The sequence below is a fragment of the Brachionichthys hirsutus genome, chromosome 3, assembly GCF_040956055.1.
Source record: "Brachionichthys hirsutus isolate HB-005 chromosome 3, CSIRO-AGI_Bhir_v1, whole genome shotgun sequence".
Classification (NCBI taxonomy): domain Eukaryota; kingdom Metazoa; phylum Chordata; class Actinopteri; order Lophiiformes; family Brachionichthyidae; genus Brachionichthys; species Brachionichthys hirsutus.
Window position 1 is genome coordinate 13,225,039 of NC_090899.1, and position 72,089 is coordinate 13,297,127.

Consider the following 72,089-nt stretch of genomic DNA (forward strand, 5'->3'; position numbering starts at 1 on the left):
CACGCACACACACACCGACACTCAACAGCACACACACACACCCCGACACTAGACAACACACACGCACACACACAGGCATCGACAAACACAGTTGACGAGCGCAGCGAGTCAACTGTGTTTGTAACTGTCTTCCGATGGTTGACGAGCGCAGCGAGTCAACCATCGGGCGACCAACACACCCACGCCCACACCCACGACACTCAACAGCACACACACACACACCCCGACACTAAACAACACAGACACACAGACACACACACACACACACAAACACGAGTTGACGAGCGAAGCTCGTCAACTCGTGTTTGTGTGCCCCCACAGACGCGTAGCCCTCGTCGAGACCATTCCGAAAATGTATTTTGTGTAGAAATCGCACACTCAGAAAAAAAGTTATATTGTTTTTGCAAAAATTCTTTATTCTTCTTTATTCTTTATTTTTCTTCTTTGTTCTGCTGTTTAAACGGCAATTTGACCCCCTGAACATGCTCGAAAACTCACCAAACTTTGAACCAAGCTCAGAACCGGCGAAAAATTAATTATTTTATGTGTTTCAAAATTGGGAATGAAAAAGTGGCGCGCTAGCGCCACCTACAAAAATCACAATGCATTGTGCCTATGGGGGGTCCGACGCCAACTTTGTCGGACAGCCACGAAATTCGGTACACACATGCGTCAAGTCAGGGCAAAAAAAAAAAAAAATTATGGCCACGCCCCCAAACACACAGGAAGGCGGCCATATTGGATATAATTTTAAAAACTGCTGAGTCAGCGTTTGCACACACACACACTCCAATCCAAACCAAATTTTAAACACTTATTGACCCTTCCTACCTGGACACTTTAAAAGGGAAACTTTGACAATCAGCCTTACAGCGCCCCCTAGAGAACGATAACAAAAATTGAATGGGAATTTAAAAAATACTTTACCAGAAATGATTGAAACTTACCAGAAAAGTCCCTCACGTGGTCCCGATCAAAAAACACAATCGTAACCACGTTGTTGTTTTTACGCTGTTGCCATGGCAATGGCAACCCCTCCTATGGGGAGGGGTCCGACGCCAACTTTGTCGGACAGCCACGAAATTCGGTACAGACATGCGTCAAGTCAGGGCAAAAAAAATAATAATTATGGCCACGCCCCCAGACACACAGGAAGGCGGCCATATTGGATTGAAACTCCTGACGGCAGATGGCCATATAATCCAAATAACGATTTGACTAAACTGTGAGCTACTAATGCAGCTAAAATCTAAACACTTGCGAAGCACTCAGGACAAAAGCGGCGCGCGTCGGCGGGTCAGCTCAACGACCTGTCGGCCGGCGAGGGCCTACAACGCCGCTTGCGGCTTTAATTCTTCTTCTTCTTTATTCTTTATTCTTTATTCTGCTGTTTAAACGGCAATTTGACCCCCTGAACATACTCGAAAACTCACCAAACTATGAACCAAGCTCAGAACCGGCGAAAAATTAATTATTTTATGTGTTTCAAAATTGGGCATGAAAAAGTGGCGCGCTAGCGCCACCTACAAAAATCACAATGCATTGTGCCTATGGGGGGTCCGACGCCAACTTTGTCGGACAGCCACGAAATTCGGTACACACATGCGTCAAGTCAGGGCAAAAAAAAAAAAGTATTATGGCCACGCCCCCAGACACACAGGAAGGCGGCCATATTGGATATAATTTTAAAAACTGCTGAGTCAGCGTTTGCACACACACACACTCCAATCCAAACCAAATTTTAAACACTTATTGACCCTTCCTACCTGGACACTTTAAAAGGGAAACTTTGACAATCAGCCTTACAGCGCCCCCTAGAGAACGATAACAAAAATTGAATGGGAATTAAAAAAATACTTTGCCAGAAATGATTGAAACTTACCAGAAAAGTCCCTCATGTGGTCCCGATCAAAAAACACAATCGTAACCATGTTGTTTTTACGCTGTTGCCATGGCGATGGCAACCCCTCCTATGGGGAGGGGTCCGACGCCAACTTTGTCGGACAGCCACGAAATTCGGTACAGACATGCGTCATGTCAGGGCAAAAAAAAAATGTATTGTGGCCACGCCCCCAGACACACAGGAAGGCGGCCATATTGGATTGAAACTCCTGACGGCAGATGGCCATATAATCCAAATAACGATTTGACTAAACTGTGAGCTACTCATGCAGCTCAAATCTAAACACTTGCGAAGCACTCAGGACAAAAGCGGCGCGCGTCGGCGGGTCAGCTCAATGGCCTGTCGGCCGGCGAGGGCCTACAACGCCGCTTGCGGCTTTAATTAGGCCCGAGCGCCTATTCTAGGCGTAAGGGGCTATTGCTTTTGCAACGCAGAAGACGACAAGTTGACGAGCGCAGCTCGTCAACTCTCAACAAAGTTGACGAGCGAAGCTCGTCAACCCTCGACAAAGTTGACGAGCACAGCTCGTCAACCCTCGGCATCCAACACACTCACGCACACACACACCGACACTCAACAGCACACACACACCGACACTCAACAACACACACGCACACACACAGAGATCCACAAACACGAGTTGACGAGCGCAGCGAGTCAACTCGTGTTTGTAACTGTCTTCCGATGGTTGACGAGCGCAGCGAGTCAACCATCGGGCGACCAACACACCCACGCCCACACCCACGACACTCAACAGCACACACACACACACCCCGACACTAAACAACACAGACACACAGACACACAGACACACACACACACACACAAACACGAGTTGACGAGCGAAGCTCGTCAACTCGTGTTTGTGTGCCCCCACAGACGCGTGGCCCTCGTCGAGACCATTCCGAAAATGTATTTTGTGTAGAAATCGCACACTCAGAAAAAAAGTTATATTGTTTTTGCAAAAATTCTTTATTAGGCCCGAGCGCCTATTCTAGGCGTAAGGGGCTATTGCTTTTGCAACGCAGAAGACAAGTTGACGAGCGCAGCTCGTCAACTCTCGACAAAGTTGACGAGCGCAGCTCGTCAACCCTCGACAAAGTTGACGAGCGCAGCTCGTCAACCCTCGGCATCCAACACTCACGCACACACACACCGACACTCAACAGCACACACACACACACACCGACACTCAACAACACACTCGCACACACACAGACATCGACAAACACAGTTGACGAGCGCAGCGAGTCAACTGTGTTTGTAACTGTCTTCCGATGGTTGACGAGCGCAGCGAGTCAACCATCGGGCGACCAACACACCCACGCCCACACCCACGACACTTAACAGCACACACACACACCCCGACACTAAACAACACACACATACAGACACACACAGAAAAAAAGTTATATTGTTTTTGCAAAAATTCTTTATTCTTCTTTATTCTTCTTCTTTGTTCTGCTGTTTAAACGGCAATTTGACCCCCTGAACATGCTCGAAAACTCACCAAACTTTGAACCAAGCTCAGAACCGGCGAAAAATTAATTATTTTATGTGTTTTAAAATTGGGCATGAAAAAGTGGCGCGTCAGCGCCACCTACAAAAATCACAATGCATTGTGCCTATGGGGGGTCCGACGCCAACTTTGTCGGACAGCCACGAAATTCGGTACACACATGCGTCAAGTCAAGGCAAAAAAAAAAAAGTATTATGGCCACGCCCCCAGACACACAGGAAGGCGGCCATATTGGATATAATTTTAAAAACTGCTGAGTCAGCGTTTGCACACACACACAATCCAATCCAAACCAAATTTTAAACACTGATTGACCCTTCCTACCTGGACACTTTAAAAGGGAAACTTTGACAATCAGCCTTACAGCGCCCCCTAGAGAACGATAACAAAAACTTAATGGGAATTAAAAAAACACTTTGCCAGAAATGATTGAAACTTACCAGAAAAGTCCCTCATGTGGTCCCGAACAAAAAACACAATCGTAACCATGTTGTTGTTTTTACGCTGTTGCCATGGCGATGGCAACCCCTCCTATGGGGAGGGGTCCGACGCCAACTTTGTCGGACAGCCACGAAATTCGGTACAGACATGCGTCATGTCAGGGCAAAAAAAAAATGTATTGTGGCCACGCCCCCAGACACACAGGAAGGCGGCCATATTGGATTGAAACTCCTGATGGCAGATGGCCATATAATCCAAATAACGATTTGACTAAACTGTGAGCTACTCATGCAGCTCAAATCTAAACACTTGCGAAGCACTCAGGACAAAAGCGGCGCGCGTCGGCGGGTCAGCTCAACGGCCTGTCGGCCGGCGAGGGCCTACAACGCCGCTTGCGGCTTTAATTCTTTATTAGGCCCGAGCGCCTATTCTAGGCGTAAGGGGCTATTGCTTTTGCAACGCAGAAGACGACAAGTTGACGAGCGCAGCTCGTCAACTCTCGACAAAGTTGACGAGCGCAGCTCGTCAACCCTCGGCATCCAACACACTCACGCACACACACACCGACACTAAACAACACAAATGCACACACACAGAGATCCACAAACACGAGTTGACGAGCGCAGCAAGTCAACTCGTGTTTGTAACTGTCTTCCGATGGTTGACGAGCGCAGCGAGTCAACCATCGGGCGACCAACACACCCACGCCCACACCCACGACACTCAACAGCACACACACACACACCCCGACACTAAACAACACAGACACACAGACGCACGGACACACACACAAACACGAGTTGACGAGCGAAGCTCGTCAACTCGTGTTTGTGTGCCCCCACAGGCGCGTAGCCCTCGTCGAGACCATTCCGAAAATGTATTTTGTGTAGAAATCACACACTCAGAAAAAAAGTTATATTGTTTTTGCAAAAATTCTTTATTCTTCTTTATTTTTAGGCCCGAGCGCCTATACTAGGCGTAAGGGGCTATTGCTTTTGCAACGCAGAAGACGACAAGTTGACGAGCGCAGCTCGTCAACTCTCGACAAAGTTGACGAGCGCAGCTCGTCAACCCTCGACAAAGTTGACGAGCGCAGCTCGTCAACCCTCGGCATCCAACACACTCACGCATACACACACCGACACTCAACAGCACACACACACACACACCGACACTCAACAACACACACGCACACACACAGACATCGACAAACACAGTTGACGAGCGCAGCGAGTCAACTGTGTTTGTAACTGTCTTCCGATGGTTGACGAGCGCAGCGAGTCAACCATCGGGCGACCAACACACCCACGCCCACACCCACGACACTCAACAGCACACACACACACACATCGACACTAAACAACACAGACACACGGACAGACACACACACACACAAACACGAGTTGACGAGCGAAGCTCGTCAACTCGTGTTTGTGTGCCCCCACAGACGCGTAGCCCTCGTCGAGACCATTCCGAAAATGTATTTTGTGTAGAAATCGCACACTCAGAAAAAAAGTTATATTGTTTTTGCAAAAATTCTTTATTCTTCTTTATTCTTTATTCTTTATTCTTTATTAGGCCCGAGCGCCTATTCTAGGCGTAAGGGGCTATTGCTTTTGCAACGCAGAAGACAAGTTGACGAGCGTAGCGAGTCAACCCTCGACAAAGTTGACGAGCGCAGCTCGTCAACCCTCGGCAAAGTTGACGAGCGCAGCTCGTCAACCCTCAGCATCCAACACACTCACGCCCACACACACGACACTCAACAGCACACACACACACCCCGACACTAAACAACACAAATGCACACACACAGAGATCCACAAACACGAGTTGACGAGCGTAGCGAGTCAACTCGTGTTTGTAACTGTCTTCCGATGGTTGACGAGCGCAGCGAGTCAACCATCGGGCGACCAACACACCCACGCCCACACCCACGACACTCAACAGCACACACACACACACCCCGACACTAAACAACACAGACACACAGACACACACACAAACACGAGTTGACGAGCGAAGCTCGTCAACTCGTGTTTGTATGCCCCCACAGACGCGTAGCCCTCGTCGAGACCATTCCGAAAATGTATTTTGTGTAGAAATCGCATACTCAGAAAAAAAGTTATATTGTTTTTGCAAAAATTCTTTATTCTTCTTTATTTTTCTTTTTCTTTTTCTTTTTCTTCTTTGTTCTGCTGTTTAAACGGCAATTTGACCCCCTGAACATGCTCGAAAACTCACCAAACTTTGAACCAAGCTCAGAACCGGCGAAAAATTAATTATTTTATGTGTTTTAAATTTGTGCATGAAAAAGTGGCGCGCTAGCGCCACCTACAAAAATCACAATGCATTGTGCCTATGGGGGGTCCGACGCCAACTTTGTCGGACAGCCACGAAATTCGGTACACACATGCGTCAAGTCAGGGCAAAAAAAAAAAAAAATTATGGCCACGCCCCCAAACACACAGGAAGGCGGCCATATTGGATATAATTTTAAAAACTGCAGAGTCAGCGTTTGCACACACACACACTCCAATCCAAACCAAATTTTAAACACTTATTGGCCCTTCCTACCTGGACACTTTAAAAGGGAAACTTTGACAATCAGCCTTACAGCGCCCCCTAGAGAACGATAACAAAAATTGAATGGGAATTAAAAAAATACTTTGCCAGAAATGATTGAAACTTACCAGAAAAGTCCCTCATGTGGTCCCGATCAAAAAACACAATCGTAACCATGTTGTTGTTTTTACGCTGTTGCCATGGCGATGGCAACCCCTCCTATGGGGAGGGGTCCGACGCCAACTTTGTCGGACAGCCACGAAATTCGGTACAGACATGCGTCATGTCAGGGCAAAAAAAAAAGTATTATGGCCACGCCCCCAGACACACAGGAAGGCGGCCATATTGGATTGAAACTCCTGACGGCAGATGGCCATATAATCCAAATAACGATTTGACTAAACTGTGAGCTACTCATGCAGCTCAAATCTAAACACTTGCGAAGCACTCAGGACAAAAGCGGCGTGCGTCGGCGGGTCAGCTCAACGGCCTGTCGGCCGGCGAGGGCCTACAACGCCGCTTGCGGCTTTAATTCTTTATTCTTTATTCTTTATTCTGCTGTTTAAACGGCAATTTGACCCCCTGAACGTGCTCGAAAACTCACCAAACTTTGAACCAAGCTCAGAACCGGCGAAAAATTAATTATTTTATGTGTTTTAAAATTGGGCATGAAAAAGTGGCGCGCTAGCGCCACCTACAAAAATCACAATGCATTGTGCCTATGGGGGGTCCGACGCCAACTTTGTCGGACAGCCACGAAATTCGGTACACACATGCGTCAAGTCAGGGCAAAAAAAAAAAAGTATTATGGCCACGCCCCGAAACACACAGGAAGGCGGCCATATTGGATATAATTTTAAAAACTGCAGAGTCAGCGTTTGCACACACACACACTCCAATCCAAACCAAATTTTAAACACTTATTGACCCTTCCTACCTGGACACTTTAAAAGGGAAACTTTGACAATCAACCTTACAGCGCCCCCTAGAGAACGATAACAAAAATTGAATGGGAATTAAAAAAATACTTTGCCAGAAATGATTGAAACTTACCAGAAAAGTCCCTCATGTGGTCCCGATCAAAAAACACAATCGTAACCATGTTGTTTTTACGCTGTTGCCATGGCGATGGCAACCCCTCCTATGGGGAGGGGTCCGACGCCAACTTTGTCGGACAGCCACGAAATTCGGTACACACATGCGTCATGTCAGGGCAAAAAAAAAATGTATTGTGGCCACGCCCCCAGACACACAGGAAGGCGGCCATATTGGATTGAAACTCCTGATGGCAGATGGCCATATAATCCAAATAACGATTTGACTAAACTGTGAGCTACCAATGCAGCTCAAATCTAAACACTTGCGAAGCACTCAGGACAAAAGCGGCGTGCGTCGGCGGGTCAGCTCAACGGCCTGTCGGCCGGCGAGGGCCTACAACGCCGCTTGCGGCTTTAATTCTTTTTCTTTTTCTTTTTCTTCTTTGTTCTGCTGTTTAAACTGCAATTTGACCACCTGAACATGCTCGAAAACTCACCAAACTTTGAACCAAGCTCAGAACCGGCGAAAAATTAATTATTTTATGTGTTTTAAAATTGGGCATGAAAAAGTGGCGCGCTAGCGCCACCTACAAAAATCACAATGCATTGTGCCTATGGGGGGTCCGACGCCAACTTTGTCGGACAGCCACGAAATTCGGTACACACATGCGTCAAGTCAGGGCAAAAAAAAAAAAAAATTATGGCCACGCCCCCAAACACACAGGAAGGCGGCCATATTGGATATCATTTTAAAAACTGCAGAGTCAGCGTTTGCACACACACACACTCCAATCCAAACCAGATTTTAAACACTTATTGACCCTTCCTACCTGGACACTTTAAAAGTGAAACTTTGACAATCAGCCTTACAGCGCCCCCTAGAGAACGATAACAAAAATTGAATGGGAATTAAAAAAATACTTTGCCAGAAATGATTGAAACTTACCAGAAAAGTCCCTCATGTGGTCCCGATCAAAAAACACAATCGTAACCATGTTGTTTTTACGCTGTTGCCATGGCGATGGCAACCCCTCCTATGGGGAGGGGTCCGACGCCAACTTTGTCGGACAGCCACAAAATTCGGTACAGACATGCGTCATGTCAGGGCAAAAAAAAAATGTATTGTGGCCACGCCCCCAGACACACAGGAAGGCGGCCATATTGGATTGAAACTCCTGACGGCAGATGGCCATATAATCCAAATAACGATTTGACTAAACTGTGAGCTACTCATGCAGCTCAAATCTAAACACTTGCGAAGCACTCAGGACAAAAGCGCCGTGCGTCGGCGGGTCAGCTCAACGGCATGTCGGCCGGCGAGGGCCTACAACGCCGCTTGCGGCTTTAATTCTTCTTTATTCTTTATTTTTCTTCTTTGTTCTGCTGTTTAAACGGCAATTTGACCCCCTGAACATGCTCGAAAACTCACCAAACTTTGAACCAAGCTCAGAACCGGCGAAAAATTAATTATTTCATGTGTTTCAAAATTGGGAATGAAAAAGTGGCGCGCTAGCGCCACCTACAAAAATCACAATGCATTGTGCCTATGGGGGGTCCGACGCCAACTTTGTCGGACAGCCACGAAATTCGGTACACACATGCGTCAAGTCAGGGCAAAAAAAAAAAAAAATTATGGCCACGCCCCCAAACACACAGGAAGGCGGCCATATTGGATATAATTTTAAAAACTGCTGAGTCAGCGTTTGCACACACACACACTCCAATCCAAACCAAATTTTAAACACTTATTGACCCTTCCTACCTGGACACTTTAAAAGGGAAACTTTGACAATCAGCCTTACAGCGCCCCCTAGAGAACGATAACAAAAATTGAATGGGAATTTAAAAAATACTTTACCAGAAATGATTGAAACTTACCAGAAAAGTCCCTCACGTGGTCCCGATCAAAAAACACAATCGTAACCACGTTGTTGTTTTTACGCTGTTGCCATGGCGATGGCAACCCCTCCTATGGGGAGGGGTCCGACGCCAACTTTGTCGGACAGCCACGAAATTCGGTACAGACATGCGTCAAGTCAGGGCAAAAAAAAAAAAAATTATGGCCACGCCCCCAGACACACAGGAAGGCGGCCATATTGGATTGAAACTCCTGACGGCAGATGGCCATATAATCCAAATAACGATTTGACTAAACTGTGAGCTACTAATGCAGCTCAAATCTAAACACTTGCGAAGCACTCAGGACAAAAGCGGCGTGCGTCGGCGGGTCAGCTCAACGGCCTGTCGGCCGGCGAGGGCCTACAACGCCGCTTGCGGCTTTAATTCTTTTTCTTTTTCTTTGTTCTGCTGTTTAAACGGCAATTTGACCCCCTGAACATGCTCGAAAACTCACCAAACTTTGAACCAAGCTCAGAACCGGCGAAAAATTAATTATTTTATGTGTTTTAAAATTGGGCATGAAAAAGTGGCGCGCTAGCGCCACCTACAAAAATCACAATGCATTGTGCCTATGGGGGGTCCGACGCCAACTTTGTCGGACAGCCACGAAATTCGGTACACACATGCGTCAAGTCAAGGCAAAAAAAAAAAAGTATTATGGCCACGCCCCCAGACACACAGGAAGGCGGCCATATTGGATATAATTTTAAAAACTGCAGAGTCAGCGTTTGCACACACACACAATCCAATCCAAACCAGATTTTAAACACTTATTGACCCTTCCTACCTGGACATTTTAAAAGTGAAACTTTGACAATCAGCCTTACAGCGCCCCCTAGAGAACAATAACAAAAATTGAATGGGAATTAAAAAAATACTTTGCCAGAAATGATTGAAACTTACCAGAAAAGTCCCTCATGTGGTCCCGATCAAAAAACACAATCGTAACCACGTTGTTGTTTTTACGGTGTTGCCGTGGCGATGGCAACCCCTCCTATGGGGAGGGATCCGACGCCAACTTTGTCGGACAGCCACGAAATTCGGTACAGACATGCGTCATGTCAGGGCAAAATAAAATGTCTTGTGGCCACACCCCCAGACACACAGGAAGGCGGCCATATTGGATTGAATCTCCTGATGGCAGATGGCCATATAATCCAAATAACGATTTGACTAAACTGTGAGCTACTCATGCAGCTCAAATCTAAACACTTGCGAAGCACTCAGGACAAAAGCGGCGTGCGTCGGCGGGTCAGCTCAACGGCCTGTCGGCCGGCGAGGGCCTACAACGCCGCTTGCGGCTTTAATATTTTCCTTATTTCTGGTGAGACGCCATATTTTTTGAACAGACAAAATGTTTAAATAATCTCCCTGATGTTGCAAGAAAACAATCCCTATTGAACCCTTGAAACAAACATAGCAAAGATAAACAAAAAAAGTAATAATTAGTGTTAATTGACAAACACGGGGTCTTGTATTGTGATCAATTTAATTATTTCATTGTAATTTATATTTAAAAAATGATGATTATTATTATTGAACAGATTCAGGCTCGTGTCATCCAGTGTCATGTCTCTAGTGCTTTATTAGTTGTGAAGACATGAATATGTTTTCATAGTTTCCTTTTAATTAGAAGCCAAATAAACAAAAGGCTAAAAAATAAAATAAAAATAAAATAAAGACGTTATTTATGGCGATAGGGAAATGCTGAAGAACCAATGACTGTCTTAAAAGTCAAATTGACATGTGGCCAGATGAGCACACATGAAATATTACGCATGTCCTGGCTCTGCTTGAAATATCAGTGGAAATCCCTCTCTGGATTTGCGCATGCTGTGAGACACAGCTTTGAAGAAACAAGACCCACAAGTCTTTGCCAGGAGACACATGTCCCTGAAGCTGTCAAGCCGATAGCAAGAAGAAGCCAAGAGGATGTGAGCTGAGTGGCAGCAAAGACGGCAGGAGTACAGCATGGTGCGAGTAAAACACTTCCTGATTGTCTTTGTAAGGCTGCCAGCAGAGTGACGGCCGCTTGGTCGGGTAAACCAAGGCTAACTGGCTCCATGGTCACTAAATAGGATTGAAAGGGCTTGTTGAAGTCTCACTGACTGAGATCACAGCTCAGCGTTCAAGCCCGAGTAGGGTATGAATAACCTTCTATAGGCACGGCCACGCACCGGCCAGGCTCCCAGGTGGCCTGACGTTCACACGCTGCACTGCCACACTTAAAGTGTCAGCATCTTAGATAGATCAGTATTTTACAACAGTATTCTTTTGTATTGTTCATGAAGATAGAGGTGGCTGATGGAAGTTTTTATAACCTCGCAATATAACATCTATGAACACATTTATCGCTGTCATATGGTTACGTATGAATTTACAACTGGCCTACTCAGTTTTGTATGAACGTTTAGTCTGTCAGAAAGTCTTTGGTGCTTAGTCTCTTGTGGGAGATTGTTATCAAAGGGCCTTTGTCCTGAGCAGCAGACACTGGTGGTGGTGGTTGATGACGCTGCTGAGATGAGCTAAGCCAGACATGGGCAAACCCAGGCCCGGGGGCCATATGCGGCCCGTTGGTCTTTTTGATCCGGCCCGCCGAACTTGTCCAAATTATATCATGAAGTATAATTGTATTATAGTTAAACCTCATTCATTTGACCTTTTTCCTGTAATGCTACCTGTAAAAGGCCAAATCCTTTAATGCAATAGCTTTCATGTGTCATTTATATTAGCTCACACAAATACTCCAGCCATCTGTTCTTGGTCCGGCCCCTCTGTCAAATTTTAGAACCTATTGTGGCCCGCGAGTCAAAAGGTTTGCCCACCCCTGAGCTAAGCGATGAAAGGAAGTTGATGAATTTGGGAAGATTGGGCTGTAATCTACTCAGGAAAGGATTAACAACCAGATTAAAAGCAGCATTAAATAAAAAGCCAATTAAAAATGTGTTTGGTGTGATATTTATTTAAAGAAATTCTAATGGACTGGACTGGTATACATAAAATAAATGAATCATTCAACATTAAATCCAAACATATGACACTGACAAGCAGCCTGAGGAGTTATTAAATCCAGTACTCATTTCAATGTATCCAGTGAATCCAACCAGACCAGGTTGGGAATGCAGAAGGTATTCCATGGTGAGTCTAGAATATGCCTCTTTCTCCGTAAACAAATGAATCTTGAAACTTCCTCACTGCCCAGATGATCCCTCTATGACTTTCCCATCTGCTTGGCAGGAAGGCTTGATGGATCGGGGCCTATCCTCCACCATCTCTGCAGGAAGAGCGCACCTTTCTCAAATATGTTCCACTGCTCTGTCACACCCTTCCCTGCAAAACTATGTGCGCTACAGTGAATAGCGGGGTTGACCTCAGGCAGTCGCCTCTGGAGAAGGATTCTGGGGCAGTTTAGTACATTTGGAAAATGGGATTTTAAAAAATCCATACACGGAATCAAATAAGACACCTGGAGCGCCTGAAAACGACTGAGTGGAAACAGTGAATATGAAGTTCCGATGGTAGTTGATAATTGTTTGAACAGCAATGGATGGCGAAACGTAAAGCACCTGCTCCATGTGGTTGTGCAACTGTAAAGTTCTCAAGAGCAACACAGACCTCACATGGAATTGTAAGTAAATATGCAACAGCATGCACTTTATATGATTTATAGTAAAGAAATCAGTATTCTCTCAGTAGTTGCCAGGCAGAGCTGATGAAGTAGATTTGATCTGACGGCTGCAGCAGAGCTGCAGCTTTACGGCGAACGCACAGATAATTATCAGCATAATGACTTCATGCACGTAACGCGTCATCACCTTTTGGAGCATTGCTCTTATGTTTCGCTTGCGCTAGTTTTAGAAGCCTGATAAGATTTAACTTCCATGTTGAGAAGCCTGTCTAGCAAAGCTGAAGTAATGACAGAAACCGTTGCATTCATGGCATTAAGCTCCTTTTTGAACTTATTCAGAGCATAAGGCAGAGAAATCAACTGAGCAAAGCAACAGAAAAATGCAACTGCGCACAAGTAATTAGAAATCTGGATGCTGAATCATGTGAGCAGGGATATGTAGGAAGTGTTTTCTTGTTTGCGTGTAAACATTACATCTCAGATAAGTTGAAATCTCAGAAAAGGCTCCACATTTGAGACGCAGAACAGAGCGGGAGCGCACACCCTTAAGTACAGGGTCGGCAAAAATAATGTATACACACATCAGGAAAAGAAAACCCTGTATAAATATGTTTATATTTTACCTACGGGGGGGGCCCCAAAGGATGTTGTGTATTGCAGGAAACTGTCTATGTTGGTGGCCCCGAGACGAGACATTTTGCAGCAACTCAATTGGACCCTTTAGCCTACTTTCCCCAAGCAGTGGTTGGCTGTACACAAACATCTGGAAGCCAAAGGCCACCACTTTGTGTACCGTTGGAATTGTAGAGACCAAAGATAACATATTAATCTTGTCTGGATAATTTGAGTATTGAAATATCTATGCAAGTCCTTCTTTTCCTGATGCGTGTATACATTATTTTAGCTGACTCTTACATTATACAGTTTGTTATTAATACATCCGAGTTCAATTTTAAACCTTGTAACGCTCTCCACTTCATGCAAAATCACTTTATCACATGGGGTAGATGCTCAGGATGAGTAGCCCTTTTGAAAAACTCCACATTTATTTCCTAGCCTGTGTGACAGCACGGTTCAACGTGCAGTCAGGCAGTGGCAGGGCGCTCCACGAGTCTCTGAGTCATGCGTCGGCTCTGCAACGACTAATAGATCCTAATCGGAAATTAATATTTCCCCCTCAAGCCGTCTCCTCCAGACAATTACAGCCAATAAAATCTCTAACTTGCCACACTCTCTGTTCAGATCAGGGTCATCGCAGTTAATCACAGGCTGAGACTCCATAATGGTGCTTTGGCATGCAAGGCAGCTGAAGCGTCAGGAGAGCAGCAGGTTAAATGCTCTCTTTAGTAGATGGAAGTGAGAGCCTCGATTCTCTGTCAAGAACCACGTTTCCGCTGTTAAAAGCAGGGACATACGAGACAGAAGTTAATGGTGTCATTCCCCTTTCATTAAGCCAAATGCAATTTAGACTGAAATGAATAGAATCAGGATGATTTCACAGCTGAGATGATTTATTCCATTCCATTTTCTCATTACATCTTTATATCTCACACGTGAACCAAATGGCATCTGAAGATGAGATTACACAGCACAGATCTGAGGTACCTACCAAACATATATTGGCTCCCGTGGAATATAAACCCAAAACTGAAGGTATTTATTTTTTGTACCAGCTCTTGCTTGGTGTACACCAGATGATAATGGTATTCCACCTCCCGTAATCTGGTAACGTCAAACTGAAGAGTCAGTTCCAAACAATCAAGCCTTCCGAGCATTTACCATTTACAATAACGGCATTAAATAATGTATTTTAAATAAAATAATTATTCACTTTCAACATAAGCCAATGAACAGTTAGGTTATCACTTCACGACAAATCACATTAGGCCTAAAGGAACCAAAGTAGGCGCAGCGGATAGCGCTGTGGCCTGGCAAGAAGGTCTTGTTTTCGATCACTGTGTTTTTATGTTCTCCATCTACATGGGATTTCTCCCACATCCAAATAAAACAAGCAGCTTGAATTGGTCACGCCAAATAGTCTGTAGGTGTGAGTGAGTGTGTGAGCGGTCGTTTGGCTTTCATGTGGCACCGGGTTGACCTGGCGTCTCATCCGGAGTGTACCCCGCTCTCTCTCTCACCTGTAGTCCGCGGGGATATACCCCAACAGACCCGTGACCCACAACGCGGATAAGCGGCCGTAGCGATTGTCACGAAAATGGATGGATGAATGGAAACCAAAGTCAAAGTAAAACGTAGATTAGCCAGTTGGTAATTGGCACTTCTATTTTCTGACTCGCATTGAGAAATTTAACTGGTTTCAAAATTAAAAGACCTCAAGGCGATTCATTTTGGACCCATTTGTGGCTTTGAAATTTCAATTTCTTTGGCAACCACTTAACATGCCTAACAACATTTGTTTGGGTACTCCTCCTGTTACCAGTTTAACATGGAGAGACATACCGGTAATCCCAGCAAAATAAAAGGGAGGCTAAACAAAAACTGCACAAGTAATTCCAAGTCCAAGACTACTCTTTGGGATCACATTCATTTATGAGAGACTCTTTCACAAGGACAAGCGTAACGTTGAGCAGCAATAACATAAAGTAACACTGCGGGTGCAAACATGAATTTGCTTGTATGGGTAGGAGCAGTCAGTCACAACTTCATGCACTGCTAAATGCGATGTTGCCAAAAAACACAGAGCAGACAACAGTTTAACATTAGTGTTTGTTCCAGGTTGGAGCTGCTATAGGACCTCTGGAACACCTCTCCACCACAACCATCTCGTCTGGGTTGTCTCGTGCTGAATAATGCAAAAGAAGGTCTTGGATGGCGCGTTCTTCAATCTACGATCGACACAGAAAGAAAAGGAACTCAAACGGAGGCCGTTGGGGCAACAAACCCACATTTCATTTAGTGGGTTGAGGGGAAAAAAACAGGGAGAGCATAAATCATGACAGAGTCAGGTGTAAAATTACAACCAGAAACCACAGGAGGGAAATCAAAGGTTTCGTAAAGGTGGCGACAGAAGCCGGGTGCCAGATGGAGACAGCTCGTTTCCACCCAGCGCAGTACAGAATGTGAACAGTATTCATCAATTTAAGCTAGTATATAGACATCTGGTTTACTCACAATATTCAAACAGCGGGTCATGAAGGTAAATCTGTTACTTGTATCAGTGCTTATTGTTTCCATTACCATTGTTGGTATATGTTTATTACCATTGCTAATATTTGTTTAAACAGTCATGCCAGCATTAATAATAAACAGTCATCTGTTACCTATGGTAACACCATAATGAAAAAAAATATATATATAATAATAATAAAATATATATATATATGTATATTATTTTGTAATTTTACTAATTTCATCCGATGTTTTGTTGTATTTTTCAAAATCAAACAGTGCTTATAGTTGTTGTTTATATTATTTGAAGTTTGAATTATAGGAACTTGTTATGTTTATATATTATGATAAATAGGGGTGGGATTAAATAAGTTTTCTTCTTCCCACTCCCTTTCAGGCTGAATTGACATATTACTTATTGTTTAAATGTGGCTCGTGCGATGTGGCACGGTTTGTTTTGTTTTGTTTGCTTTTGTCATCGCCTGAAATAAATAAATACCTAAACCTAAACCTAACAGTACCAGATAGGGACAGAAAGCCATACAAGCCACACACACAGAAATGTGTGTGTGTTTGGCTGAGCGTGTGAGCGCTGACACTGACAAGGTGCGTTACCTGGATGAGCGCCAGCGGCTTCTCTCGGCTGCGGATCAGAGCAGCTTCCTGCTGCTTCTCCTCCTCCACGATGGAGGCAAAGGTCACCAGGGAGGAGAGCGAAGGGCTGCCCGCTGCTCCCAGCACCCAGGGCCTGAGGAGGAGAGTGGGGCGACACCGAGAATGAATGGATCTTCGTCGTGTGTGTTGCATGCATGATAGAGAATAAAGATGTAAGCGGTGACGTAAGGTTGGATGAGCTGCTGCTGATCCTGCGTGTGTGGCCAGCGGCTCATTTTCAAAGACCTCCAACGGGATTATTAAAAGTGGCCGACGCTGAAATACACACCCATTACAAATGACTGAGAATGAACTACAAGCAAACGCTTCTTATACCTGGAGTCAACACACCGCACCTTGACCGCAGGTCACTTTGACTGCTGGACATGGTGTATGACAAATTACCATCACGTGTTGAGGCCCTGCACTGGCTGTAAAAATGTTATCGAAAGTCTTTATCTCACAAAGTTTAACAAAATACAAACTAATCTGGAAATCAGAAACCAGATCTGCCTTAAAAAATTATCAAGTCTTTGGTCAAACTCCTTCACAAAAAGTCATTAAAATCTATTGACAAGGTGTAAATTATATTTTACGTACGAACAAAACACAGATTAAGGCAAGAGATTAGAAAACATCATGATGCTCGTTTAAAATGAATTTGCTTTGCTTTTCATGAAGTGGTGGAAGGATGGGGCTTGAACCCATCCTGATTTCTCTCTCTGCATAATGACTTCTACTTTCAAACACAGATTTGATTAAATCAGGGCAAACAGGAACAACTTGTGATCATGAGCAACAAGCTGATATGACAAATATCTAAATATATTTAATAATCAAGCCGATACAGAAGAACATGACCCCCCCTCCCCTCCCCCTCTTTCTGGCTACTAAAGGAAAGGCAGCTCGTCCTATCTTATCTCCAGCCCGATTGCCGTTTGGTGCTGGTTGCATTCGAGACGCAGCTGTGGTTTGCAGCTGTTAATGTCATGGTCTTATATTGCATGTGCATTGCATGATTAGGTTGTTGACCTAAGCAAAGCATTTACATGAGTAATAATAATAAAGCTGAAGAGGATTCCTTCAGCAAACCTGTGACCCAACACCTGTGGGAGAAATCCACAGAAGATCAAACCTTTCCTGCAGTTATCTAAGTTTGTTTCTGGGGGGTTTTGTTTGGAAAAAATATTATCTATGAATTTCATGCAGGTCCTAACAAAAACATTTATTCAGCACTTCAAAGCTGCCTTGTGCTACACAACCAAATCTGTTTATCACCCCTCCTTGTCTCCCAAAAAATGTTTCCCTTGAACAGAGATTGGAGAAACATTTCCTCTCTCAATATTTATATGCATTCACGGTGAAAGTAAACAACCCGTCTGGCTTTATCCTGTTCAATGCGGACCCCAAACTTCTATTTAACAGCAGACGTATGTCTGATTTGTTTCCTGTATCGCGGTCGAACTGTGGGTTGGAGACACACTGCATTAATGTAATCGCTTACTGCGATTCATGCTTAAGTCGTATGGAAAGGGGAGTCAGGGCTTGTGTGAGCGTATGTTAAAACTCAGTGGAAGGGAGAAGTGCAAAAACCAAACACAGTGACACTGAGTCAAAGCGTTTGCATTAATTTTGGGATGCGGAAACAAAGTCCCAAAAGGAAGTTGTGGGAATATACGGAGCTGCTGCTGCTTCCTGAACTCATCCAAACATAAAGACAAACACAAACCCTGCTTCCTTTTCCGTATCTGATCTGCTGTGACATAAGAGATGCCCTTATCAATACTGATTAGCATCAGCCGCTACACTAGAGTGTGACTCACACTGCTGTTGTAACATCTAGACGTTGTGGAAGAAGAAACAAACACAGAGCAGAGGAAGAAGGAAACAAAAACATGCACTTCCATTACGGGTGGAAAGATGAAGTCGACTGTGATGAAATAAAAGACCAAATTACAGAAAAAAAGAAGGTTATTTGCCTTCATAAACGACTGTTAGAAGTCAGTTAATCAACAAATGCGCATTTATGAACCAGAGCTCACGCAGCGGTCCAAGTGTGGCCTGTTTGTCCAGCTGTCTGGAAACGTTGTAAAGGTCAGGCTGACTCAGTAGTGACTGCGGGCAGGGCAATCCAGCTGTATCGGGTCATTTCGAGCTGTTGACCTCATTCAGACAAGAGTGTCACCCCTCCCTGCTGAACTGAAAGACTTCCACTCTGAAAGACTTCCACTTACATTTGACAGAAAATTTATTTTGTTTCAAATAGGGAGTCAGGTTTATTTTCCCCTTATTCCTCATCTGAAAATCAAAGCATGCGTTAGATCAAGTGGGGCCACAATTTGCAAAAGTGCTTTAATGAGGACTTAATTAAATTTGTTGTGTGATCCTCATATTATAATACATTGTGTGTGTGTGTCTGTGTGTGTGTGTATGTGCATGGTCCGTGTGAACGTGAGAGTAGATTTAGGGGGACAACTCAACAGTGCCACCTGGTGGAAAATAGTTCAGAAGCAGTACACACACACACTCACCCAGCGGGTTTCTCTGGGTCACTGAATGTGACCCTCCTGGTTGCAGGAGGAGCGGTGACAGGAGCTACCTGGGCACTTTGGGCCCTCTGGACTCCTGGTTGTCGGGCTCCAATCAGGAGGTTTTCCTCCTCCTCCTCCAGCAGTGCCCGAAATGAGCATGAGGAAGTTGGAGACCGGACAGCTGTAGCCCTGCAGATGCAAACAAATGACCAACAAAAATTGAGCCTGCATGGAACATGAAGTCTCAATGGACGTTAATAATGGCAAATGTGTTGCCACCCTTCTTTTAAAGACTTTATTCCGTTACCCCAAACCTGACAGTGAACTTGTGGTTTGACAATTCGTCTGACTGCAGGTTTCATAATACCGCTCATAATAAAAGAAAAGAGCACCATGTCATATAAACGCTATATAAAATCTATAAATGAGTTGTCGGGACGGTCATTTAGCAATGCTAAATTACAGTTTACATTGCTCAGCTGGGCAGTGCATCTGAAGCCTCGGGGAAGACCTAGGACACACTGGAGAGACTACGTCTCTCGGTTGGCCTGGGAACGCCTCAGGATCCCCCTAGAAGAGCTGGAGGAGGTATCTGGTGAGAGCGAAGTCTGGAAATCGCTGTTCAGACTGTTCCCTCCATGACCCGGCCCCAGATAAGCAGTGGAAGATGAATGGATAGCTCTATATCCATATATCCCATCCATCCATCATTCCCGCATTTCCAAAGGAAGAATAACAGGACTAACCACAGCAACTGGACATACAGCCGATGTGGAGGTTATGGCCATACTGCACATGCTTGTGCTAATCCTGAAATAACTTACCAAGAGAAAGGAGAACCGCGGCCACACGGACCGCCTGAGGGACTCGGCTCATTCTACACGAATGCAGTCGATACAACAAAAGGAGCCTCTGGTGTTCTTAATTATGATCCAATATAGAACCACTGGCTGCATGTTTTGTGGAGTACAGAGAGGATCCATTTCTCCTTTCTGATATGTGCCCCGTTAATTTACTGGGTTGTGACCTCATGCATTCCCTGATCACTGAGCCCACAGGTGTGAATCCCGTGTTATCATCCGAGAGTGATTCTTATTATTATTTATGGGACATCCTATTGATAGCTTATAATGCATGATACCACAAGTGTCAGACGCTCCTGAACATCTGCAATGTGCGTCAGAGACACAATTGAAGCCCTTCATGGGGAACCAGAAACAGTTGTGAGTCGTGGTCACTCACCAGGCCTTCACACTGCTTCTGGACGGGACGGCTGTGGCAACCATTTTGGATGCTGTTGGCTCAACACTGGCCTCCTTGCTGGCCATGGCCAACATCTTCCTCTGCTTCTGGGACAGTTTGGCAGGAAGAGGGGAGTGCTTGCCCATGGTGCCAGCGCTGCAGAAAGTGGGGGACACTATGAGCCATTAGTTGAAGGGACTTCAAACCTGCAAAGTTGTCCCTTCAGTTATTTTAGGCCTGAGCACCTAACTGGCGTAAGGGCCTATTGTTTTTGTTTAATTTTGTAATTCTACAAAAATCAAAACACTGCTTAATTACGAAACAGCAACCGCCATTTTTCTGTTTGCAAGTAATCTCCTCAGATGCAATAAAGAAATTTCATACCTTCCGGGGCTTTTCGGAGTCGCTCCTAGGGTCTGCAGAGAGTTGGCCTCCAAGTCCATGATGGTTCTCAGATCCAGCACTGGCGGAGGGCGAGCAGGACTGCAGATTAGAACAACAGTCGGCTTAATTTTCAATCCAAACCAATGTTTACACCGTTTTACGGTGAACTTAAGAACTTGCGTGTTAAGTGGGAACACGCAAGTTCTACTTTTTGAATCAACCTAACTTCACTCATTTCAGACCTGCTTTTTTTTTTAAATGACCTAAAACTGATCACTTCCTGTTGAATATTCCATCCAGAGCATTTTATTGACGGGGAGAAGAAAATATAGTAAGACTAAGGATGTCGTAAAACACAGGATCAGGATCTGTCTCACCATGGAAGGACCTTTAGGATGGTTTGTGGAGCAGATTTGGGGGGAGAAGGAAGGCAGTCCCTCATGGAGGGAGGGGTGCTGGGTGGGGTCTTCTGGCTGACAGCCTTCTCATTCTGTAGGTGATAACAACAAATTGACACTCCTGACCAGAGTATTATATTCACTAGTCCAATGTTTTTACAGTCTAACAAAATAACAACGGATTCTTAATAAAGACAAGATAACTGTCAGTTTCTGACACTAACCAGTCCTCTTTACCCCCATGTAACATACAAAAAAGCAACAACACATCATCAGTTACCGGTATGTTATGTCTGATCTGAAATGTATACATGATCAGGTCAGATTGATCAGACATTAACCTCAGCTCTGTCCTGGAAGACGGGGGACTGCACGTCTCTCGGACTGCCAACGCCCAAACTGCTCCCGTCTGAGTCAGATGTGAGCAGCTCCTGGAGGGACTCTGCAGAGTTCACCTTTCCTGACTTCACAAGGGTCGGAGGAGTCACTGTAGGCATGGACAGCGCATTAATAAGATTATCATATTATTCTATCGATCAGTTTCTTAGAAAATCACATTTTTCTTTGATTAAAACTAGATGAGCTAAAAACATTCAACATTTTCCCAATTTGTGTTGAGTCGTTGGCTGATGTGGGCACACTAACATGACATATACAGTAGCTGAATCCAATGTGATGCTGCCCCAGCATGAAAGCAAGTTTACAAAGGAAAAACATACGTAATAGCTTCATCACTAAAAGCAATTTGTTGAAGAAAACAACAAAAAGTCTATTTTTTAGAATCCAGAAGAAAGGGAAACACCATGCAATGTAGCACAGGGAGATAAAGGGACACCGTGTCACTATAATCTGAGAATTTATACAATAATATAATCTGAAATGGCACCCTACAAATACTAATTACAATTTGGTAAATTAGGTATATGTTAGTATTTACTTATCTTATGCATTTATTACGCAGCAATGCCATTTTGCAGCAGAGTGAGTTTAGCTCGGTTCTCTTGAAAAACAGTTCAATTAGTTTTCCAAGATGATGGCAGATTCAAAGTCTCGATTTTATATATTCAACCAAGCAGTAATTACTATCCAGTCTCAATGTCTTTTTAAGATTATGTCTAAGGTACAATAAAGTATAAAGAAAGCATAATAATTATTGTGTCAATAAAGGTGTGATTTGATTAGCAAAATCACCCAACCACCAGTTTATACGGTCTGCCATGTTTAAGATAAAATCTGAAAACATGAAGCTGCTAATGACACCGAGGACTTCTGGTCTCTTCGGTTGGAAAGCAGCATGCTGCCTGCAGCGCCTCGGTGCATTACTGGCTGCACTCCAGGCTGGTTTCCAATGTCGATACCGATAATCAGTATCTGCTTTAGTTTAAATGGACAACCTCAAATGGCGTTTCTGAGAGGAGTGTGTATGTTCTTCATGTGTCTGCGTGGGTTCTCTGACTTCCTCCCACCACCAAAAACATTAGGTCCAAATTAGGTGAATTGGTGACACTAAATTGCCCACAGGTTTGAGTGTGTGTGTGAATGAATGAATGTTGCCGCCAGTGTGTATGTTTACACCTACCTGAAACTGGGGGGCTCTGAATTATATCAGACAGAGTGTAACCTCCAGAGCTGTCCAAGCGTCGCCGGGGCTTCTTTTTAGCTTTAACCTTGGCCCTTTTTAACAGGATTTCTCTGCAGGGGTAATGTGGAACCATCTTTAGCATGTACTTAAGGAAATTACATGACTGAAAGACTTAAAGATAGAATGGTTAGCAGGTGAACTTTAGGTTAAAACATTTAGTGGCTAGAGCAAAATAATTTTGTTTCACTTCCAACAGGAATTTTTGAACAGGAAAAAAGATATGACAGGAGTTAAGGTATTGACCATTTCTGTGTTTGAATACCTGCTGGAATGATCCGGTTGCGCTTCTGGTTTGGGGCTGAATGCCGAGTCCAAATCCTCTTCCTCGTACAAACTGAGATCTGGGGCACCAGAATATGGAGTGATGAGTCTCCTTTCCATGGCTGGGATCTGAAGAAGAAGAACAAAAGGGCAACTCAAAAACCCTAAAGGATAATGGAAGAACCCAACTGATTGATCCACGTGGCTTTAGAACCGGAACATTTATGACGACTACATCTTTAAGGAAAATATTTTTGACTTCCATTTTCTACTGTTAAAACTGTCTACGTTTCACTGACACAGCAGAGGAGGAAGTAAGAGATGTGACCTGTAGATCTGAATAAAGGTGTGTGACATTATGATAACTATGTGTGCCAACCACAAATGGAACACATAAAGCAGCTAACTAAAAACAGTAATAAAAAAAACATTCTGTGACTATTGAAGGAAAGGTGAGCAAATCAACATTAAAATAATCTGAATTTATATATACAAAAATAAGCAAATGATGGAACCAATTATGAGATGCTCATATTTAGAGCCTCTACAAAATGTGACATTTCACTGAATTCTATCCAGTGACTTTTGATTAGACGTGAATAGACCAATCGTAGACCGCTCTGCTTGGATGTGGGGGTTTAAAAAACTGAAAAAAGAAGCAAACATTAAAGTCATGGACAGGATGATGCCAACTGGGATGTTTCTAGTGCCAAGTGACTCACCATCTTTCTGTAGGATGCAGAAAGCTCCACAAGCACTTCATCCGTCACATTATCCAGTGCTCTGATTGCAGACAAACAGAGGATAAAACATCATTATAGCTACTTCCTGATTAGTCCAGCTGAATGGCAGAGGACACGCTCCTGAACCACCTCCTGAGAAGACTGATCACAGCCCTGTTTCAAGTAGTCTCCAAATGAACAAATATAAAAGTTATTCCGATTCTCACTTTGACTCCAGCAGGGCAGCCGTGTTGAGCACAATAAACTGGAAGCAGGAGAGTTTGAGCTGGTCTGCGTTGTAAATGGCAGCAAACTCCAGCAGCTCTGCAGCATTCTTCAGAGTCACTGCGGAGAGAAAAGCAAGCATCTTCAATGATGACTGACAGAATTCCTTCTTTTTACCCTTGCCGAAGAGGAGGCGAGGGTATTGCAATTGGGTGCGTTTGTCTGTTTGTTTGTCTGTCCGAGCGCATACCTCAAAAACTAGTAACCCAATCGACTTGAAATTTTTACACAAGCAAGGTTCTGTCTGTGGCTCGGTCCTCCCCGAGAATGGTGTTGATCCGGATCTGGATCCAGATTCTAGACTTATTTTTACCCTCGCCGAAGGGGAGGCGAGGGTATTGCAATTGGGTCCGTTTGTTTGTATGTTTGTCTGTCCGAGCGCATAACTCAAAAACTAGGAACCCAATCGACTTGAAATTTTTACACAAGCAAGGTTCTGTCCGTGGCTCGGTCCTCCCCGAGAATGGCGTTGATCCGGATCTGGATCCAGATTCTAGAATTATTTTTACATCTGGAATCGTGCCTGTGCTGTAAACTGCCACTTTAAGAGGGAGGGACACGAATGGCATGATGGGAAAAAGAGTCCAGAAGGAGTCTTGTAGTACGTTCCGGAGCAGCAAGCTAGAGCAGGTTTGGCCCCTCTGATCCGGAAGCCCTGTTTACTGTCTCACAAGATCGAATAGTCTTTTGGAGGCGGGGTCTGCAATCTCTGATTGTCTTTCTAGTTTTTTTATATAATTGAATCTGAAACCATTTTCCATAAATTCAATTTGTTACATGCTACAGTCCAATGATTATCAATTTGGACGTAAATCAACAGAAGCCAATGAGTCCATGAGGGGACGGGACAGAAGGGATTCTTACATACATTTCTCCGTGATGACGACCTCACACATTTCCTTCAGCCGTGTGATTAGCAGCTGGTCGGCCACAACCAATACGTTGCAGACAAACTCGACATTTAGCGACTCTGTTGACAAGAACACCACAAACCATGACTGCCTACCTTCAAAATTCAGCAACCAATGAAAACTAACAACCCAGAATCAGCAGAGAGTCCATTAGACTGGAGAGGCTACCTTTGATGGTGGGACACTCATCTGTGTAAATGTACTCCAGGAGGGCCTGCAGGACTTCAGAGCTGGTGGGCATCTCCAGCGCAGTGCAGGCCGTGGCCTTAAGGACCAGCAAGATAACTTTATCAGCACCAGTATGGCTACGCCAGTATATTTGTTGGAAGAATTCTGACCAGTAAATACTAGTTATTGGACAAAGTATTATGAAATAATGGCATCCTTTATTCACAAGATTCACCAGATAATAATCTAGCATTATAAAGTTAATACAATTAGTTGAAATTAGTCTAAATGAATACTTAAAATTATCAGAGGGAATTAATGTGTTTGGGGAACCTCAAATTTATAGTTGCAAAAACATTTAATGAACACAAAATGATCTGTAGATAAACATATACAGGCAAAACTAGAGAGTTATCATTAAAGAATTGATACCGGTATATAACAGTCCGGTGAAGATGTACCAATAAAGATTAATTTGCTAAGAGTTCAAAATGACAAAAGGAAGAACTACTTAATATACACTAGACACTAGTGTGATTTGCAAGTAGTGTTCCAGACAGACAATAGACTAAATCCTTCCATCATTTTTTTATATCTGAAGGATCAAATGTGGTTACCTCAATCCAAGGGTTTCCAAGCATCCTGCTGAAATATTCTGGAAAAAGGATGGACGCCAGAGTTTAAAACATTTTGTGACTTTCTCTGATAACAAAACATGTTAGCGGCAGATTTGGAGGAACATTTCGGTCAAATGTTGTTACAACTGTGTGAAAGCAGAATAAACCAGTGGGTGCATCTTTATATTGGCTTCATCCGTCTTACCAAGTCTTGCACAGAGGACACTTTTGTGACATGGAAACTCTTTCCCATCTTCAGATTTTAAAGTAACATCACATAGATAGGAGCTGTACAAACAGAGAAACAAAAAAACAAACATATCAATAGGACTACACTGCAATTTCTAGAAATTTTACAACTGATACACATTATTCATTTACACACCATTTTTTCTGGTAGAATTTAGGTTTGTTGGCACTTTTCTTGTTTACAACATTGATCTTTCCTTTTTCATATTTGACTCCATCCAGCCTGTCAAGGAAAAGGGAAGGTATCATTAACAAGAAGTAGAATGTGTTATCTGGCCTGGGGTCTGTGGTCTACTCCGTCTCACCGTGCAGACAGGCTTCTCAGGCCCAGCTTTTTTGCAACAGCCTGTAAGGATTTCACAGGGTTGGACCCAGAGTTATTGGACCCAGCCTTGTCACCTTTCCCTCCCTTCTCCTTCTTGCCAGTCTTGACACGCTTGCTCTTGGCCTTGTCAGTATCTCCACTGGCTGCAAGAGAAAGGGAGCGATACACCTGCAGGGCCGAATGACCTGTCAGACTCAAATCCTGCAGGCTGCTGATGAGACCCTCGTGCTCAGTGTCCTGGTCAAAAGAGGACGAGCAGTGGAATAAGGAGTTCATGAGACAGGAACAGCTTATCCAAAGTTAATGCAATAATTTCTTCGGACAGAAACAGTAAACAAGTAGGTTTTCTCTTCTCTTCCTCACCTGGTCTTGTCCCGCTGAGACTCTTGGCCGAGCCCCGTGCACCAGGAGTTCACAGGAGTCTGTATAGATGAAGTGCAGGGCGTATTCCAGCATGTCCGCTGAGATCTTCTCCAACATGATTAAATCACAACCCACGACATCTTCACTCGTCCTCACTTCTTCATCAAGCTCCTTAGCAACACCACTATGCTCAGACATGAACAGCCTGTGGAAAAACTCGGACCTCATGGACAGGATGTACTTGTGGGCAGGAAAGGTGCGATCGCCAGCCTGAAGGCTCACGTCATGGATGCTGTCCATTTCTTCAGCTTCATCCAAAAGGTTCCGGAAGTGTTGATAAAAGGCCGACGGAGAAATGATGGGGATCTCATACAAGCTGAATCAAAGAGTGCGTTGGTTATTTAGAACATCGTATATGAGGGGGAAAGAAGTTAAAGTGAAATTGTCATAACATGAAAAGAACAGGAACGTGATAAATGTATAGTATATTATTTATTTAGGCCACCGTGCTAAAATAAACTCTAAAGCAATGAATGTTAAAAATAAAGACAAGAGTCTGTAACACTCGCTCTGATAAGATAAATGGTCCATTATGCTGCATGATGCCCAACTGGCTAAATATAGCAATATAATATTGAGCAGTAAGTCATTATAGAGTACCTGGGGTACTCTAGCCTCTAGCTTCTGTCTCCTGAGAAACACATTTCCACCTCTAGATGGCAGCGTTTCACGTATAAATAGTAAGATCTGGGTCCAGTAATGTCGTTCCAACTCTTTGATGTTCTCTATTATCCAAGGTTTTGACAATTAAATAATTCTTTATGACTAATACAAAAAAATACTTAAAAATGGCAATTCAATAGTTTTGTGACATTGTATTCAACTACCACACATGTATAACCTAAACAGATTATTTTTAATAATGAATTATAGAATGATTCTGAAGAAAAGAAGCAGAATTGTCATCCAGCCTTGATTTGGGCTTATGAAACCCCTTCTATTCCCAGACTGGGTTTATCTCATTGATGAGGTTTGGACTTCATCCATACCGTCTGTTCCGTAATGTCATTCATCTCCAGCTCCACTATTACACTAGAGTTTTAACAATCCAATCGGACTTTCATGTCTCCTGCTTGAAGCTTTATCACTGCAGCCGTTAACAGTCTGATCCGAAATAAAAAGTATTTAAAGACTTCAATTCTACTTTCTATCTTCTCTGTGCTCAAAGAAAGCGATCTTACCTTGTTTTAGGGTCGGACTGAAGCACACCAAAATTTCGACCTTTAGAGTCCATGGCGATGCTGACGGCTCTGTGCACATACGGGAGTCTCTCTAGTCTTATTCGCTCATATAGTGTTCCAGCGTCTGAATGTCCACAAAACGCCACGCTGACCTCTGGAAGATTAGAGGAAGACTGAAGATGAAGATCGGCTTTATTACAATTCACATTAAACATACTTTAAAAAATAAATGTTTTAACATAATTCATACTTTATTCATCTTATGATTCAAATTTCAGTTTTGGTTTTTCATCTTACAAATAATTATCTTAATTTATTTAATTCACCCCATAACACCAAAAAACTAAATATTTGGGGAGAACTTGAGGTAGCATTTAGTAATTAATAGAGTAAGTTTGTTTATCTGATCACATTAAGTAAGAGCAGATTATAAAAGTTTTGAAATATGAACAATCATGCTTCTACGTTCCTTACCCTTCTTTTCCCAGTACATCCTATATTCTCCAGCCCACATGCCACTGTACCCCTCCCCCTCCGGAGTCACAAACATCATGCTGTTCCTGCTGAGAGCGATGTCCGACATGAAAACCTGACGGCCGTACGCCCACCGGCACTGTCTCACCGAGCTGCCGCAGGAACGCCAGCAAAACACCTGGCAGGCGGAGAGAGAACATTTAAGGTAAAATATTTACTTGGGCATTACTCACCATTTTCATCCAGATCATCTGATATGGGATCCTAAACTTGTACCATAGATTGCATTATGTGGGTAATTAAATAATGTTTAAATAAAAATGTATTGCATTTAGATGCTGATGTAATAAGACTAAACCAGTTTGACAAAGATTAGAAATATATTTCTTCCCATACTTTCTAAATAAACTCACCCTCCCAGCTTCATCTAATGCCAAGATGGTCATCTTCTCCCCTCCTCCCTCTTTCAGGACCTGTGAAATCACACGATGGTCCAAACGACCACCAGAGACCACAACTTTCTTGATGTTTAGTTGCCTGAAAAAGACCAATCAAAGGCAAAAAATAGTCACATTCAGAACATTCATATTACATGCTGTATTCACTAATCAATCATCAGCAGATCAATAAGACTTGGTGTTCACTCATTTCATGATCAATGTTCCTGCATTCAGGTAAAAAACTATATTTTATCATCAAGTTTTCTGACCAGAAGAACATAGAAAGCAAAAATAATATTTCCTGGAAACCAGATCTATAGATCTGCCATCATGACACAGCCTTTTGTAAATTAAGAATGACTATTGGATGTTAACAAGACAAGTGCTAGCTACTCCAGCAATAGGACACTTTGCCTCTCTAACTGTAGACTTCATATTAAATGGCAGCTTCGCCCATCGATAAGAGGAGAAGATTAAACATTAGGATTTCCGAGTCTTTATTTTTGTTGTGATAAATTGTTCTGTCCGTTTCACCTTGAAGCCATTTTCTTGCATTGGTAATCAGCCAGCAGGTAGACGTCCCCCTTTTCAGTCACGACAACTGTAGCGCCATCGCTAGCTGCCGCCATTGCTACGATAACATCCTTGTGGTGCAGGGCTGATACCTGCCGGGGAGCCGTCACACACTTCTCTCCATTGGGATCCAGCAAGTATCCTGGACATAAATACATAATGGAGGACAAAACATACTGTGCAGTCTCGTCTTTTGGGTAAAAATGTCAATATTTAATAAATAAATAAAATATTTAGTATCATACAACTCTGATCTTATTTATCTTAAACTTGCATTCCAGCATCAAGATTTGTTGCCATATTTGCTGAAAATATGTTTGCTTTAAGTGCAGCGGCATTGATGTACACAGTACTTACGTACAGTATAAACATCCTCTAAGTATGCAACTATAAACTATTTTTGACCACACAAGAGGTCGGCCAACGGGGCTCTCGTTTAACAACAAAAATCTTTAGTGACGGGGTCTTCAGAACGGAACGCCGTTGTTAAGTGAGGACCATCTGCATGACAAAACCGGCCAGTCATATCTCTTCTCTAAGACTGGATTTACTGAACTTTCATTCCTGAGACGTACCCAGCTGGCCTCCATTGAGTCCCATTGTGTAGACAGCCTCTCTGGTCCAGAGCACTGTGTGGAACCTTCCAGCTGCAACTCCGATCACTGTCCTGCCTTTCAGTGTCTTGGAGAACACCTACATACAGAACACATCGCACAGACATTCGAACAACATGTGCACATTTTAAGAGATGACAAATATCGCAAAGATCATTCACAAAGTATAAAGTACTGAACTCAAAATATCACCGGCTCAATTCCTCTCGCCTCCCTGCTCCCTCCCTACCTGTTTGGGGACGTGCGCTGAGGCAGGAGGAGGCGACAGACCTAGTTGGTGAAATGTGTTGAGGCCAAAAGTGTAAACATAGCCTTCTTCGGTCAGCACCACCGTGTGGTCTTTAGCTGCTGCCACCTGGGAGCAGTGGTGGGACATCAGACCTTCCACCATCCGAGGAACCTGTGGATGAGAGGAAAGCTTAGAAAAAAAAAGAAAACTGAGCCGAGTTCCTTCCCTCTGGTGTTTATCTGTATGGCATTTTACTAAAATATGTTTCCAATTACCGTATTTTCACACCCATAGGACGCGCCTAAAAGTCTTCGATTTTTTTCAAAATGTGCAGCGCGTCCATTGGTCCGCGCGGCCTATTTGTTGTTGTAAGGCGGACTCAGTCAGGCGCCTGGCGGAGTGATACGCTCCGACGCGCTTCACCACAGTAACTATTATGGCGTGTTGACGGAAGTGGCTGCCGAGGCTGCCGGTCCCGCAGCAGAACACGGGAATAGAGCAGCGGAGAGAGAATCCAGCATTAATGAATCCATGGAGGAAGCGGAGGAAGCAAGAAGAAGACCTGCAGAAACTCGGTTCCTGCGATCTGCGACTCCGTGCGGGCCGATCTCACCGATACGGTCTAAACCGGAGTGAAGCTAGCTAACGCGCTAACGCGCTAACGGGCTAACTAGCAAGCTAGCTTATCATCGTCATCCCCGGTGGATTAACCAAAGAACTCCAACCGTTCAACGTTAAACTGCGGGCTGCGTGGGAGCGCTGGACGACAGAAGGAGAACACAGTTCCACTCAGAGTGGAAGGCAGCGCAGCGCCACAGTTTGACTGGATTGTAGCTGCTTCGGCTAACTGTCTGCTAGCATTGTTGTTCGCATCATTTCCGAGGCGCCGACGCTGCTGCACGTAAAGTGACTGGCAATGAAGAAAGAGGCCGGCATGTTTGACGGAGATCTAGCGCAGCTGTTCACTACAGAAACAGAGGATGAGGACTTTGATGGGTTTGATTAATGACTCTGTTTTGCTCCGGCTCTATTTTTTAAAACGCGCACTAGTATGCTTGTTTGATTGATGACGATTAAAGATGTGAGTACCAAACTCAGTTTTGCTCCTGCTTTATTTTGCGCACCTATCATGCCGGCGCCTTTTGATCCGCGCGCCCTTTGTATGTTTGAAATACCGAAAAATCAGCTGTTAATGAGACTGCGGCGAATCAGCAGGTGCGTCATAAGGTCGTGAAAATACGGTAACTCCCTTGTATATAGTGTTGTAAATCATTAAAATAATATACACATCTCAGTCTAATGCAGCTTCAGGTATTTCACCTTTGACATAAACCATTTGGGGTTTTAATTTATGACTGGTCAAGGACGACTATCCAAATTTAACACAAATAGATAAAACACATTCATATTTACTAACAAGCCGTTAAATCAAGCTGAGTAAGCAAACACAGCCTTTACTGAACATCTGAGTCGCTTAGTACTAACTTAAATATACCATCCAAACAATACGTTTCCATACTTTAAAAGAGTTATCACATTTCTCAATTCTACAAGTAATGTTTAAAAACAAAAAAGTAGTTTATATCAATTAAGTTTATTTATTCCAAGTTAATAATGTATCCACTTTAAAAATATATAACTTTTGATCATTTAATTTACAACATCAAAATATTTAACACACATTGTCAGATAAACAAATGCTCCAACATGTCTCACCAGATATGTTTGTTCATCTCCATGGCCAAGGCGTCCTCCTTGTCCATGTCCACAGGTGAAGACCTGGCCTTTCTGAGACAGGAACACGGAGTGGAACTTGCACAGAACCACCTAAATGAGAGCAAAGGCATATAAACAAGAGCATAACAGTGATTTTTCTGTTTTTGCTCATGGTTTTAAAGTGTTACACACATCATACTAAAGGCTGAATGATGATTTTGTCATACAATTTTGACCTGCTCGCTAGTAGAGAATATAATGGATGTCTTTCCATGTCCCTGAGCCAAGCCCTCTTGTAGTGATAGTAAAACACTAAGGCAATAAAGGCCAGGGAACAAGTGGAAAAGCAAACATCATTACTAATACATTGCCCCTCTCAGGCTTTCAATAGGTAGCATGGATGTATCCCAAAGTATCACATTGATTTGAACATTCACACACACCAGCGTAGTTCACTTAATTACAAACATGTCATTGAAGAATTAATATTTAACCCCTGGCACCTGCTGGATTGGTATAGGAAGACAAAGAGTATACGCAGTGGCATTGGGTCATTGTGTGGTCGTGAAATCAGATCCATCTGTCCCCCCCCCCCCCCCCCCCCATGCAGCCACAAGGCTTTATGAAATTACTCTGCATGACAAGCCCTGCTGGCAGAACGAAAAGGCAAACAGAGGGTTTCTTCTGTAAACAGCAATAATATCGTGACACAAAGCCCAGATTCACTTCACAAACACACACGACAGCAAACCCACCTTGGTGGTTCTGCTTCAATAACTAGCACCTGGTGTGTAAACATCACTTGGGGGCGGGGGGGTTGCACACTAATCAAATTAAGAGCACCCACATGGCAAATGCATGAAATAGTAGCCAGGCTGGCACACATTGCATGCATGGTATAACAATACACAGAGACGCTCAGCAGAGTCACAAATAAAGACTATGGAGGGGAGGTGACGCTCATTCCTTGCCTGGTGCATCAATGCTGGCCTCTTTTTTTCCCTACCCCCCCCTCCTAAGTCAAGAGTTCAACACTAATATCGTCCATGCTCCATCGTTACACAGTCACTAACCTCATTCATTCATGAAATTGACATTTTGAAATGCTCTGATATGAACACTACTTTATTTAGAGAAACCAGGCGCCAGTATGAGCAATGCTCCAGGGGGGGGACTCTTGTCACAGCTGATTTGACCTGAAGACAAGACAAGGCGTCCTACCCAGAGTTTGGTGAGAGAAAGTCTTTCTGGTTCAGCCAGATGGTGTGCCTTATCTAGAAGGACCACGTGATGTTTTTGTTTTTTTCCTTCGTGTAACACATGGAGGCACATACTTGAAATGAGAAGCAATTCTGTTGTGACTCATGCAAAAGGGGCTTTCAGGTCAGGAAAGACATCTATTGTGGAAAATCACTTTCTACTTCCTTGGAGGGCTGGCACCTTTGCTGTAGGTTGTTAGCCTACCTGTTTGATGTACACTCCAATCCTGGCAAACACATCCACAAGTTCAGGATGCTGTCGGCTCTCCTGGTTGCCATGCCCGAGACTGAAATTAGTATTGTTTCCCCATGTGTAAACTTCAGTTGGGTCTGCGCCAAGGAAGAAAACACAGCTAAAAGCAGAGCCACAACACTGCTATTGCCTGAAATGCTGCTAAATGAATGTCTTCTGATCTAAAACAAAGTAAAGCAGATTCATACAGATAACCTCCGTTAGAAACTCAAACTGACAGAATTAAAAGGAGCTGTGAAATGTGAATTTAAATTGGAATTAGTTAAGCAAATTAAATGAGGGGAAAAATGTTCATCCAGTTAGTCCATAAAAAATCCTCCAACTTTTTCAGAAATTAGTTTGTATATAATGTGAGACTGGCATCATAATGACTGGTAAGATATACACTGCTAATCCAAAATAAAAAAAATCACCACCTGAATTTAACTAAGCAAATAGTTAATACAGGTAAACTGTTAATGATGTCAAATCGTAAAAACCAACAATACAACTTCAAGTTATGCTAAAGTAACACTATTTCCAACCAAACAATGCAACGAGAACAAGGATTTAGGACTAAACTACCGTGTAGCCATCAGTGAGTCGAGTTCAAATAAATGCAATTCTTCCTTGTATTTTGATCGAAATACAGCTCACATATACGGTAGATACATAAAATCTCTATTCAAAGTAAGCGGAGACATAATCTTCTCTTACCAGTGTTTTTGAACACAACATGTGACGGTCGATCCTTCATTGTAATGTCCAGCACAGAGAGACCTTCCTTGTCCTGAGTGGAGAGCAGTCCTGCATGCTGGAGAAAGTTAAAAACAAACAGATAAAAGGAACATTAGTGCCTGCTCCCTGTGATGGGATCACTGGTGACTTTATATATCACTACATAACAAAGATCATTTGTTAAACCGCATTAGAAGAAGACGACCTTGCACAATTCACAAAGGCGTCAGATTTTGGTTACGCGTTAACTTGTCTGACATACCTTGACCAGAGATATTAGACAGTGGATCTGTCCATAGAAGGCACAGCGATGCAGAGCAGTCCAACCGGATTCTTTGTCCTTCGCCGTCAGGTCGGCATTCTTATTGTCCAGCAGCCACTCCAGCAAGGTTCTCTTTCCCAGAGAGGCTGCCAGGTGCAGAGCGGTGCGACCAAACGGGTCACGCAAAGCTGCTGCATTGTGGCAATATGACGTCAAGAACACCCGCAGTTGACTCTCAGTGCCACCCGTTAATGCTGCTACAACCTCCTCTGCATGCTGCTGGGAGCGGCATTTAGGTGTGCAATCTGGCAGTGCCAAATTCATTCTGACCTTCCCCAGAACTTCACAGTGAACCCTCCTCCCCTTTTCCCTTTCGTGCTACACAGTATTTCTGACACCCCACCACTCACAGTGGTTAAATAAAATAAAAAAGAACAATATAAGCCTCGGTAACAAACCAACAATACTGAGAACTGTGAAAGAGCTGCTCTTATGAAGAAAAATATGTCAACACAAAAGGTTGAAGCGGTTTGGAGTGCTAGAATCGTGCTTGTGTTGAGGTTCCACTGCACCCTAGCGCCTCCAGAGCCTTTCTGGGTCTGGGTTCAGTCCACCATTTCCATCAAGATGAGCAGACAAGGTAAGGTGCTTGCAGCAAGCAATGACATCAAGACTCGACTAAATGCAAACCCCGCTGTGCGCTTCATATAAAAATTCACAAATACTTTTTTGCAAAAATAGTTTCTCCAATATAGAATATTACAAAAGGAAAGGATTTCAGCGACCTTCTTTCCCAACAGTCCAACCACCAATCTTGAGGGGAAAGGCGCCCTTCCCCCCCAGAAATCACACTCTTCTTTTCAAAACTCCATAATTATAGAGTGCACCTATGGAAGAGAAATCAAAGTTATCATTAAGAAAAAGAACAGTCAGCATTGATACATTCTTGCAAACCGCAAGTAGAAAGTCTAGCTTCGTATGCTGGATGCACGTCAAAGGCATCGGCCTCATTCCACAATGTTTGACAATTTCATTTTTAATCAATATATGTGAGTATTGATTTGTAACGATAGCAACAAAGGTTCATAATGTTTATTATTCATTAATATAATGTAACTTGGTTTTTGCTTTTGTCTGAGTTAGACTGAAGGGAAGCCCTCGTTGTGTTCTGCTTGATAAACTATTACGAGTTCTTCAGTTCATCACAAGATTGTCGAGACACTGCAGTGAAAAGAAGAACCCACAACAGTACAATACACAGTTTAGCATGAACAGCCATTTCATATCAGCGCAATACATCTGAACAGGACAGCCGCGTCACACGTCAAATGTGGCCGCTAACGCAGGAAGTGGAAAAATTTAATATAAAAATATAGAACGTTTTAAAAGTTGTCATGCATTTTAGGAAGCTTTAGCAAATTCTACTTTATAGCAACTAGCTTAAATTACAGCTAATCAATAGCTAACGGTGGCGTTTAGAACCAAATAATTTAACGTCGCTTAATTTCCTACCTTCCGTTAGATAATGAATGACATTATCAATGTTGGATCAATAACGCACATCGATCGTGTCATTGCTACAGATTCGAGAAGTCGCAGCTATATCTCTAGAGCAAATCTTGACAGGACTAAATTCCGGAAGCCGTGCACGCTAAGTAAAGCCCTCGGTAGTATCGAGACTTCTGATTGGTGGGTCAATGTGACGCTCGAATATATGGAGACTTCTGAATGGCCAGTGAATGTATACAACATTGTATTGGTTAATTTCTGAGCTCGTTCACATTGATTGGTCACATTAACACAAGCTAAGTATACTGAAGGAAGGGCTAAAGGGAAGCTAAAGCTTGGGTTTCACTGGGATACACACCTCTGCTTCCAAATACTGTGTTATTGGTGAGGGAGTGTGTACTGTGCTCCCTCACTGTTCATGCATGGCTGCATCCACAATCCTTTTTCACAGTTTTCTGTAGTTCTCATAGTATAATTGTGCATATTCCATCAGAAAATCGTGTCACAATAAGATCAACCCTCCATAAATATCTTAAAATCGGGAAAAGGGGAAATGCAATCCGTGCAGAGGTGAGAACTGAAGTGCCACATTCTATTGCTTTCTGAAATAATATCTTGTGACTAATGTGGCTTGTTACATGTCTCATTTCCTAATTGGAATTGGACTACACTGCATATTTAACAAGTATTACTGTACACTGCCTATTTAACAAGCATTACTGGACTACACTGCATATTTAACAAGTATTACTGTACACTGCCTATTTAACAAGCATTACTGGACTACACTGCATATTTAACAAGTATTAATGTACACTGCCTATTTAACAAGCATTACTGGACTACACTGCATATTTAACAAGTATTAATGTACACTGCCTATTTAACAAGCATTATTGGACTACACTGCATATTTAACAAGTATTATTGGACTGCACTGCATATTTAACAAGTATTACTGTACACTGCCTATTTAACAAGCATTACTGGACTACACTGCCTATTTAACAAGCATTACTGGACTACACTGCATATTTAACAAGCATTACAAGCGTATTTCTCTGCGGCTGAGCTGCTCGACGCTTTGTCTGAGTCGTCACTGAGGCGCCTTCGAGGACCTCTGGAGAACGCTGGAACCCAAGTCCCGGGGGTCAGTCCATCATTCTAGGAAACCCCTTCGAGCCTCCACAGTCATATGCTTCACTTTAAAACTGACATCAGTATCACACCGTCACAACAATCCAGCCAGGCGTAGTCAGGGGTGGAACATTTACATTGGAATCTTAAAATAAACTCCTAACATTTCCTGGCTCCCCCCCGTTATCTGAACAATGGTACGTCCCCTCCTTCCAGCTGCGTTTGGCTCTCCCTGCTGAATCCCAGCGTTAGGGAGAGACGCGAACTGGATCGGAGAGCGCACCGAGCGGCACCGGTGGGAAACATGCGCCTTTGTCTGGTTCCGAGGAAGCAGCGCGACTAAGTTATCTCCCGGTTCTGTAGCGGAGCGGGGCCGTTTTCACGTGCCTGTAAAGACCTGGTAGAGTTTCAGCCGGAGAAGATAGAAGTTTACGCGCTTCGTCCACACAACCCCCCCCCTTCTTGGAAATGTAGACTTATCCCAAACGGGGATGGTTTGGGGGGTCGTATTCTGAAACTGAAGTGGGCGCAGTTTTCGGAAGGATAAAAGGGATATACGTAGTAAAAAAAAAAAAGTTTGCCTTGCGCCCAGCTGGAGGAGGGTTTGGGTTTGGACCGCCGTCGTTACGCACGGTCTGCACCGGCAAGATGCGCCTGTTGAGCGAGCCGTGCGAGGGCAACCACGGGGAAATCCGGGGGACAGCGTTCAACCACGCGATGCTTCGTCTCCTCTTCTTCCTCTTCTTCGTGCTGTCCTGCCACGGCTGTCCGGACAGATGCTTGTGCTCCTCACAAACGGTGAAGTGCCAGAACCAGGACCTGGACGCCGTTCCGCGCTCGTTGCCGACAAACACCAAATTCCTCTTCGTCACAGGGAACAACATTTCCCGCATTGGCGTGGACTCGTTCCCGGATCTCCTGGAGCAGTTAACCGACCTCTATTTAACTGGGAATGAAATGGAGTCTGTGGATGCGGAGGTGTTTGACAACTTACCAAACCTTGTGCGGCTGGACCTGAGCGACAACAACATCCAGACTTTCAGCGAACACGCTTTCCCTCACGACAACAGGCTGCAGATCTTGAACCTCAGTCGCTCGTACCACGACAACATCTCCATTGATACGGCCCTGGGGGTCCTGCAGAAGGGGAACCTCCTCCAGCTGGCCGTCTTGGACTTGGCCCACAATTTCGTTTTGATTCCTCCAGACAACGTATTGGAGAACCTCCCCAACCTGGTCAACCTCAGCCTGCTGAACAGCTCCATCATCTCCATTCCGAACGGGACGCTGACGGTGCCGCCGCTGCGTGACCTTGACCTGAGGGACAACAGCCTGAGGAACCTGCCCGGCGCCACCCTGGCAGAATTCAGCCTCAAACCCGGCCTCCAAATCCGACTGTCTGGAAACCCCTGGCGCTGCGACTGCTTCATGGAGGACATGCTGCTCTGGCTGAAGAACTCCACTCGGGTCACGGATGCACAGACGCTGACCTGCGCTGACCCCGAGGGCCTGAGACACCGGCCGCTCCTGCAGGTGGAGCGGTCCCAGCTGAGGTGTTCAGGCGACATGGAGGGCGTGCTGGAGACTTCCTACGTTTTCCTGGGGCTGGTGCTGGCGCTGATTGGTGTCATATTCCTGCTCGTGCTCTACCTGAATAGAAAAGGCATCAAGCGGTGGATGTACAACATCCGGGACGCTTGTCGGGACCACATGGAAGGGTATCATTACAGGTACGAGATAAACTGTGACCCGCGCTTGACCAACCTCAGCATCAATTCTGATGTGTGAGGGCGGCCGGGACACTGCCTGGGGCCCGCAGTGAGACATTAGATGGCGTGTACTGTTAAGAGTTGCATGAAAGTCTTCCTCCACGTTTCCCCTTTCCCCTCAGCGAGGCTATTCAGATTTGACATCAGTCATTGCTCCGAATTAACCCCCCCCCCTCGCAGCCTCCTTTCAGCCAGTGCCGCATGTAACACTAGTACCTGGCAGCTGTGATGGCAATTACATTTTTTCCGTGTAGCAGCGCACGGACAATGAATCATGGTGACAAGTTTTTTTGTTTGTTTGTTGTTTTTGTCGAGAGCCACAACGAGCGATATGTTCTATTTTTACTCTTAAAGGATAAACGGATGGGATAAGTGGACTTTTTATGAGTGGAAAGCGTAACAGACTTTACACGGACTGCTGTAGGTCATTGCATCGTTCTCATTATAACTCTGCTTCAGAGAAATGCTGTATTGCTTGTTCTTTTTAGTATGTGAACTTATGATATATGGTATATGAGTATATACGGTAGTGCACATTGCATAGATTTTGATTTTAGTAGCTGGATGTAATTGCTCCTTTCTTTCTGTGAAGACATTCAGCTAAATAAAATAAAACACCAGATGGCTGGAAGATTCAAGATTCAAGATACTTTATTATCATTATGCAAACATAATAAAATCGTGTCTCAATTTGGGATGTTTTTTTTTTTTTTTTATCTCAAAAATGGGGATTGGGATCCAAAGGCTTTGACTGAGGAGGCATTCATTTCTAAGGTGGCGCCGCAGCTGCTGTGAACACATGAAAAACACTTGACTGCTTCTCCAGGTGGCAGCGAAACAGCGCTCTGTTCATTAAGAGAATGAGTTAGGAGGAAAATAAAGCCAAATTAAGAAGCTGAAGAAGCGGCATGCTATCTGAATAAAACTCTTCTATCTGATGAAATAGCCAACTGTTGTTTCCTGTCCAATTTGCCTCCTGCTGTGAATCTGATAAATATCCTTGGCTCAGCGGAGAATTCCCTAAAATAATGTCTGTGAGCTGCAGCCAGTGGGCATGTTTCACATCCAACACCCCCCCCCCCAGAGTCCAGCATACACTGAAACCCTTTCTGTACTCCAGCTGCCAAAATAAGAGTTATATGTTGTTTTGTTAGCTTATGCTAATGAAGGTAAAGTGAACTCCAGATTGTCACGGCGGTACACGATGAAATGAGCTCAAGCAGCTTTGCCTCTCTTATAGAAGGAAAACTGTTTTCCATTAGTGTTTCTGCCCGAATTTAAATTTCCAGCCTGTTTTTTTTTTTTTTAAAAGCTGTCCACTATAGCACAGATTAATAATTAATATTTCGTATTCTTTTGAAGAGTGTGTCGTGCATGTTTAAATGAGTGAGGATGTTTGCTTTGTCTGGGTACAGGAATGATTGCGATCTTGGCCTTTTTGAGGAGCATTCTGGATTGATCGTCGTCTCCCTCGCCCTCCGGCTCCTCACTCTCTCACGAACGCAAAACGATCACTAGCAGCGCGGCCTTGCAGCGACGTGCCATTTGTAGTAGAACAGAGTGTCTTGAGCAAAGGCTTCCCCTCACTGAATCTCGCAGCAACCCGGCGTGTCGTCATCTATTTCAAAATGAGAAAGCCCGGGGCATGGGGGGGGGGGGGGGGCATACGCGGGCCACAAAGAAATTAGAATGAATGGTGGTGGATTAAGGGAGGGGCTCATGGAGAAGACAGATGAACGGGCCAGAATGTTGGGCTCCTAACAAGGCACATTTTAGCCGCTACCGTTGTTCTTATTGTAAATCTTTGGTTTGTCTTTGATAAGAGGAAGCAAAGCGCTGTGTGACACCATCTGGCCCGGTGCTGCGACTGCTGGCCCGGTGCTGCGACTGCAGGCCCGGTGCTGCGACTGCCGGCCCGGTGCTGCGACTGCCGGCCCGGTGCTGCGACTGCCGGCCCGGTGCTGCGACTGCCGGCCCGGTGCTGCGACTGCCGGCCCGGTGCTGCGACTGCAGGCCCGGTGCTGCGACTGCCGGCCCGGTGCTGCGACTGCAGGCCCGGTGCTGCGACTGCCGGCCCGGTGCTGCGACTGCCGGCCCGGTGCTGCGACTGCCGGCCCGGTGCTGCGACTGCAGGCCCGGTGCTGCGACTGCCGGCCCGGTGCTGCGACTGCCGCCCCGGTGCTGCGACTGCCGCCCCGGTGCTGCGACTGCCGCCCCGGTGCTGCGACTGCCGGCCCGGTGCTGCGACTGCCGGCCCGGTGCTGCGACTGCCGCCCCGGTGCTGCGACTGCCGGCCCGGTGCTGCGACTGCCGGCCCGGTGCTGCGACTGCCGGCCCGGTGCTGCGACTGCCGCCCCGGTGCTGCGACTGCAGGCCCGGTGCTGCGACTGCTGCCCCGGTGCTCCGTTTGACTCTTTACAAACACAGCGTCCGCCCCACCATCTCAGAAGGCTCCAAATGTGTCCTCGCACCTTTAGCTCCGCGCTCGGATGTCTGCAGCGCAGACAGCACTGGCGATAAGAAGGTTCTGCATATTTTTATTGTAGCTTTATTATTCTCTCTGGCCTCAAAGCGAGTTTCTCCGCCTCCTATTCTAAACCACACTCTCATTTCTGGCTGCGTGACGTCCTCCCATAGGTGGAATTTAGCAGGTTTAAACGCTCTCCAGCCCAAAGGGCTGTTAGTTATGAGCACTTGTTTGTGGATCTGTAATTGTCGCAGGTTCATTTTGAAAACGGCCGGTCTCACTTCACACACAATTCCCCAGCGTGAGGCCTCCTGACTTCTTCCTCCCAGGAGGGGGACATACAGGTACATGCTGCTTACAAACTAATGTTTCCACAGATACTGCCAGGGAGGAGCGCTCCTCCTCGCACTCTCTGCAGGTTCATATTAACAAGTGATTTTTGCCCAGCCATGCCTCGAGCTACACTCGGCAGAGGAGAACGAGAGAGTACTGTTATAACACCCTCTCTGGCTCGCTCAGGGGTCCCCTTTTGATTGTTAGCACAATTTCCCAAGCGGTTTGGACTCCTAAAATGCAGGTGGTTGGCTTGCGGTGTAAAAGGAGCCTCCACCCGGACCCTGGACTCCCTCAGTTGTCTGTTCGTGCCGTCGTCTGAAGCTCCTTTTCAGACTGGAGCAGGATTTGCTACTGATTATATGCTGACAGACCAAATGGTATTTACTCCACAGCTTCCACTTTGTCCCTCACCTATGGATCACTAGCTTCTGTGTACAGGTGTGTGTCCCTGGCCTCATAGCAGATATACTAGAACAGTCAATAAATCCCTGAATGTGCTTTGTTACTTGTGTCCTGGGTACTTTTACTCACATGCCCATATTTACATTGAATGGCTTCAAATCTGAGCATTAGTTCCAATCTCTGATGAAATAGGTGGAGGAACAACATCCAGTCATCTGCCAGCATCTCGGTACCAGACCCCCCCCCCCCCCCCGTGTTACTGCTCCACAGGGAGGGAACTGTCAATGGGGACACTAAAGAGTAGCAAAAACACAAGCCTTGTGACTGTTGGGGATTCCGTTCTGATCTGGTAACTTTCTGGAGCCGTACAAATCGCTCCCTGTCCTGCAGAGAGCGTGGCTGTAGCAATCTTTCATGTAATCTGTGGCTTTGACTGGACAGAGGAGACTTGTTCCCTTTCCTCAGACGATGGTATCCGGGGGGGGGGGGGGGGGGGGGACTGGCCTCCAAGACAAAAACATCGCAGCCTTTGCTGCCATTATTACTGTATATAACCACATCCTGAATCATGAGTGGCTTTAAGACACTGGCAAGATGAGAGAAGCTAACATACAAAAGCATTTTTTTGATAGTGGCAATTTAATATTACATTTAGGTAGACCTGGAAACAACGAGAATGAAAGAACCTTTTCGACAAAATGTCCTATCGGCCCTCGACAGTGAGATCAAGTCCCAACTTCTACCCCGTAGACACACACCCACACACCCACACACACACACGGCTACGCGGCCATGAGCCACATTTAATATGCCAGTGCACTTTCCTAGTGGTGAGAGACAGACTGGCAGGTTATCAGATTGCCAGAGTGGCGTAATTACATTCACTCCCTCGCGCCGCTCTGCTGCTCCACAAACACCTGGTAAGTTGCCCCAGCCACTGACCTTCCATTGGGGGGGGGGGGCGGGAATATGTAAATAGCAGTCACCCAGAACAGGCTGTCTCGAGTGAATTAATGATTTCATTCTTTTAAACAAAGAAACACAAAGTCCCTCAGTCCCTCTGGAGTGGCAGCAGTGCCACCAGGGTCGAGTAGTCCGTTAGTCGGACGGCTTGTATTCAGCCGACCCCTGCAACCTCCCCCCACAGGAGATTCCTCAGCGTCTCCGATGTAGAGTTCTGAATCGGCACACGAGCATGCTCGTACGGAGCCTGCCTCCTGTTGCGCCACGTCGGCCTTAATGAACAAGCGTCAACCTAAACGAAGACAGATCTGACCTGACAGCTCTGTGGCCCCTCCGGGAGGGCCGCGGCCCACGGCGCATGCCGCATGCTCGAGGGGAAGAGCAGAGATGGGTGGGTGTCGCTCGGGCTACGATAGCTGGACGGCTTGGAGCGCTAAACTTGGCCGTGAACGTAACTCGGCGTGGTGCGTGTGCCGTGTCAAAATATGCACGGAGAATGACCTTTCATGTGTAGCAGTGTCATCATTGATGGTGAGGTAAACGACGATGGTTGAGGGTGTATAATGTTAACAATAGACCGACCTTTGCTGCGTGACCTTTAGTCTCTGAAGGCCTCAGAGGATAAGCATTAATTAATAAGCATTAGTTATTTACTTTTCTCAGCATTACACGATTCTAACGAGAATTCGTCTGGAGGAAAACATGCATCCTGATGATCAGCGTGACTTCCGCGTAGACGTTATTGTGTTTGTGTGTGTTACTGGTGCATCACAGGATGCGTGTTCTGAGAAGGCGTCTTTACAGAGAGAAGATAAGACCGCATTGGGGCTAAGCCACAGTCAGAGCTGAAGAATCCTCAGAATAAAAAAGAAAAAGTGCGGACATTGTAGCAGCACATTTTCTGTGAGCATAAACACGGCCCGCTTCTTGTCATCCTGTCCTTTACAGCGGCGGACAAGAGAAGTTGAATTAAAATAAATCTCCGGAGAGAGATTAATGTGTGGACATGCTGGGCTCACAAATCAAGAGCTCTCTTGCATTTGCTCTTAAACATAAAGTGTGGGATGCTCAAGAGATACACACTAATTTGTTTCCTAAACGAGTTGATATTCTGATAGCCCTGGCCGAGGAAATTACAGACCCAAAGATTCTACAGCCAGACGCGTTTGGTTCTAAATCTTTGTCTTTGGTCCCAGGGGTTGGCAAGATATTCGTGTAGTGTGTGTGTTTCTGTTGTTGAACAGTAACAGACACTCCGGACGGGTGTCTGGTTTTTGTCATCCTTACAGTCTGAGGCCAAAAGAGGAGACTTGAGTCAAACTAAGCCACTGTTTATGGGATTTGACCAAGTAATGACGAGAGTGCAGTGACGGCATTGAGATCAAAAAGAAAAGGTCAATTTAAAATATTAAATAAAGTGGGATAATCTTTATGGGGTTTCCAGACCAGATAAAAACCAGCGCATGGCCAGAATTTCATGTCCAATCTGGGCCATAATCAAATCTATGCAGCTCTGAGGGAACAGCCATTGACTGTCTCTACACTGATTACTTAGATTTATTTAACAGTGTATAAAGCCAGGATGCCAACTGCCCCTAAAGCAGCTGTGGAGCCATTGAGTTTATTTGCCAGTATTTGAGCTTGTCTGTGTAAATCTGAGAAATGAGTTAAATATAGTGGCAAATGTTTTCATCAATATTTTTTCAGATGTCTTAACAGAGAAATGTAAAATAATTCTTATGTAATGTGCATTTGTTTTATCATTAAAACAGGTTTGACCTTACATTTCCAGGTTTGATATTATTACTTTTTACATTTTTTACTTTCATTTATTTTTTGTATTAATTTATTTTATTAGCGGCGTAGTGGATAGTGCTGTCATCTCACAGCAACAGTGTTCCAGGTTCGAATCCTAGCTGTGCAGAGTTGGCATTCTGGATGAAATTCGGTGTTGAGATAGATCGGTCAATAATCAATCGAGATAGTGAGGAACACATTTTGAAGCTATTGACTGCTTTGTTACAGAAGATTGTGTCGTGTCTGCCAAACTCTTACAAGGACACAACAAATGGAGACTGCTGCTCTAAATATTCGGTATATGTCCGTCTCCCAGATCCACATCATGGCCTGCTGGTGGAATATCATGAGTTGTCAATTTTACATGATATTGGCCAAATGTTTGGTGATTGTTACTGTCATTACTGTTACATTCTTCACTGAGAAGAATTCCTAGTCTGTGAACCCTCATTGACAATGGCAATAAACTACTTCTGATTCTGATTCTGAAATGTGTATCTTGTTGATTACTTCCTGAGATCTAGTTCAGACAAATAAACAACTGTTGTGCTGGTAAGGTAACACATACAAATGCCTCCATATAGGTCATCCCAGTTTAATCAAAGTCTCCGGAATAATCCAGATCTAAAACCTTCATTAAAGATAAATATAAAAGTGCATCTGAAGTGGTACATACTTTAATACACATGATTAACGCTTTCTGCTGTGTGTAAATGTAGCAGGTCGACACAGGTTTAGGGTTAATCGCTTATTTTTTCCATATATTTCTTTTTTTTTTTTCATCTTCATCTTTTAGAGTTGTTAGAGAATCTTGCAGAGATGTTCTGCTGCGGTTCTTCAGAAATGCTTTGCAGACCGACAAATGTCACTCGACTCCATCACTACGGGGTGAGGGGATAACGACTGAATGTTAATCTTTGGATGAACTGCATCTTTAAATAGCGATAACGTGTCAGTGAGTCATCTTTATATGCAGATAGAATTACTGTTCAAGTCAAATAAAAAACCCTAAGTGACGCTAAACACATCTGTATTTAACTTTGTATTTATGAACCAATAGTTGATGTAACTTGAACGAAAGCAGAGAAGCATATCATCAAACTGCTGCTGATGTCTTCATCACACCTCCCTTTAAGGAAGACTCCGAGGGGCTAACATGCTAAATATAAGTTTCCACAAGCACAGAAGCAAGACGTGATGTGGATGGGACACCATGATGGCTTTTCTTTTGGTAAATCTCAACAGGCTCTTCCACTCTCGCATGATGAGCTTTCCAAGTGGATATGCCCCAACCTAAACACCGCTTGAGGTACGGTATGTGCCTGTAGCCGACATTTCTCCTTCACATTCTAAGAAGCCATCAAGGGCAAGTGTTAAAATAAACCATGACAGCTCATCGAGCAGAAATGTTTGCCATCTGGTAAAGCTAAAGTGGTTCTAATATAATTTGAGGCTTGTAGTACTTTATCTAGTGGAAAACTAAACTGATTTAGAAATAATAAATGTCAGTTGCATCGGGCATCAGTTGCTTGCAGATCTTGTGCACTTTCTATACAATTCTCTTTTGCAAAGTGTAATAAAGCTGTAAAATTAATGATATGATGTAATGCATTTCTTCTGAGGCAAAATATAAAAATATTTTTATATATTTTTAATTTACTTTTAGCATGGTGCATGCTTTTCCTGATGTACTTAAGGAGGGATGATCAATAATTAATCAACTAGACCGTCAAGCAAAGTTGCATATTTAAAATTGCAAAAGTTTTCATGAAGAGTGAAGGACTTGCTTTGCTTTGCACTTTTAAACAACTGTGATGATGCACTTTGTGTGGCCTGGTCGACTTCATGGTGGCTGTTGCGTAAGTCAGTGTGGCCATTAGGGACAGCATTGAATGTGTGGTAATGTGATGTAGATCAGAGGAGTGTGTCATAGTGAGTAATGACCTCAGCAGCACAGAGTCAAGGCTCAGGGAGTACAGGCAGAAAGGAGGCGCTCAATCACGCCATCTTGGAATGCTTCTACAAGGTCATGAGGCGCAAAACCTCTGTTTAAAAACACGCCGTTTTTATCTTCCGAATTAGACTGCTCAGTAGGCCTTGAAAAAAAATGGTGGAGTAAGGGTCCCATGGCGTATGAAGGCTGTGCTCCTGCCATTAATCTGCACCCAAGGTGTTGAAGTGGACACTCCTCCGGCTACAGCATGGGGAGCGAGGAAGTAATTGTGTTGCCAGATAATGACCCACTCTTTTCACAGCTTTAAACAATTTGTGTCACCTCAGCACCAAGACAGAACTGTGCTAATTTAATGAAGACAATAGCCGCAGTTCCCCTACATGGCCAGCAGGGAAACAATTTGCACCATGCGTAGTCTTTGTGGTCTCCACTAAGGAAGTGATGTCTTTCTCTGGTGTTTTTCCATTAGTATGATCACTTTCTAGCCATGTACACACATAGCCGGGTTTTTAAAAAACACAAAATATCCTTCCCCCTCCGCTCAAAAAAAAAAATAGAATCTACACGACCTCGTTTAAAATAAATAAATAAATAAAATCCATCCACACCTAACTGCATTAGTGTGTTGTTAAACACATTCATAAGCCTGCCAAACCAATCGGAGGCAGTAGTTCCCCAAATCCTATCCAATAAGAACGCTCCGTCTCTCATCATGAATCACGGCGCCAGTCTCATTTGTGTGGACTGACAAGGAGGCAGCAATAAGTGGCTGGACAGTTGTTCACGCCAACACAGTTTTGAAGGCATCCATGCTGTTTCTGGATGTAAACGCAGGTTGCAAATGTGACATCAGAGCAGTTTAGGTCGCAGGCAGACGTTTCAAAACCTAAAATTCTAGGAGGAGGTTTTCTTGGTCAAAGAATGATGTTGTTTGGGTCAAATTATCATGACATGAAATGACATAACGGGGCAAATGAGCCGACTTGGTGGCGGATTGCTCTCTCTGAATCCTTTCTAGTTAGAGGTGAGACCATTTCCACATCCACAAACATCTAAACTGCACTATTGAAAAGTGAGATTTGCAATAGCAGGCTGCAAAACAAACAAGGAATGAATGATAAATAATGTGTAATCCTTTGAACCAATCATTCAAAGAACCCAATTTCTTAATGGTGTATTCATCTTTGGACAGGATGACGACATCTTGATTACTTTCAGAGCTCGATACACGTCATTCCTTATGTCTAAGCCTATGGCGTCCATCACCTCAGACAGAGCCCTTTCTCCCGGGAGCCTCATTGAAAATACTTGCATTCACATTTCTCCAGTTACAATCTCTGCTTCCAAGTGCATCATTCCACCCATTTGCTCTCCATCTTGTCATTTTCTATGTGTCTATGAGTGTCTATGCCGGCAAGGCGGTTTGGCAGCAGCAGTGCTGGCGGATAATGAAATAGACTTTAGGCAGGGGAACAGGCTCAGACAGGCTCCCAGCAGATGAAATACAATATTCTTAAAGTGCTGTGTAACATGAGCTTCATATGAAGCTACCAGATAGTGCTTGACGATGCCTCTATTATCGTCCACAAGCCGACACTTTGGCCAGTCGGGATCTCTCCGATTACCCCACTGTGCACAAGCCAATCTGAGATGAAACGGATAAAAAAAGAAAAAACTCACTTAGCTGCTAGCTGTAAAGTCACTCACTCCAAAGAGCGGTTCAATAAGCTTCTCCATATTTGCTTTGTAAGATCAAGCACCAGGTTAAGACTTGATTTCATTGTCAGGACTTGCCTTTTTGGGTCAAAGACCGACTTTCTCCTGACAGGAATCAAATTCTTGCGGTTCACTGGAGTGTACGAATGCGTGGCTCAGCAGGGATTAATCTAGCATGCTTATTGCACCAATCCCCCTTAACAATGTGTTGTTAAACATCAACACAAAATTCAGGCTGACAACTGGCCCTGCGGTTAAGTCCAAGAGTCAGCAGCTAAAATGATCCCAGTTGGTGAAGCAGCTGTGGGTTTTTTACTTTCCAGGATAAAGGAGGCTTTTCTCAATTTTTATTTGTTATCTGCCCTCAAATACCCGGTCGATCAAAGCTTCATTTGTTTCAGATTATTTTTGTGAAGCAAAACTATTTGGGCGACAGCTAAAGAACTGGAGGTCCTACAATGATGTCACTGTTATGCTGTTACGCTTTATAATGGAGAATATGTAGATAAAAATGACATTTTATAAAGTCTGCTCTACCGCGTGACTGTCGCATCACTTTGATGAAGATCTCTTGGCTGTCTTTAAGCCATTATGATTCTATGAACTCTGCATTTGGCATTACAGTCGTCCCTCGTTTATCGCGGGTGTTACGTTCCAGGACTCCTGCGATGGGTGAAAATCCACAAAGTGGCAACATCATATTGATTTTCTTATTTTACGTGTATTTTCTCCTTTATGAACCCTCCCTGCACTGTCATCAACCCACCCTCTATTGTATTACCCCTTCCTAACAAACATCTTTGTATTCTAATACAGTAACAGTAGTGCAGGAGCCAAAATGTATATTAATGAGGGAGCATAGGTGTTGCACATCATCAGGCTGTGTGGTGGGTTTGTTATGAGTTTAGAAAGGTGCAAGTTAGCTCACCTGCAGGCTGCAGGAACGTTATGGATGAGGAGGTGGGGTGAGCTCAGTGGTGGTCATATTTTCTTTTGGCCGTGTAGGGTGTAACTGATTGTACCGGTAGTGTTTTTTTAACCAGGAAAAAGCTCAGATAAAGAAACCTGTTTGTAAACAGAGAGCCCCGAGTTTAACCCACAAGCGGCCCTCAATTTGAGTCTTTGTTTTGCCGCAACAAGTAATGTATATTTCAAAACTTTCATGAAACATTCACCAAAAAAAACAAGTGCAAAGTAAACACAATGCAAATGACTCATGTGCTGATCCTAACTGGATGAGCAAAGTGTGCCAGATGCTGGAACGCACTTGGATATGGATGGCTCTTTGTGTTTTCCAATACTATATATGCGTTTTAATACGTGTTTTAATGAATCTTTTTACTGTTTTACTTTTCCTAGGCTAGAAAATACTTTTTTTGTCAATAACATTCTGGAAATGTAAACGTTTTATATATCATATATACCGCAGAATATATCTGAATACGTATGTCCAGCAAGAAAATCCACAGAAAGTGATCCGCAATAAAGCGGAGGACAACTGTAAAGGACGCTGGAAGAACACGCCTGGTAACTAAGAGTTGTTTCACGCTAATTATTAAGCTTAGTCAGGAAACATTGCATTTCAACTGTTCTGCCTGTGTACGTAGTATTTAAGTAGAATTTACGATCTGTGTATTTCCCTTTAGCCTCGCTGACTGTGAAAAACGTCAGCATGTTAAAAATTATCAAACTAAACTAATTATATCTCAGCCAAAGAGGAACCCATTAGCGTTCACGTCTCTCGTCTCTGAGTGGACTCGGGCTTCCGTCTGTGCGGAAAGTCAATGCAGTTCGACAGAAAGGAACTGGATCCTACATGATGCTGCTCAACAACGAGACGTAGCTGTTGCACTCTGCAAATGTACATTTTGACATGTTCTTGAGAGGACACAAAATAAAAAAACACACAACAAAAGACAGGAAAGATTTACATTTTGGGTTGTGCTTCCTTTTAATTATGTTTTGAAACCAGGGCTATTTGGAATTGAAGAATATGAAGATTTAATTAACTGTCAAGCGCTGACACCCTCACAATAATCTGTGAACTGCATAAATCTTTTAGCTGCTCTTGAGACATCCAAAGCTTCATGATGCTATTACTAATAATGTTAAATTTAGATCAAGAAAAAAAAAGTTCCCTGACTTGATATAAAGTCTTAAAATAACTTTGTTGAAAATCTTTAAAAATCACAGCAGAATAACCTCCATCTGCCTGAATAGCATAATGCTAGTGACTACGACACACGGTCTGTATTATTGTGTGTATGTGTGATGTTAGATGACGGTGATTAAGCTCAACCATGTGGTCTTTTTTTGAAATCTGCTGGTCCAGATACGTTTTTCATCAGTTACTACTGAGCGAGTTCTAGTTTACCTTCAGAGACATCAAGGAAATGCAAACATCAATTAGCGTTGCAGACTGTCAACGTGTTTGTGCATATTCACCTCGCACACAGCTACCGTGGAGAAGTGAGAAACGTCCTCCCCCTGCCCATCAATAGAGTTTTCAAGCATCCTCCCCTCATCAGCAGTGATCCTGAATGGGACTGGCAGGATTGCAGGCAGGCCTAAGCCACAGGGCGTGCAGTGGTACACTGATGATACAAAGAAAAGAAAAACGACAACACAACGGATGTGCGTGCACATCACGATCCCTGCTGGCTAGTTAGTCACCCTTCCCTTAGTTAGGAGCTGTGTTTCCACCGCGTCGATCAAGTGCACAGACTGCATCTCGTAAGCACTGCAGCCTTGTGACACAATGAAATAAGCAGTCGACATGGCCTGCTGCTCTATTCTGCAGAAACTATGCGCTGTGATGATGGAGCTGCTCAGGAGATAAAAGGGGCTTTTTGGATAACAAGCCGAGGCAGAGGAAGTTCAGAGGGGAAGAGTCTGTTAGAGCATCCCTCTGCTAGGGATGAGAATTGATCAGATTTATACAATTCTATTTCCGATTCTGTGAACTGCTTCGGTTCTTCAGCAATTCTCTTACCGATTCTTTTCTCTTACTGAAAATACTTATCGAATTCATACGGTGGCTTCTTGTTAATTCAATGCGTCTCACAGACTAGACTGTAGGGAATTTACGTATTTAGATGGGATTCCACAAAGTAATTACATGCCGGCACCACTAGGAACGCACCACAGTTAGTTTGTTATTTTAATGACTGATTTCAATTGAACGCATCACAACAGTGATGTCACACAACACAGATAAACATGGGCTTAGATTGGCTGGGGCGGGACCCCCACCTGGAGGGGGCCGGACTCATGGCCATTGAAAGACGCGGACGCAGAGGGCGGCCCTTTGTTCGGACCTGAGACTCACACACGGAGCAGGATCGAACCTCAGCGCTGATATCTGAACCAACTTGTATTGATCTGCATGTTATATAAATATCTTAATCATGACCCAAATCCTCTTTATTGACCACGCACCCACATGGAGAAGAAGAACCGGGGAGGGTTAAGGAAAACCCTAACAAGACTAACATATCCTGCTCCCTCGAGTTAATAAGGGGGGACGGATTCCCCCTCACATGACTCACTGTAACATTTTGCATTATCTATTAGACTATTCAAATATGTGCAGCCATACACATCTTTATTCTCAGCACTTTACTTTGCCTAAAGTATCGCCTCTCCAGATACTCAAGGAGGAAAATAATCCGACAACAGCATGAACAGAACATTTCAGCGGGGCCATAGCAACCCTGACTATTGCTATTAGGCTAACGATATTACACAGCGGTCTGGATAACACTTACCACAACTAGAAAAGCACTCAGAGAGCGTAGACCTCCGCCGAGCAGCTCATTCTCCTCATGATTAGATTTATACATCCACTTGGTGATCTGCATCATCATCAAAAGGTTCTAAATTGTTCCTGGTATCTTTATACACCAAAACATTTCGAACTGATCCATAATTCAGGATCTCTTCTGGATCATGACCGAAATCCTGTAATCTGTTCCTGGTAAAATTCCCAACATTTCCTGAAAATTTCATCAAGATCCACCCAGGACCTTTTTAAGTTACCCTGCAAACAGATGGACAGGCAGACAAACAAACGCTGGCGGTTAGAGAACCTCCGCCTCGCCTCACGGAGGTAACGGAGGCTTACATATACTAGATATACATTTTACAGGCCAAATTAGGTTTTGGTCGAGGTTGGCTGATTCTGATTCAAATTGAAACATAATTTCCACTTTCTGAGGGTTCCTCTATTAGTCAATATTTAAAAATCATTGTGGCATATAAATGTGCAGAAGCCACAACATGGTGCTGCTGAGAATGACAGTAAACATTAGTGTAATTACAAAGACTAGATCACGAGTGAAACTGTGCCCACTCACTCCTGCAGATATGCAGGACTCTCTCAGTACGTTCTCTGTTCCAGGCTCGCGGAGAGAGACGAGAGATGTTCAGTGGTCCGAAGCAAATGTTGGGCCCTCTCCTGATTTCTTCTGCTTCTATGATTTATGAAGAGGATGACTTGTTTTTATGTCTCATTAAATTAAATTGTTATAATTTCCATTCCATGTTATTACTCAGGTCATTTTTGTTCTCTAAAAAAAAGTTCGTCTAATAGCTTCAAATGAGATGAACACACACACACACACACACGAACACAAGAATATCATAAAACTCAGGAATGAAATGATTCATGTACTTTTTCACACCTCTGTAGGTCGCTGAGCGACTGATTATTCTTTATGACAAACTTACTTTGCCAAACATCACATGTATGTAATTTACAACAAAAACTCAAACAACAAATTATTTTAACGACCAAATATATGATTTATGAAATAAGACCTATAAATAGTAATGGAAGGGGATGGACTTCAGCTCTCTTTCCAACATTAACAAAGACTTTCCCAGAGGATAGTCTCATCCATATCACAAAAACAATGAAATTAAAAAAGCCTGCTCTCCCCATGGAGTCTCGCCGTTTCATTACTAAACTTATTTAATTGCTAAACTTTTGAAATATCCATCACAGAGACCTAAACCACCTCTCCAGAACAATTAAGGTGAGTAATACAGGGAGAAGACAAGAGAATGCCTGTGAGGGAAAATAAATGCTAGAGTTCCTTTTCTCTCTGAATGGGATTTAAAAAGGGGAGGGAAGGCGTGAAACTAGACAAGTCGCTCTCAACTTGTCAAAACGTCCTCTCCCTCTATCTGTCGCCTCTGTGGGATAGCGAAGGTCTTTGTTCTGACACGGCAACAAACTCTCCCCTGAATAAAGGCTTCTGTCGAGCAGAACAAGCTACCTGGCATCCTTTTGGAAGGAACTATAATTTGGAATTCACTCCAGGAAATGGGATTCTCATACCTCAAATTTCTAAAGCCTCAGTCTTTGTACAGTCCTGGAACCATTCACAAAACTGGACTAGCTCTCATCATGATGAATCCAGTCTAAAGATAGATTCATGGAAATATATTGGAACAGACAAAAGCCCCCTCTGTGGCAGCGGGCAATGGGCAACACAGAACACGGCACACTTGCAAACAGAAACTAAACTATCCTGGAGCGCTACTGGGAATATACCGCTACCTGTTATTCCCTTGTGTTTTATTCTGGTTTCCTCAGTTTCATAATTGAGGCACAAAGTCAGGTCGGCTACACAAACAAAAGCCATTTTACCCTGGGGCAATAATCAGGTGTAGCTCCTGGAGCAAGAGGATGGAGGAGAAATGTGCTCAGCATTTTTGTGCTGTCACTTTTGTTGCCGGTCTCTTTGTGCTCTATAAATGCTGGAAAGGCGGATGCTCCGGGTTAACCTCCTGGTTGTTTGTTTTTACATCTGAGGAAAGAAATGGTTCAATGTATTGTATTGAGAGTGTTTTTAGCAACAGCATGCAGCATGGATCTGTGGCAGTGAGCAGATTACACTTGGAACAAAGTATAAAGTTTGTTTTTCCACCTGACACCATTATGAGGAGAACATTTTAATTTGTTAATACTTTGGTTCTGACTAAAATTTCCGTTTAAATTATTTTATTATTATTTTTAAACGGAGGCAAACATCCCAGTGATGCCGACAGCCATGCAGATTTAGTTACGTCTGCCTCGCTGTGGTGCTTTTGAATCAGTGCTTCAAGACTGGATTCGGTTCAATTTCCTGTTTGCACACTGAGCTGTTCACTTGAACCTTCACAATGCCACATAAGTCCACAGGGTGCATTAGGAAGTCATTGGGGGGGTCATTAGTCCATTAGATCCAACCCGCCTGGCCACACTGCATCTACGGTGGACAGCCTGATCCCATCAGTCATGCAGGAGACGAGTCTGTCGACCGGAGAATTTACCTCGGTCAGCAGCGCTGACTCTGCTGTTAGCATCCCCCTATTCATCCTCTCTGTAGCTGCCCATGCAGGAATCATCATAGAACTGACATCAATATTTAGAAGATCTCAGCGGTAGAACAGGCATCTGTTCCAACCCCCCCCCCCCCCCCCCCGCTGCCCCACCCCCAACAAAAAAAACAAAAGAAGTATTTTATTTTTTATGTCACTATTCATTTTTATTTCATGAATATCAGTTGTTTCATTGTGACCAGGGATCTTTTTTAGAATTTAACAGCTCAGTTCAGTAACGTGAATCTTCACTGCTTATTTCACATAACATTTGGCACACAAACACCTTTAACACCTTTACACACCGGGTCCGAACGGACGGACCCGGTGTGTAACTCAGTACCAACCATCCCAAAAAATAAGGATTATCATCCAGTTTTGTTCTGTACTTCATTACTAACTTATTAGCTCATCATAACCACAGTCCCCATATCCAACTATATTATTTGGCCCCCATATGGCCCTAAGACACAATATACCTATTTTTTTCACTCGAAAATAGGATTATATTCACTCATGCTGAAAATTGATAAATAATTATGCAATCTGACTGACAGGGTAATATATGAAGACACTTTATTGAGAAAACTGATTTGTGGGTTTTAGAACTATTATGGAAATAAATCAATAGATCAAGCAATAAAATAACTTTATTTAGAACATGGAACAGTGGTTTTAGCCCGGATCTCTCTCACCAGATTGGCAGAAACAGGCCAGACAGAGAGAGAGTGTGTACATGTGTGTGTAAGAGTGTGTGCATGTGTGTGTGTAAGAGTGTGCGCATGTGTGTACTGTGCAGAATAAACGTCATATCTCCACGCTTCCAGCAGGGCTTCCATCTCCTCTGTCGGCCGTCGGCTCAATCCGCCCCCGTCATCTCAGACTTTATCTGCAAAGTTGGGAAAGAGGTTTTGTTTCAGGTATTTATTCTGCAGTCCAAACAAGAGATAGATTCAACACGTTTTCATTCAGGACTAGCTGCACTCGACATCAGGCGGTTTACTGGATGTTATTGTCAGAAGTACTTCAAGTTTGAGCTTCTTCAGCTTCACTCAGTAAACTGTCTCTCCTGCTGGAGGAGCTGGCTGTCTCCGCCTGCTGGCTCAAAGGCTTAGCAGGACTTTGGTCCAAGATGGCCACTGAGGCTTGTTGAAATCAATGGGGAAATTAATGAGCAGAGGAAGGCCTTCCTGATCTGACCCAGAGCTTTGCCACAAAGTTAGCAGATACATGGGGAAATGGGGGGGGGGGGGCATGGTTATTAGATGAGGCTAAATGGGGCAATATGAATGAATATAATGAAACAATAATGAGCGTCTACAGTCAATCGAGTAGCTCTCTGAGGCTGTTTGTCCTTCAGGACAGCAACCCATTTGATTTTGAACCGATACCGAGTCTGATACTTCTATAATACATAAAAGAAAATAAAGACGAGTGAGGAAACGGATGCAGGACATCCCTTATTGTATTATTTTATCATTTAACTCTTAAACAGAGCACTTCTGTGGCGCAGCTTGAACATTCAAGTAATAAATAAAATATTTTATTCACTTTGGACTTGGATGGGTGGCTCGGTGGCGCAGTGGTAAGCACTGTTGCCTCACAGCAAGATGGTCGCAGGTTCGTCTCCGACTTGTGGCCGTTCCTATAGGAGTTTGCATGTTCTCCCCGTGTCTGCGTGGGTTCTCTCCGGGTTCTCCGGCTTCCTCCCACCACCAAAAACACGCGGCAGGTGGATTGGCTATGCTAAATTCTCCGTAGGTGTGAGTGTGTGTGTGGCTGGTTGTCTGTCTCTGTGTTGCCCTGCGATGGACTGGCGGCTTGTCCAGGGTGCCCCCTGCCTCTCGCCCATTGACTGCTGGGATTGGCTCCAGCTTGGCCCGCGACCCGATAGCGGAATAAGCGGTTGGGACAATGACTTTGGACTTGGACTAGTGCAACAGGAAATATTAAATATAATATATTAATTAATAAAATGAGCAGCATCTCAATCGCAAGTGTAACCGGGTGATTGGTTAGGTTGCCCAGACATTCCTTGCTTGTGTGGGGTAATTAGGCAGGCAGGTTTGGTGGTGAGGGGGCGTATATGCGCTTCCCCTCTTCCGTTCCCCATCTCACTCTCTCTGTCCGGAAGCGAGCGTCAGTTTGAGTGAGTGTTGGCTGGGTGCGGTCATTGCGTTGTCCCCGTCTGGAAGGTTGGTAGTTGTAGACCCCTTCCAGGTAGCCGCTGCTACAGCGAGCACGGTGGACCGGCAAACGCTGACCTGCGGGTAAGCTGAGTCCGTTGAAGCTATGCTAGGCCATCCCTGGTGCGGATGTAACAATCCTAGCTCAGCGGATCTTATTTCATTTAGGTTGGCCTGCCTGCGTATCATTGCCTCTTTTCTTTAGTTGCCTCAGTGTTTATTTTGCCTTTCTTATTTGAGACCCTTGGTTAACTAGTTTTAAAGTGAATTATAAAGTGTTTTAAATTGAAGCTTATTTTAGAGTGTTAAATAAAGGTTGTTCACTAAGAATGCCGTGCTCGCATTCATTGTGAGCGGACCTGTGCATGGGTGTATTTGGGACACCCTCTTGAAGAGCGTAGTGATAAATGAACAAAATAAATATATCTATAGGTGAAAGTCCTAAGGTGGCGTTGTCGGCGACAAATCGATCCTTCTAGATCTGCCACTCGTTTAACCGCATATCCCCACCGCCACACAAGGTTTTCGGCATCCAAGTAGCGTCAAGCCGCACGCGTCTCTGGAAGAGAGGGGGCTCACTCTGTGCCACAACGTAACTCCAGATTTGATATAAAGTAATTAAAATAACTGTCCATATATATAATTCTTATGGACCCCGAGTCTGGAATAATTTATAATCTAGGTCATGCAAAATAGAAGAAGAGAGCAGCACAAACGACACTAAACTGTTCCGGAATGAACCTGTTCTGGAATGAACAGTAGAAATTATAAATCAGAAACTGAACAGATTCAGATTCAACCAAAGTAACAGCAATACCTAACAATTGGTCCACAAAGCAATAGATAAAAATAATAAAAATAACATTTTATTGATTAGAGGAGAAAAGACAACATAAAGCTCACCTGCGAGCGGAATCCAACTTTGAAGTTTCGCACCCCTGACTTGAGCACCTCATCAAATGAATCTTCATCAATCTCAGCGTCCGATGCACCAGTCAAGCCGTATAGCTGAAATACCGACATCATTTCAAATTTGGCTGTTACTGGGAGAAATAAATAACATTAGGATACATTATCAGCCATCTCAACAGTAAATTGACCCCCCCCCCCCTCCAACTGGCAAATCTGGTGCAGCATATAGACATACTGTACAAATAAACAATTGTCAAAGGCCAAGAGGGCATTTTAGTTTAAAACATGTGGAGACAAACCTTCCTGTTTAAACTTCCGGAAATTAAATTTGCCAGAAGCTTCTTCAACTGTCAAGTATTTTTTGACTCCTCCAAATTCCACAGTTACCAGCATTTTCTGTGAAGTAAAGAAAGGATGGCTTTATGTACAATGTACTTATTAAAATCAAAGTTCAATGTGAGCCAATATCACACAACGGCTATAATAAAAGAATGTTACCACAAGAAACACCGGAAGACATTAATGCATCTGCAGAAAGATAGTCACTATTTAAGGCATCAAAAAAACAAAAACACGCTTCATTCATAACGCGCTTCAGTCATAACGCGCTCCAGTCACAACGCGCTCCAGTCACAACGCGCTCCAGTCACAACGCGCTCCAGTCACAACGCGCTCCAGTCACAACGCGCTTCATTCATAACGCGCTTCATTCATAACGCGCTCCAGTCACAACGCGCTTCAGTCACAACGCGCTTCATTCATAACGCGCTCCAGTCATAACGCGCTCCAGTCACAACGCGCTTCATTCGTAACGCGCTTCATTCGTAACGCGCTTCATTCGCAACGCGCTTCAGTCGCAACGCGCTTCAGTCGCAACGCGCTCCAGTCGCAACGCGCTCCAGTCGCAACGCGCTCCAGTCGCAACGCGCTCCAGTCGCAACGCGCTCCAGTCGCAACGCGCTTCATTCGTAACGCGCTTCATTCGTAACGCGCTTCATTCGTAACGCGCTCCAGTCGCAACGCGCTCCAGTCGCAACGCGCTTCAGTCGCAACGCGCTTCATTCGTAACGCGCTTCATTCGTAACGCGCTTCATTCGTAACGCGCTTCATTCGTAACGCGCTTCATTCATAACGCGCTCCAGTCATAAGCACTGTTGCCTCACAGCAAGATGGTCGCAGGTTCGTCTCCGACTTGTGGCCGTTCCTTTAGGAGTTTGCATGTTCTCCCCGTGTCTGCGTGGGTTCTCTCCGGGTTCTCCGGCTTCCTCCCACCACCAAAAACATGTGGCAGGTGGATTGGCTATGCTAAATTCTCCGTAGGTGTGAGTGTGTGTGTGGCTGGTTGTCTGTCTCTGTGTTGCCCTGCGATGGACTGGCGGCTTGTCCAGGGTGCCCCCTGCCTCTCGCCCATTGACTGCTGGGATTGGCTCCAGCTTGGCCCGCGACCCGATAGCGGAATAAGCGGTTGGGACAATGACTTTGGACTTGGACTAGTGCAACAGGAAATATTAAATATAATATATTAATTAATAAAATGAGCAGCATCTCAATCGCAAGTGTAGCCGGGTGATTGGTTAGGTTGCCCAGACATTCCTTGCTTGTGTGGGGTAATTAGGCAGGCAGGTTTGGTGGTGAGGGGGCGTATATGCGCTTCCCCTCTTCCGTTCCCCATCTCACTCTCTCTGTCCGGAAGCGAGCGTCAGTTTGAGTGAGTGTTGGCTGGGTGCGGTCATTGCGTTGTCCCCGTCTGGAAGGTTGGTAGTTGTAGACCCCTTCCAGGTAGCCGCTGCTACAGCGAGCACGATGGACCGGCAAATGCTGACCTGCGGGTAAGCTGAGTCCGTTGAAGCTATGCTAGGCCATCCCTGGTGCGGATGTAACAATCCTAGCTCAGCGGATCTTATTTCATTTAGGTTGGCCTGCCTGCGTATCGTTGCCTCTTTTCTTTAGTTGCCTCAGTGTTTATTTTGCCTTTCTTATTTGAGACCCTTGGTTAACTAGTTTTAAAGTGAATTATAAAGTGTTTTAAATTGAAGCTTATTTTAGAGTGTTAAATAAAGGTTGTTCACTAAGAATGCCGTGCTTGCATTCATTGTGAGCGGACCTGTGCATGGGTGTATTTGGGACACCCTCTTGAAGAGCGTAGTAATAAATGAACAAAATAAATATATCTATAGGTGAAAGTCCTAAGGTGGCGTCGTCAGCGACAAATCGATCCTTCTAGATCTGCCACTCCGTTTAACCGCATATCCCCACCGCCACACAAGGTTTTCGGCATCCAAGTAGCGTCAAGCCGCACGCGTCTCTGGAAGAGAGGGGGCTCACTCTGTGCCACAACGTAACTCCAGATTTGATATAAAGTAATTAAAATAACTGTCCATATATATAATTCTTATGGACCCCGAGTCTGGAATAATTTATAATCTAGGTCATGCAAAATAGAAGAAGAGAGCAGCACAAACGACACTAAACTGTTCCGGAATGAACCTGTTCTGGAATGAACAGTAGAAATTATAAATCAGAAACTGAACAGATTCAGATTCAACCAAAGTAACAGCAATACCTAACAATTGGTCCACAAAGCAATAGATAAAAATAATAAAAATAACATTTTATTGATTAGAGGAGAAAAGACAACATAAAGCTCACCTGCGAGCGGAATCCAACTTTGAAGTTTCGCACCCCTGACTTGAGCAACTCATCAAATGAATCTTCATCAATCTCAGCGTCCGATGCACCAGTCAAGCCGTATAGCTGAAATCCCGACTTAATGTCAAATTTGGCTGTTACTGGGAGAAATAAATAACATTAGGATACATTATCAGCCATCTCAACAGTAAATTGACCCCCCCCCCCCCCCCTCCAACTGGCAAATCTGGTGCAGCATATAGACATACTGTACAAATAAACAATTGTCAAAGGCCAAGAGGGCATTTTAGTTTAAAACATGTGGAGACAAACCTTCCTGTTTAAACTTCCGGAAATTAAATTTGCCAGAAGCTTCTTCAACTGTCAAGTATTTTTTGACTCCTCCAAATTCCACAGTTACCAGCATTTTCTGTGAAGTAAAGAAAGGATGGCTTTATGTACAATGTACTTATTAAAATCAAAGTTCAATGTGAGCCAATATCACACAACGGCTATAATAAAAGAATGTTACCACAAGAAACACCGGAAGACATTAATGCATCTGCAGAAAGATAGTCACTATTTAAGGCATCAAAAAAACAAAAACACGCTTCATTCATAACGCGCTTCAGTCATAACGCGCTTCAGTCACAACGCGCTCCAGTCACAACGCGCTCCAGTCACAACGCGCTCCAGTCACAACGCGCTCCAGTCACAACGCGCTCCAGTCACAACGCGCTTCATTCATAACGCGCTTCAGTCATAACGCGCTTCATTCATTACGCGCTCCATTCATAACGCGCTCCAGTCATAACGCGCTCCAGTCACAACGCGCTCCAGTCATAACGCGCTTCAGTCACAACGCGCTTCAGTCACAACGCGCTTCAGTCACAACGCGCTTCAGTCACAACGCGCTTCAGTCACAACGCGCTCCAGTCATAACGCGCTTCAGTCACAACGCGCTTCAGTCACAACGCGCTTCAGTCACAACGCGCTTCAGTCACAACGCGCTCCAGTCACAACGCGCTTCATTCATAACGCGCTTCATTCATAACGCGCTTCAGTCATAACGCGCTTCATTCATAACGCGCTCCAGTCACAACGCGCTCCAGTCACAACGCGCTCCAGTCACAACGCGCTTCAGTCACAACGCGCTTCAGTCACAACGTGCTCCAGTCACAACGCGCTTCATTCATAACGCGCTTCAGTCATAACGCGCTTCATTCATAACGCGCTTCATTCATAACGCGCTTCATTCGTAACGCGCTCCAGTCATAACTCGCTTCATTTATAACGCGCTTCATTTATAACGCGCTTCATCCATAACGCGCTTCATCCATAACGCGCTTCATCCATAACGCGCTTCATTCATAACACGCTCCAGTCATAACGCGCTCCAGTCACAACGCGCTCCAGTCGTAACGCGCTTCATTCATAACGCGCTTCATTCATAACGCGCTTCATTCATAACGCGCTCCAGTCATAACGCGCTCCAGTCATAACGCGCTTCATTCATAACGCGCTTCATTCATAACGCGCTCCAGTCACAACGCGCTCCATTCGTAACGCGCTTCATTCATAACGCGCTTCATTCATAACGCGCTTCATTCGTAACGCGCTCCAGTCGTAACGCGCTCCAGTCGTAACGCGCTCCAGTCGCAACGCGCTCCAGTCGCAACGCGCTCCAGTCACAACGCGCTCCAGTCACAACGCGCTCCAGTCACAACGCGCTCCAGTCACAACGCGCTCCAGTCATAACGCGCTCCAGTCATAACGCGCTTCATTCATAACGCGCTCCAGTCACAATGCGCTCCATTCGTAACGCGCTTCATTCATAACGCGCTTCATTCATAACGCGCTTCATTCATAACGCGCTCCAGTCGTAACGCGCTCCAGTCGTAACGCGCTCCAGTCGTAACGCGCTCCAGTCACAACGCGCTCCAGTCGTAACGCGCTCCAGTCACAGTTAATGCATCTGCAGAAAGATAGTCACTATTTAAGGCATCAAAAAAACAAAAACACGCTTCATTCATAACGCGCTTCAGTCATAACGCGCTCCAGTCACAACGCGCTCCAGTCACAACGCGCTCCACGTGACTGGAGCGCGTTATGACTGAAGCGCGTTATGAATGAAGCGTGTTTTTGTTTTTTTGATGCCTTAAATAGTGACTATCTTTCTGCAGATGCATTAATGTCTTCCGGTGTTTCTCCAGTCACAACGCGCTCCAGTCACAACGCGCTCCAGTCATAACGCGCTCCAGTCACAACGCGCTCCAGTCACAACGCGCTCCAGTCACAACGCGCTCCAGTCACAACGCGCTCCAGTCACAACGCGCTCCAGTCACAACGCGCTCCAGTCACAACGCGCTCCAGTCACAACGCGCTCCAGTCACAACGCGCTTCATTTATAACGCGCTCCAGTCACAACGCGCTCCAGTCGCAACGCGCTCCAGTCGCAACGCGCTCCAGTCGCAACGCGCTCCAGTCGCAACGCGCTCCAGTCGCAACGCGCTCCAGTCGCAACGCGCTCCAGTCGCAACGCGCTCCAGTCGCAACGCGCTCCAGTCGCAACGCGCTCCAGTCGCAACGCGCTCCAGTCGCAACGCGCTCCAGTCGCAACGCGCTCCATTCGTAACGCGCTCCAGTCGTAACGCGCTCCAGTCGTAACGCGCTCCATTCGTAACGCGCTCCATTCGTAACGCGCTCCAGTCATAACGCGCTCCAGTCACAACGCGCTCCAGTCACAACGCGCTCCAGTCACAACGCGCTCCAGTCACAACGCGCTCCAGTCATAACTCGCTTCATTTATAACGCACTCCAGTCGCAACGCGCTCCAGTCGCAACGCGCTCCAGTCGCAACGCGCTCCAGTCGCAACGCGCTTCAGTCGCAACGCGCTCCAGTCGCAACGCGCTCCATTCGTAACGCGCTTCATTCGTAACGCGCTTCATTCGTAACGCGCTTCATTCGTAACGCGCTCCAGTCATAACTCGCTTCATCCATAACGCGCTTCATCCATAACGCGCTTCATTCATAACACGCTCCAGTCATAACGCGCTCCAGTCACAACGCGCTCCAGTCACAACGCGCTCCAGTCGTAACGCGCTTCATTCATAACGCGCTTCATTCATAACGCGCTTCATTCATAACGCGCTCCAGTCATAACGCGCTCCAGTCATAACGCGCTTCATTCATAACGCGCTCCATTCATAACGCGCTCCAGTCACAACGCGCTCCATTCGTAACGCGCTTCATTCATAACGCGCTTCATTCATAACGCGCTTCATTCATAACGCGCTTCATTCGTAACGCGCTCCAGTCGTAACGCGCTTCATTCATAACGCGCTTCATTCATAACGCGCTTCATTCATAACTCGCTTCATTTATAACGCACTCCAGTCATAACGCGCTCCAGTCATAACTCGCTTCATTTATAACGCACTCCAGTCACAACGCGCTCCAGTCGCAACGCGCTCCAGTCGCAACGCGCTCCAGTCGCAACGCGCTCCAGTCGCAACGCGCTCCAGTCGCAACGCGCTCCAGTCGCAACGCGCTCCAGTCGCAACGCGCTCCAGTCGCAACGCGCTCCAGTCGCAACGCGCTCCATTCGCAACGCGCTCCAGTCGCAACGCGCTCCATTCGTAACGCGCTCCATTCGTAACGCGCTCCATTCGCAACGCGCTCCAGTCGCAACGCGCTCCAGTCGCAACGCGCTCCAGTCGCAACGCGCTCCAGTCGCAACGCGCTCCAGTCACAACGCGCTCCAGTCACAACGCGCTCCAGTCACAACTCGCTCCATTTATAACGCGCTCCAGTCGCAACGCGCTCCAGTCGCAACGCGCTCCAGTCGCAACGCGCTCCAGTCGCAACGCGCTCCAGTCGCAACGCGCTCCATTCGCAACGCGCTCCAGTCGCAACGCGCTCCAGTCGCAACGCGCTCCAGTCGCAACGCGCTCCAGTCGCAACGCGCTCCAGTCGCAACGCGCTCCAGTCGCAACGCGCTCCAGTCGCAACGCGCTCCAGTCGCAACGCGCTCCAGTCGCAAGGCGCTCCAGTCGCAAGGCGCTCCAGTCGCAAGGCGCTCCAGTCGCAAGGCGCTCCAGTCGCAACGCGCTCCAGTCGCAACGCGCTCCAGTCGCAACGCGCTCCATTCGTAACGCGCTCCAGTCGTAACGCGCTCCAGTCGTAACGCGCTCCATTCGTAACGCGCTCCATTCGTAACGCGCTCCAGTCGTAACGCGCTCCAGTCACAACGCGCTCCAGTCACAACGCGCTCCAGTCACAACGCGCTCCAGTCACAACGCGCTCCAGTCACAACGCGCTCCAGTCACAACGCGCTCCAGTCATAACGCGCTCCAGTCACAACGCGCTCCAGTTATAACGCGCTTCAGTCACAACGCGCTCCAGTTATAACGCGCTCCAGTCATAACGCGCTTCATTCATGTGACGTGGCGTATACGGGGCTAATCGACGGTCGCCAACAACGCCACTTTAGGACTCGCACCTAAAGATATAGTTTTTTCTCCCTTTGGTCCCCAGCTCGCTTTAGCGGGTTTCCCACCCACAGGTCCGCTCACAATGACGACCAGCACGGCATTTACGACTGACAAAAATCTTTATTTAACCCTAAAACAAGCTTCCACTAAAACCACACCTTAAAACGAATTAACCAAGGTATTGACAAATGTGGTGGGAGCTACTGTTAAAGCAACGAAAGAAAACCCAACAAAGAAATATAAACGCACTCAAGCTAAAGTCTAAACAAAACTCACACAAGAAAACATGCAGAATAACTAAACAGTTTCCCACCACCCGCCAGAATAACCCTAATCAATACGGACATACACAATACAGGAAGCCAACAACCTCGTAAAAAAGGATCTATACGAAATAAACACAAACAAAGAGGCAAGGCAGTGACCCTCCACGCCAACCTGAGTTAACAGAAACCCCGGTCATTAAGAGCATTACCCAGATACGTCATGGAACCGTGTTAAATGAGTCAGTTCTACCTGCCTTCGAGATGACCACACCCAGCTGGCTCACTCCCGCCGGTGCTCCCTTCAGCCGGACGGTGGAGAGTGAGACCGGGAAGGAGGCAGGGGAAGCGCCTATATACGCCCCGCCCCATCAGTGGCAATAGATTACAGGTGCTTCCACACCTGCCTGCTAATTACCACCAATCACCCGGTTACATTCATAACGCGCTTCAGTCATAACGCGCTTCAGTCACAACGCGCTCCAGTTATAACGCGCTTCAGTCACAACGCGCTCCAGTCACAACGTGCTCCAGTCATAACGCGCTCCAGTCATAACGCGCTCCAGTCATAACGCGCTCCAGTCATAACGCGCTTCAGTCATAACGCGCTTCAGTCATAACGCGCTTCAGTCATAACGCGCTCCAGTCATAACGCGCTTCAGTCATAACGCGCTTCAGTCACAACGTGCTCCAGTCATAACGCGCTTCAGTCACAACGCGCTCCAGTCATAACGCGCTCCAGTCATAACGCGCTTCAGTCATAACGCGCTTCATTCATAACGCGCTTCAGTCATAACGCGCTTCAGTCACAACGCGCTCCAGTCATAACGCGCTCCAGTCATAACGCGCTTCAGTCATAACGCGCTTCATTCATAACGCGCTTCAGTCATAACGCGCTCCAGTCATAACGCGCTCCAGTCATAACGCGCTTCAGTCACAACGTGCTCCAGTCATAACGCGCTCCAGTCATAACGCGCTTCAGTCATAACGCGCTTCAGTCATAACGCGCTCCAGTCATAACGCGCTCCAGTCATAACGCGCTCCAGTCATAACGCGCTCCAGTCATAACGCGCTTCAGTCATAACGCGCTTCAGTCATAACGCGCTTCAGTCACAACGTGCTCCAGTCACAACGCGCTTCATTCATAACGCGCTTCAGTCATAACGCGCTTCATTCATAACGCGCTTCATTCATAACGCGCTTCATTCGTAACGCGCTCCAGTCATAACTCGCTTCATTTATAACGCGCTTCATTTATAACGCGCTTCATCCATAACGCGCTTCATCCATAACGCGCTTCATTCATAACACGCTCCAGTCATAACGCGCTCCAGTCACAACGCGCTCCAGTCGTAACGCGCTTCATTCATAACGCGCTTCATTCATAACGCGCTTCATTCATAACGCGCTCCAGTCATAACGCGCTCCAGTCACAACGCGCTTCAGTCACAACGCGCTCCATTCGTAACGCGCTTCATTCATAACGCGCTTCATTCATAACGCGCTTCATTCATAACGCGCTCCAGTCGTAACGCGCTCCAGTCACAACGCGCTCCAGTCATAACTCGCTTCATTCATAACGCACTCCAGTCATAACGCGCTCCAGTCATAACGCGCTCCAGTCGCAACGCGCTCCAGTCGCAACGCGCTCCAGTCGCAACGCGCTCCAGTCGCAACGCGCTCCATTCGCAACGCGCTCCATTCGCAACGCGCTCCAGTCGCAACGCGCTCCAGTCGCAACGCGCTCCAGTCGCAACGCGCTCCAGTCGCAACGCGCTCCAGTCGCAACGCGCTCCAGTCGCAACGCGCTCCAGTCGCAACGCGCTCCAGTCGCAACGCGCTCCAGTCGCAACGCGCTCCAGTCGCAACGCGCTCCAGTCGCAACGCGCTCCAGTCGCAACGCGCTCCAGTCGCAACGCGCTCCAGTCGCAACGCGCTCCAGTCGCAACGCGCTCCAGTCGCAACGCGCTCCAGTCGCAACGCGCTCCAGTCGCAACGCGCTCCATTCGCAACGCGCTCCAGTCGCAACGCGCTCCAGTCGTAACGCGCTTCATTCGTAACGCGCTTCATTCGTAACGCGCTTCATTCGTAACGCGCTCCAGTCATAACGCGCTTCAGTCACAACGCGCTCCAGTCACAACGCGCTCCAGTCACAACGCGCTCCAGTCACAACGCGCTCCAGTCACAACGCGCTCCAGTCATAACGCGCTCCAGTCACAACGCGCTCCAGTTATAACGCGCTTCAGTCACAACGCGCTCCAGTTATAACGCGCTCCAGTCATAACGCGCTTCATTCATGTGACGTGGCGTATACGGGGCTAATCGACGGTCGCCAACAACGCCACTTTAGGACTCGCACCTAAAGATATAGTTTTTTCTCCCTTTGGTCCCCAGCTCGCTTTAGCGGGTTTCCCACCCACAGGTCCGCTCACAATGACGACCAGCACGGCATTTACTACTGACAAAAATCTTTATTTAACCCTAAAACAAGCTTCCACTAAAACCACACCTTAAAACGAATTAACCAAGGTTTTGACAAATGTGGTGGGAGCTACTGTTAAAGCAACGAAAGAAAACCCAACAAAGAAATATAAATGCACTCAAGCTAAAGTCTAAACAAAACTCACACAAGAAAACATGCAGAATAACTGAACAGTTTCCCACCACCCGCCAGAATAACCCTAATCAATACGGACATACACAATACAGGAAGCCAACAACCTCGTAAAAAAGGATCTATACGAAATAAACACAAACAAAGAGGCAAGGCAGTGACCCTCCACGCCAACCTGAGTTAACAGAAACCCCGGTCATTAAGAGCATTACCCAGATACGTCATGGAACCGTGTTAAATGAGTCAGTTCTACCTGCCTTCGAGATGACCACACCCAGCTGGCTCACTCCCGCCGGTGCTCCCTTCAGCCGGACGGTGGAGAGTGAGACCGGGAAGGAGGCAGGGGAAGCGCCTATATACGCCCCGCCCCATCAGTGGCAATAGATTACAGGTGCTTCCACACCTGCCTGCTAATTACCACCAATCACCCGGTTACATTCATAACGCGCTTCAGTCATAACGCGCTTCAGTCACAACGCGCTCCAGTTATAACGCGCTTCAGTCACAACGCGCTCCAGTCACAACGTGCTCCAGTCATAACGCGCTCCAGTCATAACGCGCTCCAGTCATAACGCGCTCCAGTCATAACGCGCTTCAGTCATAACGCGCTTCATTCATAACGCGCTTCAGTCATAACGCGCTCCAGTCATAACGCGCTCCAGTCATAACGCGCTTCAGTCACAACGTGCTCCAGTCATAACGCGCTCCAGTCACAACGCGCTCCAGTCACAACGCGCTCCAGTCATAACGCGCTCCAGTCATAACGCGCTTCATTCATAACGCGCTTCAGTCATAACGCGCTCCAGTCATAACGCGCTCCAGTCATAACGCGCTCCAGTCATAACGCGCTTCAGTCATAACGCGCTTCAGTCATAACGCGCTCCAGTCATAACGCGCTCCAGTCATAACGCGCTCCAGTCATAACGCGCTCCAGTCATAACGCGCTTCAGTCATAACGCGCTCCAGTCATAACGCGCTTCATTCATAACGCGCTTCAGTCATAACGCGCTTCAGTCACAACGTGCTCCAGTCACAACGCGCTTCATTCATAACGCGCTTCAGTCACAACGCGCTTCATTCATAACGCGCTCCAGTCATAACGCGCTTCATTCATAACGCGCTTCATTCGTAACGCGCTCCAGTCATAACTCGCTTCATTTATAACGCGCTTCATTTATAACGCGCTTCATCCATAACGCGCTTCATCCATAACGCGCTTCATCCATAACGCGCTTCATTCATAACACGCTCCAGTCATAACGCGCTCCAGTCACAACGCGCTCCAGTCGTAACGCGCTTCATTCATAACGCGCTTCATTCATAACGCGCTTCATTCATAACGCGCTCCAGTCATAACGCGCTCCAGTCACAACGCGCTTCAGTCACAACGCGCTCCATTCGTAACGCGCTTCATTCATAACGCGCTTCATTCATAACGCGCTTCATTCATAACGCGCTCCAGTCGTAACGCGCTCCAGTCGTAACGCGCTCCAGTCATAACGCGCTCCAGTCACAACGCGCTCCAGTCGTAACGCGCTCCAGTCACAACGCGCTCCAGTCACAACACGCTCCAGTCACAACGCGCTCCAGTCATAACTCGCTTCATTTATAACGCACTCCAGTCATAACGCGCTCCAGTCATAACGCGCTCCAGTCATAACGCGCTCCAGTCACAACGCGCTCCAGTCACAACGCGCTCCAGTCATAACTCGCTTCATTTATAATGCACTCCAGTCATAACGCGCTCCAGTCACAACGCGCTCCAGTCGCAACGCGCTCCAGTCGCAACGCGCTCCAGTCGCAACGCGCTCCAGTCGCAACGCGCTCCAGTCGCAACTCGCTCCAGTCGCAACGCGCTCCAGTCGCAACGCGCTCCAGTCGTAACGCGCTCCATTCGTAACGCGCTCCAGTCGTAACGCGCTCCAGTCGTAACGCGCTTCATTCATAACGCGCTTCATTCATAACGCGCTTCATTCATAACGCGCTCCAGTCATAACGCGCTCCAGTCATAACGCGCTCCAGTCACAACGCGCTCCAGTCACAACGCGCTCCAGTCATAACGCGCTCCAGTCACAACGCGCTCCAGTTATAACGCGCTTCAGTCACAACGCGCTCCAGTTATAACGCGCTCCAGTCATAACGCGCTTCATTCATGTGACGTGGCGTATACGGGGCTAATCGACGGTCGCCAACAACGCCACTTTAGGACTCGCACCTAAAGATATAGTTTTTTCTCCCTTTGGTCCCCAGCTCGCTTTAGCGGGTTTCCCACCCACAGGTCCGCTCACAATGACGACCAGCACGGCATTTACTACTGACAAAAATCTTTATTTAACCCTAAAACAAGCTTCCACTAAAACCACACCTTAAAACGAATTAACCAAGGTATTGACAAATGTGGTGGGAGCTACTGTTAAAGCAACGAAAGAAAACCCAACAAAGAAATATAAACGCACTCAAGCTAAAGTCTAAACAAAACTCACACAAGAAAACATGCAGAATAACTAAACAGTTTCCCTCCACCCGCCAGAATAACCCTAATCAATACGGACATACACAATACAGGAAGCCAACAACCTCGTAAAAAAGGATCTATACGAAATAAACACAAACAAAGAGGCAAGGCAGTGACCCTCCACGCCAACCTGAGTTAACAGAAACCCCGGTCATTAAGAGCATTACCCAGATACGTCATGGAACCGTGTTAAATGAGTCAGTTCTACCTGCCTTCGAGATGACCACACCCAGCTGGCTCACTCCCGCCGGTGCTCCCTTCAGCCGGACGGTGGAGAGTGAGACCGGGAAGGAGGCAGGGGAAGCGCCTATATACGCCCCGCCCCATCAGTGGCAATAGATTACAGGTGCTTCCACACCTGCCTGCTAATTACCACCAATCACCCGGTTACATTCATAACGCGCTTCAGTCATAACGCGCTTCAGTCACAACGCGCTCCAGTTATAACGCGCTTCAGTCACAACGCGCTCCAGTCACAACGTGCTCCAGTCATAACGCGCTCCAGTCATAACGCGCTCCAGTCATAACGCGCTCCAGTCATAACGCGCTTCAGTCATAACGCGCTTCATTCATAACGCGCTTCAGTCATAACGCGCTCCAGTCATAACGCGCTCCAGTCATAACGCGCTTCAGTCACAACGTGCTCCAGTCACAACGCGCTTCAGTCACAACGCGCTCCAGTCACAACGCGCTCCAGTCATAACGCGCTCCAGTCATAACGCGCTTCATTCATAACGCGCTTCAGTCATAACGCGCTCCAGTTATAACGCGCTCCAGTCATAACGCGCTCCAGTCATAACGCGCTTCAGTCATAACGCGCTCCAGTCATAACGCGCTCCAGTCATAACGCGCTCCAGTCATAACGCGCTCCAGTCATAACGCGCTTCAGTCATAACGCGCTCCAGTCATAACGCGCTTCATTCATAACGCGCTTCAGTCATAACGCGCTCCAGTCATAACGCGCTCCAGTCATAACGCGCTTCAGTCATAACGCGCTCCAGTCATAACGCGCTTCAGTCATAACGCGCTTCAGTCATAACGCGCTTCAGTCATAACGCGCTTCATTCATAACGCGCTCCAGTCACAACGCGCTTCACTCATAACGCGCTTCAGTCATAACGCGCTCCAGTCACAACGCGCTTCATTCATAACGCGCTTCAGTCATAACGCGCTTCAGTCATAACGCGCTTCAGTCACAACGTGCTCCATTTATAACACGCTTCAGTCATAACGCGCTTCAGTCATAACGCGCTCCATTTATAACACGCTTCAGTCATAACGCGCTTCAGTCATAACGCGCTTCAGTCATAACTCGCTTCAGTCATAACGCGCTCCAGTCATAACGTGCTTCAGTCATAACACGCTTCAGTCATAACGCGCTCCAGTCATAACGTGCTTCAGTCATAACGC

At 45.6% G+C, this 72,089-nt stretch overlaps 2 protein-coding genes across 2 annotated transcripts; one reads left to right on the top strand and one right to left on the bottom strand.

The window, feature by feature from the left end:
• Positions 1-14,497: 14,497 nt before the first annotated feature.
• On the bottom strand, positions 14,498-34,975 carry ibtk (inhibitor of Bruton agammaglobulinemia tyrosine kinase). Its single transcript, XM_068757071.1, has 28 exons — positions 34,652-34,975; positions 34,369-34,465; positions 33,625-33,749; positions 32,161-32,271; positions 30,445-30,615; positions 30,177-30,294; positions 29,563-29,743; positions 29,002-29,125; positions 28,589-28,766; positions 28,115-28,268; positions 26,874-27,249; positions 26,491-26,747; positions 26,322-26,408; positions 26,142-26,224; positions 25,937-25,974; positions 25,320-25,416; positions 25,109-25,210; positions 24,183-24,300; positions 23,956-24,016; positions 23,235-23,362; positions 22,910-23,022; positions 21,672-21,817; positions 21,310-21,422; positions 20,933-21,031; positions 20,549-20,704; positions 19,307-19,495; positions 16,737-16,869; positions 14,498-15,838 (listed from the first exon to the last, which is right to left on the bottom strand). The coding sequence occupies exons 1-28, from the start codon at positions 34,973-34,975 to the stop codon at positions 15,713-15,715; spliced, it is 4,005 nt and encodes a 1,334-aa protein (XP_068613172.1). The 3' UTR covers positions 14,498-15,712.
• Positions 34,976-37,945: 2,970 nt separating this feature from the next.
• On the top strand, positions 37,946-39,085 carry tpbg (trophoblast glycoprotein). Its single transcript, XM_068760549.1, has one exon. It carries the CDS (start codon positions 37,946-37,948, stop codon positions 39,083-39,085), a length of 1,140 nt encoding a protein of 379 aa, XP_068616650.1.
• The last annotated feature ends 33,004 nt before the right edge of the window (positions 39,086-72,089 follow it).

What these genes read in the sequence shown, in the direction of transcription:
- ibtk (XM_068757071.1), bottom strand. Translation starts at nt 34,975, where the DNA reads ATGAATTTGGCACTGCCAGATTGCACACCTAAATGCCGCTCCCAGCAG. An exon ending in CTGAGAAGCCTGTCTGCACG is followed by an intron (nt 26,409 to 26,490) that starts GTGAGACGGAGT and finishes TTTCCTTGACAG; the next exon opens with GCTGGATGGAGTCAAATATG. An exon ending in TCTTCCAGGACAGAGCTGAG is followed by an intron (nt 21,423 to 21,671) that starts GTTAATGTCTGA and finishes TATCACCTACAG; the next exon opens with AATGAGAAGGCTGTCAGCCA.
- tpbg (XM_068760549.1), top strand. Translation starts at nt 37,946, where the DNA reads ATGCGCCTGTTGAGCGAGCCGTGCGAGGGCAACCACGGGGAAATCCGG.